Source organism: Apium graveolens, chromosome 11, assembly GCF_009905375.1.
Source record: "Apium graveolens cultivar Ventura chromosome 11, ASM990537v1, whole genome shotgun sequence".
Taxonomy (NCBI): domain Eukaryota; kingdom Viridiplantae; phylum Streptophyta; class Magnoliopsida; order Apiales; family Apiaceae; genus Apium; species Apium graveolens.
The window spans coordinates 69,976,974-70,049,062 of record NC_133657.1 but is presented as its reverse complement, the minus strand read 5'-3'; the positions used below and the strand labels follow the sequence as shown (position 1 = coordinate 70,049,062).

At 36.0% G+C, this 72,089-nt stretch overlaps 1 non-coding gene across 1 annotated transcript; it reads left to right on the top strand.

Annotated features, from left to right (window-relative positions):
- Positions 1 to 49,596: 49,596 nt before the first annotated feature.
- On the top strand, positions 49,597 to 49,703 carry LOC141699473 (small nucleolar RNA R71). The gene has a single exon (XR_012565936.1). It is a non-coding gene; the product is annotated as a small nucleolar RNA R71 (small nucleolar RNA).
- The last annotated feature ends 22,386 nt before the right edge of the window (positions 49,704 to 72,089 follow it).

The following is a 72,089-nucleotide window of genomic DNA, read 5'->3' as shown; positions in this document are numbered from 1 at the left end:
ATGAATGTACTCTCTTGATATATTAATGAAATTTGTTTTTGTTTCAAGATTTTGTCTCTAATATATTTTGTAATGCATTGATAAATCCTGATAATTATTCATATTCTGATGACCATATAAATTCTGTTTTAATTTAAGTTCTGATTTTTCTTTATCAGCACTTACTCATCTGATTTATCTTGGTCATTTTCACTTGATTTATTTTCAGAATATTAATGATGCAGTGAAAAATAATTAAATCAGTGGGAACGGTTTCAATTTTGAATTAAAACTGTTTGACCTTGATTAATGGAATATCTGGGTAAGTGGAACGGTTTTTCCTTGAAAACAGGCAAGTGGGCAAGTAATGATTACTGTTTTCTCGCGCCCAGTAACTATCCGTTATTACTGCATGTCTGACAGGTGTCCAACGGTAACATTTTTTTTCCAGAGTATAAGTACGACAGAGAGAGGATTTCTTTAATCTTTTATTTCCTTCATACTTTTTCTCTCTACTTGCTTTTACTCTCTCTTTCTCTCTTCTTCTCACGTTGGTTTTTCATACAGACATTTTATCAAACACCTAACAGGCACTTTTAAATCTCAAATTTTCACATGGCACCTAAGGATTTAATCATTGATGGAGCTAAGTTTGTTCCAAACAACTATGCTGCAATTCTTGATCAAGCTGAAGCTCCATCTGAATTGCATTTTGTGCAAGATCTTCTTGCACACAGTGAGATTGGGTATGCATTAACCCAACCTTCAGTCTTTTCGAGCCAACAAGTCCTGACATTTTGGCGGACTGGGCACTTTGATGATGGTGGTAGACATGGCACTCCTAGTATTGTTTTCGAAGTGGGTGATTCTTCTTATGCAGTTACTCCTGGTATAATACGCAAGGCTCTACATCTCCCAGAAGGTTGTACCTTTTCAATTCCAGAAGAATCAGCTCTTCAGGAGTTAATGGCAAATTTGGGGTATGAAAAGAGTTTGGCAAAACTTGGGCAGTTGAAACGGGCTCATATCAGAAGAGAATGGAGCTTCTTCTTCGACTGCATCACTAAAGCTTTTGGGAACAAATGTTCGAATTTCGATGCTATCCCAATTCTAAGTCAGCACATCGGGTATGCTATTATAAATCAAACTCATTTTGATTTTGCAACTGGTATAATTGGTTTTATTGGGGATAGGATGACAGAGGATAGGAATGTTGTCTATTTTGCTAGATTCTGTCAACTTATTTATACATTTTGTATTGATGAACCTCAATTAGTCAGTTCCTCAACCCCACCTTTTAAAGTTGCAAAACGCTACTTTAATGACCTGGTAAATGCTGACACTAAGAAATCAGTGGTTAGACCATTACAGATTCCTCAGTCTATAAAACAGATCCTAGTAAATGCTGATCCTGATACTTATAGATCTGTTTACTCTGATGTCCAACCAACAACAAACACTCAAAAACCATCATCCTCAGCACCTACCACTCATTCTACTCAACCTACCCTCAGGAAATATCTCAAATCCTATCTCTCCACTTCACAGACTGTTCAACCCTCATCCTCAGCACCTACTGTGAAGCCTTCATCCTCCAAGCCAAAGAGGACAAAGACTGTTCCTCAAACACCCCAAAAGAGAAGGAGGATTGCCTTGAGAGATGAATCTGATACTGAGGACCAGGTTCCTTCTTCAGAACCTGTTGTAGGTGAAGCTGAGAAAAAGACTTCTCAGAAGGATTCTGAAATTGGGGAATCTAGGCTTCTCAAAAGGCTTAGAAGAATGACAGTTCCTGAAACTCCCAAGGAATCCAAATCAACAAAGAGATACAAGAAACAGAGGGCAAAAAGGCCACTTTCAGATGATGAAGAGGAAGCAGCTAAGGAAGGGGATCAGGAATCTTTGATCTCACAAGACAAGGAATTTGCTACAGTCATTTCTTCTCCATCAACTCCATCTAAGGAAGCTGTCTCTGAAAAGGCTAACACACCATCTGTGTCTCCTGTTGATCCAGGCACAAGTGCTGATATTGATGCTCAAACCTTGGTTGTGCCTGAAGTAATTCTCTTAGAAGCTCCAACAACAACTAATCCTTCAACAACACCTGTTACTGATGCTGTTCAAACTCCAGAGTTATCTACAACACCTTCTCTGCATCAAGATGTTGATGCTCAGACTTTAGGTGAACATCAGGATATGGTTGTTGATCAGAACTTAGAACCAGATCAGCAACTAGAGGATTTTGAAGCCTCCATTGCTACTCACACTGTTGTTTTATCAGAAGATACTGATTCTATAAGTTCTGATGCTGCTAATGCTGGAGATACTGGTGATGCTGCTACAAATGCAGATGCTGATGCAGCAGGTCCTTCAGGACATGCTCCTCAACAAACTATTCTTAAGTCTGAACTTGTTAAGAAGTTTGTTACCAGAGAAGCACCAGTGCCTTGGAGTGAAACTACTGCAGGACAGGAGTGGACTAAGGAATGGAACTCAGTCACCTGTGTTCCAACTGCACAGAATCTGGCCGAGCAATTGACAAAAGCTAATGAGATGTTAAATACTGATGATTTCAAAACACAGCTTAGAGTCACTGCATTGAGTACTAAACATTTACAAGGTCTTCATTCAAATACTCATGCAGAGTTACATCTCTTAAGGGAAGAACTAATGAAGCAAGAACAAGTTCACAAGATTGATAAGAAAAAGTTCTTCCAACCTACCTTTGACAGGATTGCTTATATTGAGAAGACTCAAGATAATCAACAAGCTCAGATTGATGATATTCTGAAAAATCAAGCTTCTCAGCAATCACAACTTAATAAAATCCAATCTTCAGTGGAATTGCTTGTCTCTCTTCTATTACCTGCTGATGCCAAAAAGGGGGAGAAAGTAATTAAGTCCAAATGCAAGACTGACAAGACACTGAAAGGGAAGGATGATGGAAAAGATGATCGAGGAAGCTCTGGAATGGGTAGAGGTCATAGTCAAGGTAGAGGATTCACATCAAGACAAGCTGAAATCACAAGTCACAGGACAAGTTCTGATACTGGGAAAAGGATAAGTTCTGCTACTGGTAAAAGGATAAGTTCTGATGAACTTTTAGATCTTGATGAGGAAATGTCAAGACAGTTATTTCTTCAGGAAAATCCAGGAATGGACTTGGAGAGTTTAATGGAAGAAGAAGCCAGGTTTAAATCAGAGAAAGTCACATCTAAATCTGAAGCTTCTGGTAAAAAGCCACTTCCAAAACTCAAAGGCATTGTGATCAAAGAAAGGACACATTCTGAAGCAACATTGGCTAGATCACAACCACAGATAGATCCAAGATCCAAGGGTAAAGAAAAGGTTGGTGAACCTATCAAGGTTTATGTACCTCCTGAGGATGAAGAAATTACTGATGAAAAGAATGATCTTGCTCTGACTTCAAGAAAAGTTCTTAAAACAACCTCTGACATGGCTCAAGTTGTTCAGAGTCAAGAAATTATAAGTTCTGATATTTAGAAGAAGCAAGTAACCTCTGACATAGCTCAAGTTAACTTGATATCAGAAGATAGACCAAAGACACTCCTACCAGGATTCACTAAAGCAAAACAGACTCAACCTTTGAAGACTACTGCAAGTGGTTTTGAAGCTAGAGTAGTTACTGGAAAGGAAGCAAGAGATAAAAATGGATTGGGAAGTACTGATGAAAGAAGAATACAGAACACTACCAATGATCCAACTTCCTTGAGTGAACCAGGTATTGGAGTAACTCCTGAGAGATTGAATCAACTGGAATCTGTACAAATGGTTTACCATACCTACTTGAAAGAATACATCTTGTTGTATTTCATGACAGATGGTAGGGTTTATTATATAAGACAAAATGCCATTCCGTTGAAGTATTTTGAAGAATTGGAGCATGTACTATTCTTACTTCAAGTGGATGACAGATTGACATGGACTGTTGCAAACTATTTGAAGGATCAGATTCAGAGACAGAAAAGGCTTTATTCTGTTAAGTTTGACAACACATACATTACAAAGTACAGAGATCACAAGGGTGATATAGTTGAAATGAAGCCCAATTCTGCTCAAATTATAACTACCTTTCTAGGGTACAGGGCTGTGGAATTCAATCTTGAGTCTGATAAAGCTTATTTGATCAGACTGGATCAGGATATAAGAAAAGCAAAGATCAATGATCTCAGAGCTGCAATCTTTCAAATTGGTGAAGATACTGCAGAGCTTAAAGATGCCAAAAGGAGAATGATTGATGAACTTAGATATGCTGAGAGATGTTTGTTGAAGAAGTATCTCAGAACAACTCCTGCCATCAGAGAGATCAGATAATGAAGCCAAGTTAAAGATCTACAACTGCTTAAATTCTGATATTTGAACAGACTGAAGTTGTTATCAGAAGTTAAATATTGGTAAAGCTTTAAGGACTGTATGTTGTAGTTATCTAGTCTAATTCCCATGCATTTGTACTTAATGTTTTTGACATCATCAAATATCTGTTAAACTTGTATATTATGCTAATTTACAAGTTGGGGGAGATTGTTAGATATATTTGATAATGTCATGGCTAATATGATTTATGTTTAGATTTCAGATCTTACTTAACAGGACAAGTCAGTACTTAACCATTAATCAGTACTTATACTGGAAGTCAGGACTTAAGGATATCGGTACTTATATTATCAGGAGATAATCATCAGAAGTTAGATATCAGAACTTAAGTGCTGAAGGATGTCCAGATAAGGACAGTAGCTGATTAAAGGAAAGAAGATCGAGATAAACATAAGAAGAGATATGCATGAAGAAGGAGTTCCGTGAAGAATGGAATACTTGGAAGAAAAGATATCTGATTGATATATTTTAGGAAGAAGAATTATATTCCATATCAATTAGCGATTATCTTGTAACTGTGTAGTATATAAACACAGACATAGGGTTTACACTATAAGTGTTATCATATTCAAGAAGATTATTCATTGTAACCCTAGCAGCTCTCGTGATATTTGTTCATCACTGAGAGGTAACAGTTCCATACTGTAACAGAGTTTATTGTTTCAGTAAAGTTTGTTTTCTGTTACTTAAGATATTAAAGTTCGATTTGATTGTATTATACACTGTATTCACCCCCTCTACAGTGTGTGTGACCTAACATGGGGTATTAATGGATATTGTCTAGTTTATTAAGCGACCAAGGATTGATTCCGGCTTATGTGTTGTTTATAGGTTACCGGACTCATCCCAGACACATTTCCACCCCAGATCGCTCAGACAAGTTTTCTACCCGTATAACTGTTGTTGTGATGTTATATATGTATATGCATTATCTTGAGATAAGTGCAAAATCTTGCGATATATATTTATTACATGTATATTTTGGGAAGCATGTTGAAATGATATATATATATATATATGCATGCATGTTTCAAAATCTTGATATTTCATTGTCAATTCAATTGCTTATGAACTGCATAATACTTATGCTAGAGATAAGCAGTATTTGCATATACCCTTCGTATAGGGGACCCAAAGTTGAACATTTTTCTAAACTGGAAGGCGATGTTCCCGAGTATATCTATAGCATTTTATTACTAATAATTAAATAAATTATATTTAATAGTTTTGTATAATAATCAAACATTATTTTCAATTATTGAAATAAATATTTTACTTTCGTATAAGTATATATTTTGCTAATTTTATTCGTTTCAAGTATTAGTTTTAAAAACTTTTACTTCATTTATTTTATAAAAGTTATTCTTTATTGGAATATTATTTAAAGTATAATATTTAGATATTCTTCTAATATTTCGGAATTGATTTATTCCATTAAATCATCCCTATCCTAAACGTTTTCAAAAATGTTCCAAGTTTTAAAAATGATTTTAAAAGTTAGAGCCGATCCCAAAACTTGTTTTCAAATTTAAGATCTTCCTTTCAAAGGAAATTTAAATACTTGCTTAAAAATCTGAGGGATCTGGCTCCGTGATGTATTTTTATATTCGCAACGAGGTTGTTGTCTTGGTAAAAGAGTTTTGATTACTTGCCCAATATTCGGGAAGTAAGTCCATCTAAATGCGTCGGCATAGGCGACATAGACCAGGGTATGGTTTATCAAAGTGTAAGAGGCTTGGTGACAGTCCATCAACGCGTAAGAGGCTGGGTGACGGTCCAACATAAGGTCCTAATACGGCCAGGGTGATGACCGGCGAGGAATGTATCCATTTACTAGTAGAGAAGTGACTTGATTGATATCTTTGCCTGATCAGCAAGGTATCGGGTTTATGCCAAAGCTTTCTTCCTTCCAAAATCATTGGGTATTATAACTCCGTTTATACTTTTCATAATAGAGGTTTTCAAGGAGTGTATAAAAGAGATGTATATATATACACATATATATATATATGAACATAATGGAGTATTTCGTAACTTCATTTCCTTTTTATAATTCAAAGATGGTCATTATAAAATTCTTACCTTGTAACTTCATCTTTAAACACATATATAGTATATGATCATCTTATGCATGATAGTTCTTCAGAAAGTTATCTATGGAGATACTTTGCATTATTAAACATTATATGTTATATTGTGAGCTGTATCGCTCACTCTTGTTTTATTTGTTCATCACACAACAACAGTTAGGAAGAATATTCAGACTCAAGCAGACCCGGCACAAGAGAGTGGGAAACGTCCCGCGTCTACTCGCTAATATCTTAGCCGCCATTGTTACAGAGGTAGATCTATCTGTAGTTTAGGCATTCAGCTTTTGGGAATCATATTATGTATAATTATAACTTCTGTTAGATAATGGAAAAGAGCTGTACACTTACATTTTAAGTTTGTAATAACTTTTAAATTATGGATTCAATGATTGTTACCTATTTCAATTTCATCTCTGAGACTATAACATATTGTGGAGTGTATGTGTGTATTATTATGGGGTCACAACATGTACTTATTTATTTTCATTTAAGTTAAGTGATATTAATGGAAAGAAAGACCGTGACAACCCAGATTCCTGACCCCTCATCTGGGGGTGTTACAAAAATGATATCAGAGCCAAGCGTTATAAACCTCAGAGATGATGCGAGGTTATAATAATAAATTCACAAAGATAATAAGAACTCTTGCCAAGTTCATAGTCGGGCTACTTAAACTAGTGCTGATAGTTAAAACCCTTACGGGAACTCTTATAAGTATCATGATAGTAACTAAGCTCGCTTAATGTGTAGGAGCACGAGGTCGAGGATCCAGAGATGTATGAGCAGGAGCACAATGAGGCATTGCTACGTGCTGAGGATTAGGTTGAGCCTGATGAGGATGTTGCTGAGGAGAATGACCCCTTGAAGGATACTGAGCCCCTTGTTTATTAGGATAGTGATGAGGAGAATCCCATGGAGGACACTGAGCCACTTGCTGATGTGGATGATGATGAGGACCCCATGAAGGAGACTGAGCCAGTTGTTATCGAGATTTTTGATGATGAGGACTCGGAGGAGGTCCCAGTTGCTGAGGATGTTGAGACCCCTGCTGAGGAGTCGATTGATGCTATTGTGGAGTACACCTGTACCCACCTACCCCCACTCCCTGTGGTCAGGACCCCTACCCCTCCACCACTACCTTTGAGTCCTTATGATGATGGCTCCAAGACTCTTACTCCAGAGCCCATGCAGACTGAGGATGCACCCCTAGCAGATCCAAATTCCCCACCCCTAGACCCTGCATATAGGTAGTCCTTGTTGGTTCATGGCTTTGTTCAGGATAGTCTGAGTTCACGGTTGGCCATTGCTGAAGCCAAGTTAGATGAGTCCAGGAGGGAGCTAGAGGTAGAGAGAGCTCAGAGGTGTGCACCTATCCCCGAGGTGAGAGCTGTCATACCTCGATCTACAAGGAGAGCATTGACCGTGATCGAGCTTATGGCTCGCGTGAGGAATTGAGGACTTTATGGAGACAAGCACGGTAGAGTGTCCTGGAGGTAGGCTGATTACATTGTCAGGCGCATGATGAAGAGAGTGTGAAGTTGACCCACTCTGGTGTTTGATTCAGGATCAGTGATGTAGTAGTCTAGTCATCTAGTTGCTAGAGGCCATAGTAAAGTGCCAATTTTCCGGGTTAGTTAACTTGTATATAGTTATCCCTTTCTCTGACTAGACAGATAGAACTATGTATTTCACTTTTGGGCAGATGACTGTAGCACTGTTGTACTTTTGACCAGATCGGACTCTGTTTTTCTCGCATTATTTATATATTTGTTTCCTTTTAGTTCAGTTTAGTTCTTGGTGACACGATCACTATTTTATCCTTATTACTTTCTACACATCTTGCTATTAAAATTGTCATATTTATATACAAATGTGAGATACGTTCTCCATAATGTAGCGATTGTGCGTGGTACAATCTTATGTGTATGACTGGGACCTAACGTTGAATTTTCCAAAATTTATCAGTATTATGCCGCCAAGAAGAATTGGAACCAGGGAAAACCTGGGTTTGAGGACCGGGGAGCCATAACCAAGAAGGGAGAAACCAAGATCACAATGAAGAGGAAGACGGGGATTATGTTGAACAGGATGACTCCCAGTATGGAGTAGAGGAGGAAACACTCGATGTTGGGGAATTTGAAATAGAGGCTGAAGAAGGAGAAGATGAGGTTGAACTTTAGATAGAAAACCTAAACATGGATCCCATGGGGCAGTTCATGAAACTACTGAGGCAAAACTTGGAACGTCAATCGAACCCACCACCTCAAGGAAACAACAATGCTATGACAAACTCTTTCAGGGCTTTTAAGTCCCTTAATCCCTTGAGTTCCATGGATCAGCTGACCCGGTTGAGGCAAGAGCATGGCTAAGAAAATGGAGAAATCCTTTAAGATTCTGAGTATTGATGAGGCACAGAAGAATGTATTTTCTACTTACCTTTTGAAGGTAAATTCCAACTACTGGTGGGAGGCCAAGAAAAACATGGAGACAGAAGCTATCATAACCCGGGAGAGGTTCAGTCAATTGTTTCTGGGAAGTATTTCCTGAGGTTTATGGAGAACCAGATGGATCTCAAGTTCTTAGAGCTAAAGTAGTATAACTTATCTATAGCATAGTATGAGCCTAAATTTACCGAGTTGTCAAGGTTTGTGCTGGAGTTTATGAACACTGAGGAAAAGAAAGCTAGGAGATTTTAGCAGGGATTGAAGCATTGGATTCAGAAAGGGTGGAAATCCTAGAGCTTACGGACTATGCCACTCTCGTGCAAAAAGGTAACAATTACAGAAGCCGGAAGTGAACAGATGCACAAGGAAAGAGAGAAGAAAGGAATATAAAGAAAGAGCATAAGTGTGGGAAGAGGTTCCACGGGAGGGAACTTCCCAAATAGGTTTAGCCGAGGAGCAGTGTCCCTACCATGGAGGAGTGTTGGGTTTAGGTGACCCATGATTGTGAATGTGGGCTAGAGCAGCCATAAATAAGGAGTGTCCTATTCTAACCAATATCGACCCCCATTACAAGCATGTAACACTTGTGAAAGGATGCATTCCAAAGAGTGTAGGGAATCTAGTAACCTAATTTAAGTATGGTCGAGAGGGTCACTATTCTAACAAGTGTACTTTGCAAACCCCCAGTGTCAACCCAACCACCACTTGTTATCAGTGTGGAAGCCAGGGCCACATGAAGAGGGATTTCCCAATGAACAAACCAGCAGCTTCAGGAGCGAGCAGGGGTGCCTCCAATAAGCCACATACTGCAAGGAATTTTAACATGACAGTTCAGGATGCTATGAAAGACTCGGATGTGATAACATGTACCCTTTCTCTAAATTCAGTCAATGCAAATATTTTATTTGATTCTGGAGCGACTAAATCTTTTATCGAGGAACTTTGCACATAAATTAAGACTTAAAGTTAAACCCTTGAAAGAATCTTTACAAGTAAAAATAGCCAACCGTGAGGTTATCCATATTAACCAGATTCACCCCGCCTGCAAGTTAGGCATAGGTGAACAATCTTTTAGTATTGATCTGATTCATTTTAAATTAGGGGAATTTGATGTAATTTTTGGAATGGACTGACTATCTAGCAATGATGCTCAGATAGACTGTAAAGGGAAGAAAGTTAAGTTGAATATCCCAGGGAAGAAAGAAGTCATATTCAGAAGAAAGAGACCGACGCATAAATTTTTGACCATGGCCCAAGCCAAGAAGATGCTACGAAAAGGAAACGAGGCTTACTTAGCCTATATGGTGGATACCCAGAGAGAGGTGCCCAACTTGCAGGTTATCCTGATAATCAATGAGTTTGAAGACGTATTCCCACAAGATCTTCCAGGTCTACCACCCGCTAGAGTGATTGAATTTGCTATTGAGTTGGCCCTAGGGACGGTGCCAGTTTCGACGGCACCATACAGGTTAGCCCCATTAGAAATGAAGGAATTAGCTACCCAAAGGGTATGATACGACCCAGTGTGTCCTCTTAGGGAGCACCAATATTGTTTGTTAAGAAGATGGATGGGAGCATGAGACTGTGCATCGACTACCGAGAGTTGAACAAGGTAACCATAAATAATAGGTACCTGTTACACAGAATAGACAATTTGTTCAACCAGCTAAAGGATACCGTCTATTGTTCCAAGATCGACCTGAGAACTGGATATCATCAACTAAAGATTAAACCCGAGAATATTCTAAAGACTGTGTTTCACACTAGGTATGGACACTATGAGTTCTTAGTGATGTCCTTCAGATTAACCAACGGCTTTCATGAATTTGATGAATAGGGTGTTCAAGAAGTATTTGGACAAGTGTGTGATAGTTTTCATTGATGATATTTTGATCTACTCGAACATGCAACATATTTGAGGATAGCTCTACTCAGGGAGGAACAGTTGTATGCCAAATTTTCGAAGTGCGAATTTCGGCGGAATGAAGTACAGTTTTTAGGACACGTGATCAATAAGGAAAGAGTATTAGTCGACCCCTCCAAGATAAAGGCGGTCTCAAATTGGTAAAGGCCAACCACACCCATAGAGGTAAGAAGTTTCATAGGATTGGCCGGCTATTATCGAAGGTTTGTTTAAGCTTTTGTGAAGATCACAACCCCTTTTACCCGACTTACTCGTAAGATTGAGAAGTTTGAATGGACAGATAAATGCAAGAACAGCTTCCAAGAATTGAAGAGAAGATTGTTGACGACCCCTGTGTTGGCGTTGCCAGACGGAAAAGAAGATTTTGTGAATTATAGTGACATTTCACACAAGGGACTAGGGTGCGTGCTTATACAGCACAACAAGGTAATCGCGTACGCATCGAGACAACTGAAGTACGAAATTAGATATCCTACCCGTGATCTTGAGCTTGCGGCAATTTTTTTTGCCTTGAATATTTGGAGGCACTACTTGTATGGAGAGAAGTGCGAGATCTTCACAGACCATAAGAGCCTTAAGTACATTTTCACACATAAAGAGCTCAATATATGCCAGAGGATGTGGTTAGAGCTAATCAAGAAATATGATTGTAAGATCCTTTAGCATCCAGGGAAATTCAATGTGGTGGCTGACGCCCTTAGTAGGAAGGAAAGACTCAAAATGATAATGACTTCGGAAGAGTTAATAAGAGATTTCGAGAAAATGAAGATAGAAGTGAAGGTAACCGGAGCTGGTACCGAAAAGTTGTTTAAAATCGTAATACAAATCGAGTTTTTGGAAAAGATCAGATTGTGCCAAGGAAAAGTGATGAATGAAGGAAAAGAGTCAATGACTGGAGAAGAGATCAATACCGAGAAAGATGATACGAGAATAATGAGGAATTCCTAAAGGATTTGGGTTCCAAATGTTCAGGAGCGTAATGACGAAATTTTAGATGAAAGTCACAGTTCAAGGTATTCCATTCACCCGAGGAGCACCAAGATTGTGACGACTGAGAATTTTGCGACGTAATTAAGTGAATAAAGTGTGATTTATGTGAAGTGATTATAATTATGTGATTAAGTGTTGATTAATTGCCTTTACTGTATATTAGTATCTAGGAGCGTAAATAGAAGCGTTCCAATTTAAAGAGTCAGCTTAGGAATTAAGCTGTGTTGTCGGGCCGTCAAGTAGAACGAAACCCGTCCTAAAAAGGGATTAAAGTATTTAAAATGTGTTATTATATGAAATGAAATGCTTGAGTAAAGTATTGCGTTCTAGTGACGTGTTGGTCGATAATGATATTGTAAAGCGTAATTGAAACGCTGAGCGTCGGGCCGTCAGGCTGAACGTGACCCGGTACGCGTAGAAAGGAATAATACCAAAGAAGGACAGTTTTTATGATCAAACATGAGTTGTGATGTGTTCGTATGTGTGCTTGCGTGTCTATATGCATGATTACGTGATCTGTTGATATTTTTATGGATTTAAGGGAATTATTTGATTTAAATAAGGTTTATTTAACCTTCGCACATTTTTATAAAATTATCTGAGCAAGATAAAGGCATGAGATTTGTTCTGTTATCTTCAAAATAGTACTAGAGACTTTCTAAAAATGATGGACGGATTTATTTGGTGATCGTTGCATTTTAAATTGATTTTTATGTGCTAAAATGCTATATTTGGTACGAACTTGTAAAAATCATATAAAATCAACTGTGTGCTCAAAATCTTATTATGAGTAATGGTTGGAAAGCTAATTTTGAGATCTATATCTTAAAATTTTCATTCGCAATAATTTTTGACTTTCCAAGAGGGATATATCCAATATTCAATTTCTATCTTATTTGAGTAAAAAGAGAAGGTAAATCAAACATAAAAAGGGGGGATTAGTAAATTACTAAATACCCCTGCCCTCTAAGCATATATAAACTCATTTCCTCCTCCTTCTTTTCCTTTCCACCCGGCCACTTTCTGAAAGGAATATGTCCTAAGTCCAATCATGTATTAGGATTTAGGAATAACTTTTATGTAATCTGTTTTGATTTCATTGATATTAATAAAGACTTGTTTTGTTTTTATTACGGGCTTTATCTATTTAAGTGTTTAAATAAGATATACCATAGTTTAGAGTAAAGCTTTTTATGGATTATGATGAGATCATAATAGTGAGACCTAAAAAGATGATAACTCTAAACTTAAATAGTTTCTGGTCATAGGATTACTAACTGGTAATTAATAATCCGCAAAAATTGGTACATACTATGCTTGCTTCATTATGAAGGATGTCTGTTCTCATAGACATTTGTGTGGTGACACTATAGCTAGTATGTAGGTGCTTATTATGGAATAAGTTCACTGAACATGACTCGCACAGCTGAACAACTGATGGAGTTCACTCACGTGTCAGCAGTTGTTCACATAGTGATAGTTGTACAAGTATCCTTAGACTTGAGGTCATCATAGTCATCTTGTGTACACTGAACTATGCTTTGGTTTAGTTCTTAGTCTCCAGGGATAATTATTAGGGCTCTTCTGGGTATAGGAATTTATACACGAAGATAGTGTATGATCAATAAAGGATCTACCCCTTTCAGTGAAGGAAGCGAATGTTCAAGGCTGATCCACTTATGCTAGTTCAGGAATCTCTGGCCAGAGTAAATGAAATTAGAAAGGAGTTTCTAATTTGCATAGAACTACGCATAGTAAATGGTAAGCAAGTGATTGAATTAGATAGGCTTGACACGAGATCCATGCCTTGTATTTAATCGGGACATTGTAGGGTAGAAGGAGTTTATTGTACGGTAACTATTCACTGAATAGGTTCTTGATATTCTAAGCAGTGAATTCATATTATCCGGATAGTCGCGATATGCTGAGAAGTATCCCTCACGATGTAGAATAAATGTGATTAATTAATTAATCATATTTAATAAATTAGAGAATTTATATAAATAATGATAAAATAGTTTTATTATTATTTATTTCTACTACCGGCTTAATATTGAACCTACAGGGTCACACCATAAAAAGAGAATGATTTAATGGTGGAGGAATTAATTAATAATGGCTAATAATTATTTATTTATGAAATAAATAATTAATTGGCAAATTTAATAATTGATTAAATGAGATTTAATTGATTATAAATTAATTAAGAAAAGTTCTAAATATTATTGATTAAGGATTTAATTTTTGGAAATTAAATCAAGAGAGAGAATTATTTCTAAAGTGTTTAGAAAAAGGATTAATAATTAAAAGGTGTTTTAATTATTAATGAGAATAATAAATGGGATAATAATAATATTATTTATGGGAAAATTTCAGCTAAAAATTTTGCCTATAAATACACTATTATAGACCCTATTTTATTCTAACCCACATCAAACCCGGAAAACCCAAAAAGTTTGGAAAACCCAATTCTCTCCACCTCCTTCTTCCTCCTTAACATCGTTTTCTTGGTGGATACCGGTAGAGTGCTTCACACTTGAGGAGCAACTGCTAAGGATCTCTCATCGTTGTCTCCGAATTATTTTTAAAAGGTTAGATTCGATCCCTCGAATTTTTATTCACGATTTATATGCTTTTATTTGGATTTTGTATGTGTAAAAGTGTTTTGACATGCCCCCGCTGCGTTAAAAATCCAACAATGGTATCAGAGCAAGGTTGTATGTATATAGATCTGTGGTAAAAATTTCAGAATTTTATGTGCTTGTATGAATTAATTATGATTTTTACAAGTTATATTATGGATTAATTTGGTCTGATGAGAAATCGTTTCTCAGAATAATTTTCATTGTTGATCTGGGTTCTACAAGTGTTGTAGATCGTCTGGGTATTTTTTTCATAATTTTATGATGTATAGATTTTTTATTATGAATTTTTGAAGTTCTTGTAATTAAATTCGTAATAAAATATAGATATATATATATAATATGTTGTATATATATATTATGTCTGTTATCTTCTATTACCTGTGAAAAGCAAAGAAGACAGCAGAAGCTTTTGTCGGTTGTCAGGCGTTGTCAGGCACGCAGTTCGAGGAGGACGGCGGCGGCTGAAAAAAAAGAAAAAAGAAGGGGTGTAACGCATTCCGGGAATGCGTTACACACCTGTGGCGCATTCACGGAATGCGTTACACCCTTTACTTCCTGAAAAGGGGTGTAACGCATCACCGGAATGCGTTACAGGTACTGTAACGCGTTCCTGTAATGCGTTACAGCCCTTCTGTTGATTTTAAAATTGATTTTCTGGGAGTTTCGTAACTCTGTTTTAGGCGTGCAATATACCGTTGGATTCGTTTTTCCGAGACGGATCTAATGGAGTGATCAATTTTAGTTTATATAAAAGTTTTGAACTGTTTATATTTCCATGAAGTATTTTAAAGCTGCTTTTAACTGTTTTAACTGCTTTTAAATGCTTCATGTGATACATAGAGATGTATAATGCTTAGACTAATATGCTAGATGATGTAACATGCCTACCTTGATGTTTATTCATGTTGATATATGTGATATATGCTTAGTTTATCATGCGATGATAGATTTAGGTGAACTTAAATGAACATAAGGCGCTTGTTAGACAACCTAGTATAGTGAAATAGTTTCATAACCTTAATAACAATATTATGAATACAATCATGAGATTCTTGTGTTTGTGAAACACGTAATTGAATATGAATTTTTGATATGAGAGAAAGGATGATTTTGTCAACAACAGATTTCTATCTATAAGAAAGGGTTATTAAGTGACGCCTCTTGACAATGCTCCACCCGATCTGGGAATCATCTGATTATTGATTATTGATTTGAAATATTTAATTTAAAAGGAAGAATCTCTTTATAATATGATTATGATTGTAACATAATATAATCCCTCTAAAATTAAATAATATCAAGTAGTAATTGGCCAATGACACAACGGGCTTGTGTCGGTCATAGCCTTCCAACATGATAGAAAAGTAGTTCTTATTTTTGAATCATTGTCGTTTCGTGTCGCAGCCGAGGGCTTTGATTTCGAAATAAGAAATACTTGTCTATTGCATAGAGATGTGTACATTGAATAAGAATCTAAAGGTCGTTACGTGCCACAGCCGTGGGCCTTTGGGGACTGATTCAATTGTACGGAATGTTGGGTTAGACTTGACTTAGAATATTGAGTTTGTCGTACCACAGCCGTGACTCAATTATTCAAGAGGCTAAAGTTTGATTAGGGAATAACATTAGATGTAATTGACAAGAGTTGTCTGCCTATTGAACATTACATGGCGTTTCGTGCCACAGCCGGGGTTATGTAATGGAATGTAGGATCCCTATTCCCACTAGCATTATGAATGCTTATTTTTCACGTTGGGGGTTGAATAAATTAGATAAACTAGTGGGAACCACTTATGAATAAAGACCCGATTCATATAGTATTTTAAAATGAAATCGAATATTTGCTAAGTGTTGTTATGTGTTTATCATTTACAGATTTACTTTGTACGTTATGTCTTCTGCACTATCACTCAGGAGCATACTAGATGCTCACAAATTGACTGGTCCTAATTATGCTGACTGGCTTCGAAACTTGAGAATTGTTCTCAGGATTGAGAAGCTGGAATACGTGATTGACTCACCTAAGCCTACTGAACCTGCTAGTGATGCACATAATGATGAACATGTTGTGTATCGTAAGTGGTTAGATGATGCAAATGTTGCTCAATGCATCATGCTAGCTTCCATGAACATTGAGCTACAGAAGCAACATGAGCATATGGATGCTCACACTATCCTCATGCATCTACAAGAGTTGTATGATGTGGCAGGGAGGACAGCTCGATATGAGATATCGAAGGAGTTGTTCGGTTGTAGGATGTCTGAGGGATCATCTGTGAATGACCATGTACTTAAGATGATCAATTTGATTGAACGTCTTGGACAACTTGGTTTTGCAATGGATGGGGAGCTGAGCTAAGACTTGGTCTTGCAATCGCTTCCGAGTTCGTTCTCGCAGTTTGTTGTGAACTTTCACATGAATAAGTTGGATGTCAGCATGCCTGAACTCCACAACATGTTGAAGACTGGGGAATCGAATTTTCCCCCTAAGAAGAGTTCTGTTCTTCTAATTGGTGAAGGTTCAAATCCTAAGAAAAGGAAGATGAACTCTTCCAAGAAGAAGAAAGTAGGTGAGAAAACGCCGGTTCCACCAAAAGCTGAAGACCCCAAGAGCAAAGTTGTTTGCTTTCACTGTAACAAGGTGGGGCACTGGAAGAGGAACTGCAAGGTTTACCTTGCAGAATTGAAGAAGAAGAAGGGTAGTGAGACTACCGCTTCTGATTCAGGTATGTTCATGATAGAAGTGAATATGTCATTAAATCAAATTTCTACTTGGGTATTAGATACCGCTTGTGGTTCTCAAATCTGCAATTTGTTGCAGGGACCAAGGAGAAGTAGGACTCTTGAGGAAGAGGAGGTGATTCTACTGATGGAAATGAAGCAAGAGTTGCTGCTATAGATGTAGAATCATTTCATTTACATAGGCCTACGGGAAAGACTATTGTTTGAAATAATTGTTATTTTGTTCCCTCGATTGTGAGGAATATTATTCCCATGTTAGACTTGGCTGGATTTTCATTTATTATTGAGAATAATGAATGTTCTATTCTTAGAGATAATATTCTTTATGGACGTGGTACTTTAAATAATGGTCTGTATATATGTGACATAATTTACTTCAGATTGAACAAACTAATAAAAGAAAAGGGATGATGAAAATCTCACTTTATAGTGGCACTGCAGTCTCCATTTAGTAGACATGGAGAGAGGGCTGTAAATTTGCTAGGAATGGTACACACAGATGTATGTGGACCAATGTCTACGCAAGCCATGGGTGGATTTTCATGCTTCATTACTTTTATAGATGATAGATCTAGATTCGGATATGTGTTTGATGAAACACAAGTCTGAAGCCTTTGAAAAGTTCAAAGAGTATAAGTATGAAGTGGAGAAACAAACCAAACATAGTATTATAATTCTTCGATTAGATCGAGGTGGTGAATACTTTAATGGAGTGTTTCTAGATTATCTCAAAGTAAATGGTATAGTCTCCCAGTGGACGCCTCCAGATTGGTATCTGAAAGGAGAAATCGAACTTTGTTAGACATAGTTCGGTCCATGATGAGCTATGCAAATCTTCCAGTATTCCTATGGGGTTATGTATTGGAAACCTCAACATATTTACTGAATATGGTGCCTTCCAAAATCTGTTCCTCAAACTTCGTATGAGATATGGAAAGAAAGGAAACCGAGTCTTAAACACGTTAAGATTTGGGGATGTCCAGCTTATGTCAAGTAAGTTGACCCAGATTAGCTGGAATATCGATCCGTAAAATGTAGTTTTGTGGGATATCCTAAAGAGACTTTAGGGTATTACTTTTACACCGATCATCGGGTGTTTGTCTCCAGACATGCTACCTTCTTGGAAAAGGAGTTTATCCTTGAAGGAAACAGTGGGAGCAAAATTGAACTTGATGAAGTTCAAGAAGCACAAACTACTACGGTTCAAGTGGAAACACCTGTTCTGACTGAACAACCTTTTGTGGAATAGCCCATTCATAGATCAGGGAGAGTGTCTTGCCAACCTGAGAGGTAATATGGCCTTGTCATTGAGAATGACAATGAGTTGTCTATCAATGATGATGACGACCCTGTGACCTACAATGAGGCTATGAGTAGTGATTGACTCAGAGAAATGGCATAGTGCCATGAAATCCAGAATGGAATCTATGTATATGGTATACAAAAGATAGATTATAGCAGATGGCCAGGTAGAGACCTATAAGGCCAGGTTTGTGGCAAAAGGATTCAAACAAAGGCAATGGATTGACTTTGATAAAACCTTTTACTTGTAGCCCTGTTAAAATCAGTTCGGATTTTGCTTGCGATTGCTGCTTACTACGACTATGAGATCTGGCAATTAGCCAGATGGTTTTCTTTCCAAGAGAAATGAAAACCTAGTGTGTAAGCTGCTGCGAACCATATGTGGTTTAAAGCAGGCCTCTCGAAAGATGGAACATTCATTTTGATGAGACAATCAAAGAGTTTGATTTTATCAAAAACGTAGATGAACCATGCGTCTACAAAAGGGTTAGTAGGAGCGCGGTAACATTTCTTGTATTGTATTGAAATAGAGTTGACACACATAACAACATAGCAGACCCACTCACAAAGCTACTTTATGAAAGTCACTTTGATCGTCATAAAGACAAGATGGGTATTAGATACCAGAGTGATTGGCTTTAGTACAAGTGGGAGATTGAAAGGAATATGTCCTAAGTCCAATCATGTATTAGGATTTAGGAATAACTTTTATGTAATCTATTTTGATTTCATTGATATTAATAAAGACTTGTTTTGTTTTTATTACGGGCTTTATCTATTTAAGTGTTAAAAATAAGATATACCATAGTTTAGAGTAAAGCTTTTTATGGATTATGATGAGATCATAATAGTGAGACCTAAAAAGATGATAACTCTAAACTTAAATAGTTCCTGGTCATAGGATTACTAACTGGTAATTAATAATCCGCAAAGATCGGTACATACTATGCTTGCTTCATTATGAAGGATGTCTGTTCTCATAGACATTTGTGTGGTGACACTATAGCTAGTATGTAGGTGCTTATTATGGAATAAGTTCACTGAACATGACTCGCACAGCTGAACAACTGATGCAGTTCACTCACGTGTCAGCAGTTGTTCACATAGTGATAGTTGTACAAGTATCCTTAGACTTGAGGTCATCATAGTCATCTTGTGTACACTGAACTATGCTTTGGTTTAGTTCTTAGTCTCCAGGGACAATTATTAGGGCTCTTCTGGGTATAGGAATTTGTACATGAAGATAGTGTATGATCAATAAAGGATCTACCCCTTCCAGTGAAGGAAGCGAATGTTCAAGGCTGATCCACTTATGCTAGTTCAGGAATCTCTGGCCAGAGTAAATGAAATTAGAAAGGAGTTTCTAATTTGCATAGAACTACGCATAGTAAATGGTAAGCAAGTGATTGAATTAGATAGGCTTGACACGAGATTCATGCCTTGTATTTAATCGGGACATTGTAGGGTAGAAGGAGTTTATTGTACGGTAACTATTCACTGAATAGGTTCTTGGTATTCTAAGCAGTGAATTCATATTATCCGGATAGTCGCGATATGCTGAGAAGTATCCCTCACGATGTAGAATAAATGTGATTAATTAATTAATCATATTTAATAAATTAGAGAATTTATATAAATAATGATAAAATAGTTTTATTATTATTTATTTCTACTACCGGCTTAATATTGAACCTACAGGGTCACACCATAAAAAGAGAATGATTTAATGGTGGAGGAATTAATTAATAATGGCTAATAATTATTTATTTATGAAATAAATAATTAATTGGCAAATTTAATAATTGATTAAATGAGATTTAATTGATTATAAATTAATTAAGAAAAGTTCTTAATATTATTAATTAAGGATTTAATTTTTGGAAATTAAATCAAGAGAGAGAATTATTTCTAAAGTGTTTAGAAAAAGGATTAATAATTAAAATGTGTTTTAATTATTAATGAGAATAATAAATGGGATAATAATAATATTATTTATGGGAAAATTTCAGCTGAAAATTTTGCCTATAAATACACTATTATAGACCCTATTTTATTCTAACCCACATCAAACCCGGAAAACCCAAAAAGTTTGAAAAACCCAATTCTCTCCACCTCCTTCTTCCTCCTTAACATCGTTTTCTTGGTGGATACCGGTGGAGTGCTTCACACTTGAGGAGCAACTGCTAAGGATCTCTGATCGTTGTCTCCGAATTATTTTTAAAAGGTTAGATTCGATCCCTCGAATTTTTATTCACGATTTATATGCTTTTATTTGGATTTTGTATGTGTAAAAGTGTTTTGCCATGCCCCCGCTGCGTTAAAAATCCAACACTTTCTCTCATTCTCTCATTTTTCTCTCATCTCTCTCTCACTCTCGAAGCTCTCTCTTCTCTCTCTTTTTCCTCTCGATTCGGAGCGTGAGGGCATTCAGGCTAGGAAAGGGTAAGGTATACTAGGTGGCGGTAGCTCAACCTTCAGGAAAGCGAATTCAGGCAAGTAACTCTCATTACTTGTGTAAATGGTTATAGAGAGGATATTGTTCATGCCATGTAGAGTATTGAACTGTTAAAATGATGAACCCCTATTATTGATTTGAGATACCCTGTCTTGATCTTGTGGAACTGTTATTGATAAGCTTATTGATTCAACCCTTTTTGGTAACCTATCTTTCCTGTTCAAATTATTTATTATACCATGAACTGTTATAAACCCTATAAGTACCTTTACGAACTTCATGTAATGATGCTACAATCCTTGATTCACCATATTCTCTATTGATCCTTAAACAGTTTTGATTCTTATAATTTAAGTACCTTGTTATCATTGATTCAAGATCCCTAGAATTGCACCTTGCCTATCCTTGATTCATTTCCTTAACTTAGATTTCTTGAAATTGGATTTAAGAATGAGTTTCAACTTGAAACAGTCCGAATGATTTCATATTCTTGGTAATGATAAAATAAATTTAGAAAACCTACTTTTTCCAACTCAAGGTTTTCCAAATGAGTTCCTGATGGATTGGATTGGACGTAAGAGGCTAGTGGGACTAGTCCAGTCATTGTAAGAGGCTAGCGGGGCTAGTCCAGTTTAAGGCTGAAATTATGCCATTTGGTACCTTAAAGACCGGATGGAGGTCGATACGGGATGATCACCCGTATTATAATGAAATGAAAGATAAAGTGGTCCAATCAAGGGTTTCATATTGATTTTTAAAAAGGAATTGAAACTTCCTACTCAGTAATTGATTCTTTGAAAATGAAATGGTTTATATTGATTTGAAAAGAGTTGATTGTAATATTGTGCAGCTTATAACTCTTGAACCCTGATTTTTTATTCTGTTGATCATAAAATTGATTCCATACAATGAAAAGATTGTCGCTTTCCTTTTTGAAAGATCATTTGTGATCCCGATAATGATTTGTGATGAATGTCGGCTTTCACCCTGCTTTGAGCCTTGTTCCTTGAAATCCCCAAATTTTTCCTTCATAACCCTTTCTTAACCCAAAAGATAGAAACCTGCCACCTAGATTTGATAAAGTAGAATGCCCTGAGAATGGTAAAGTATATTGTGGATTTTATATCGTAGAACTGCTTTATAGTTACTTGCTGAGTTTTATACTCATATGTTTTGTTTTAATCTAACCATGGTAGTTAAGCAAGAAGATGGCCAGGCTTAGGCGCACTGCTCGTAAGAGCGTACCTGGTGGTCCCTATCGTGTTGAGGGCTTCCAGTTGCCAGAGCAGGTAGTGATGTTTTGAGTGAGCAAGCGCTTAGCCAGAAAGTTGTTAAGATATATTGGGTTATCTGTCGGTTCCAAGCCGGGATCGATTATGTATATTTAATATTATTTTGGGGTTGTAAGTTATATTTATGATTGGTAGTTGTAATCCTGTCTCATACTTTATCCTATTTGATCCTGTTAGTAGCTAATCGGGGTTTATGCTTATTTTATTAGTAGATTATTGGTGTGTGGGTCCTCATTTTCTAACCCCGAGATTGAGGGCATCACAAGTTGGTATCAGAGCTACAAGATCTAGTCCTTGAGACAAGTTAGGATTAAAAAAGGTATTTTGGGTATATATATTTAAATCGCGAGAAAGTTCGACTCATATAGAGTTGAGTTAGACTATTAGGAATAGTTTAAGGAAAGTATATATTAGCTAAAGTGGCAACTAGAGTTAGGGTGTGAGTTAGCTGGAAGCTTTATTTGACCCTAACGTTGTTCTTGGTTATTGTTTTGTGTTTTCTCTCAGGATGCCAGTAGTGGTAGTGATTCAGGTTCCGAGATTAGTTTGACAGGTACCCCAGTGGACCCCATTCCACCCTCTCCAGAGGAGCCTGTGTATGTTAGTTCAGATCCAGAGGAGGATCCTTCTGAGAGTAGTGAGATCACTATGCAGATTTCACCCTTGAGGCCAGATTCAGAGACCCCTGCCCCTGAGCCAGAGTATGAGATGCCTAAGATTGTTCCTATCAGTGTTGGTGGCAAGTTAGCCTAGGACCGAGACTTTGTTTACTCCTGTATTCCCGAGTTGGGAGCTTTGGCGGATAGGGTAGCTCGAGAGACTAGGCGGAGCACTTCAGTTATGGATGATGAGTGGCGAGTCCGGATTAAGATGGTGGAGCGGGTTTCCCGGAGGAGATTAGATGAGGGATCATCCACTAGTGATGCTGATGCTGAGGCCCGGAGGCTGCATATGATCATTCGCTGGATGTTGGTTGTGTTGAGAGAGATTCTGGATGATTAGTTATTATGCGGGACTGTTGGTCGAACCCGTAGTTGTTGTTTTTCAGCGCCGGTAGGCTTTGGGATACTTGGTCAGATCCCGGGATCCCTTTTTCATTTATTGTATTGTACTTAGGAACTTTGTGGTAGTAGTGGTTGTTAGAAGTTAGGGGTAGATAGGGGGATATTTTCCAGTTTTTCCTCTGTTTAACCCTGCTATATTATTGTACCTTATTTCAGAACTTGTGGTAACCAGACTTTTATTTATGTACACTTTGTTTAAATGAATCCATTATCTTGTTTTCTATCGTGCACCCTAAAGATCTGTATAAACTGTTCTAAATACCATGTTTTCGTATAACCATGTTTAAAATTCATAACACCCTATCCTGTGCCATGAGAAAACAACACTGATATGAGAATTATGTAGTAATAGGATTGCATGTGAAAAATTGGGTAAAGCTTAAAACCCGCAAAAGAGATTCCATAATAAAATGCTGTTATATATGCCATGCTATCGTATTGCTAAATAATTGCTCAATCAGGTTTGTAAGAAATGGCCAACTCACCAGATCACCAAGAAGAAGAAATCCCAACCCAAGACCCAGAAGTAAACCCAGAAACCACCATGATGAGCAGACTTGCTCAGCTTTTGCAACAACCTGTGGCCCCTAAAGTTAGAAACTTTAAACACTTTCAATCTGTTCATTCCCCAGAATTCTTAGGATTGCCCGATCCGATAAAAGCACAGTCGTGGTTAAGAGAAATGGAAAAAGCCTTTGAATTAGCAGAAGTTAAGGATGACAAGAAAGCCCAGTATGCGAGTTATTACCTTAAAGATGAAGCGAGCTTCTGGTGGGAATCTTCGAAGGCGTTGCTGGAAGGAAAGGACTTAACCTGGGAGAAGTTTACTGAAATGTTCTTGGAGAAATATTTGCCGAGTTATATGCAAGATCAGTTGGAAATGAAATTTCTGGACCTTAGGCAAGAGGATATGTCGGTAGCAGAGTATGAAGTGAAATTTTCGGAGCTGTCTAGGTTCATACCTGAGTATGTAAATACGGAGGTAAAGAAGGCTAAGAGATTCCAACAGGGACTTAAGCCATGGATTAGGAGTCAAGTAGCGTTGTTGGAGATCAAGAATTATGCCGCTTTGGTACAGAAGGCAATGATAGTAGAAGGAGAGCGTGAAGCTGCGATGAGAGAAAATGAAGGAAGTTTGAAGGCTCGGAGCAAGAGCAAGGAAGTTCAAAGTTTAGAGGAAAGTTTGGAAGGAATGGTGGAGGTTAGCACCAAAAGTTTCAGAAGTTTAAACCCGGTAACGGAGCCCAGAAGAACCGTTTCCAGAAAGCAGGACAACCGGGGAAGGATAATAGACCTCAGATTCAAGAATGCAAGAATTGTGGAAAGAGACACCCGGGAAGGTGTAATAAGTTGGACGTGACATGTTTCAAGTGTAACCAGAAAGGGCATTACTCTTCAGAGTGTCCAAATGGAACAAGGAAGCCTGACTTGTCTTGTTTCAAGCGTGGAAAGGTGGGCCATATGGCCAGGAATTGTAAGGAGCCTGTTCAGAAGGCCAATGTTCTTAGGATTGCTGGACCGCCGTCTCTCCCAGCACCATCAGCTCAACCCAGAGATAGGACCTTTAATATGACAATGAAAGATGCAGTGCAAGATGTGGATGTGGTAGCATGTATGCTTGTTATTAACTCAGTAGAAGTAAAAGTATTGGTGGATTCTGGAGCAACTAGATCTTTTATCTCTGAAAGTATTCTTGATAAGTTAAATTTTGTTGCGTATCCTTTGAAACCTAATTTGATTATAGAAGTAGCAAATCAAGAGAAAGTTATTGTTAACAAAGTTTGTCTCAATTGTGATGTGATTGTAGAAGGTCGGCACTTTTCTGCTGACTTAATTCCCTTTAAGCTAGGAGAATTTGAGGTTATACTAGGAATGGATTGGTTGTCAAACCATGAGGCATAAATAGAGTGTAAAAGTAAGAAGGTGAAGTTAAGAACCAAGGACGGTGAGGAAATGATATTCAAAGGGAAGAGGCAAGAGAAGAAGTTTCTAACAGCTATCGAGATGAGAAGATTATTACGTCAAGGATGCGAAGTTTATCTAGCTAATGTTATAAATGTGGAAAAAGAATCCGTAAGGATTGAATATATCCCAATAGTAAGAGATTTTCCTGATGTGTTTCCTGATAAATTGCCTGAACTACCTCCAGATAGAGAGATCGAGTGTACGATTGATTTGGCTCCTGGAATGGAACTAGTATCGAAAGCTCCCTATCGTATGGCGCTAGTCGAGATAAAGGAATTGGCAGCTCAGTTACAAGAATTGTTGGATAAAGGAGTAATTCGGCCAAGTGTATCCCCGTGGGGCGCACCGGTGTTGTTTGTAAAGAAAAAGGATGGAATTTTGAGGTTGTGCATTGACTATCGCGAATTGAATAAGTTGACGATTAAGAATAAGTACCCTCTACCGCGAATCGATGACCTGTTTGATCAACTAAAAGGAGCTTCGTGGTTCTCCAAGATTGATTTAAGATCTGGGTATCATCAATTAAAGATTAAAGCCGAAGATATACCCAAGACAGCGTTTCGAACAAGATATGGACACTACGAGTTTTTGGTAATGGCGTTTGGTTTGACGAATGCGCCAGCCGCATTTATGGATCTTATGAACAGAGTGTTTAAGCAATATTTGGATAAGTTCATTATTGTATTTATTGACGATATACTGATTCACTCCAAGACAGAAGAAGATCATAAGGAGCATCTGTGGATTTCTCTGGAAATTCTGAGAAAAGAGAGGCTGTACGCTCAGTTTTCGAAGTGTGAATTTTGGCTAAAGGAAGTGCAATTTCTTGGACATGTAATTAATAAAGGAGGAATCAAAGTGGACCCAGCCAAGATAGAAGCTGTAATGAATTGGGAAAGACCCAAGACTCCTACGGAAGTCAGAAGTTTTCTGGGATTAGCCGGATACTATAGAAGATTTGTGCAAGATTTCTCTAAGATTGTTGTTCCATTAACAAAGTTGAAAAGGAAGAACGAGAAGTTTGTATGGATGGAAAAGTGCGAGGAAAGCTTTCAAGAGTTAAAGAAGAGATTGGTAACCGCCCCAGTGTTGGTGTTACCTAATGAAAAAGGAGAATTTATGATATTCAGTGATGCTTCGTATAAAGGACTTGGATGTGTGTTAATGCAACACGGGAAGTTCATAGCATATGCGTCAAGGCAACTCAAGCCGCACGAGCAAAAGTATCCCACGCATGATTTGGAATTGGCAGCAATTGTGTTTGCCCTTAAAATTTGGAGACATTATTTATACGGGGAAAAGTGCGAGATTTATACGGATCATAAGAGTTTAAAGTATATTTTCACTCAAAAGGAGTTGAATATGAGACAAAGAAGATGGTTAGAATTGATCAAAGATTATGATTGTACGATAAACTATCATCCTGGAAAGGCAAATGTGGTAGCAGATGCTCTAAGTCGTAAGGAAAGGTTGAATATGTTAACGTCATCGGAAGAATTGATCAATGATTTCGAAAAGATGGAAATAGAAGTGCACACTCCAGAATTTGGAAGTGAAGCAATATATGCGATGTCATTTCAACCCGAAATTTCGGAAAAGATTCGATGCTGTCAAGAGCAAGTGATGAATCGCGAAAAGGATAAGTTATCCGTGGAAGAAGTCAAAGCTCAAAAGGATGGAAAAGGAATTTACCGTGTTAATTCACGTATTTGGATACCTAATGTCGTGGAACTAAAGCACGAGATTCTGCAAGAAGCGCATAACTCGAGATTTTCAATTCACCCTGGAAGTACGAAAATGTACCAGGATTTAAAAGAAAGTTATTGGTGGCCAAACATGAAAAAGGAAATTGAGGAATGGATAAGTAAGTGTTATACGTGTCAAAGAGTCAAAGCGGAACATCAGAGGCCAAGTGGACTGCTTCAACGACTAGATATACCAGAATGGAAATGGGAACATATCGCGATGGATTTCGTGGTAGGATTACCTAAAACCAAGTCTAATCATGATGCGATTTGTGTGGTAATCGATTGATTGACGAAGTCAGCATATTTCTTGCCGATAAATGAAAGGTTTTCGTTGGAAAAGTTGGTCAAATTGTATTTGGATGAGATCATGATGCGTCACGGAGTTCCTGTATCTATCGTGTCTGATAGAGATCCAAGGTTTAACTCGAGATTTTGGAGACAATTCTATGATCATTTGGGAACTAAGCTGAAAATGAGTACCACATATCATCCGCAGACTGACGGACAAAGTGAAAGGATAATTCAGACAATTGAAGATATGTTGCGAACCTGTGCAATAGATTTTAAAGGAAATTGGGACGATCATTTGCTGTTAATTGAGTTTTCCTACAACAATAGTTATCACGCGAGTATTGGCATGTCGCCTTATGAAGCGTTGTATGGAAGAAAATGTAGGTCCCCAACGTATTGGGACGAGGTTGGCGAGCGCAAATTAATTGGCCCAGAGCTAGTTCAACAAACGAAGGAAAATGTAGAAATGATTCAGAAAAGATTAGTTACAGCTCAAGATCGACAAACGAAGTATGCAAATCAAAAACGAAAAGATGTGTAATTCGAACCTGGAGACAAAGTCTTGCTAAAGATATCTCCTTGGAAAGGTTTAACACGATTCGGAAAGAAAGGGAAGTTGAGTCCTAGGTATATTGGACCATTCGAGGTACTGCGACGAGTTGGGGAGGTGGCATATGAATTAGCGCTACCTCCACAAATGCAACATCTACATAATGTATTTCATGTATCTCTTCTGAAGAAGTATAATGCTGATGCGAGCCATGTGATCGAATTGGAACCAGTGGAAATTCAACCAGATTTGTCTTTTGTGGAACAACCAGTTCGAATCTTAGACCGAAAGGAGATGACACTTAGAAATAAAGTTGTACCTCTAGTCAGAGTGTTGTGGATAAATCCAATAGTGGAATAATCAACTTGGGAATTAGAGAGTGAAATGCAAGAAAAGTATCCCCATCTATTTGCTTAGACTAAATTCTGGGGACATAATCCTTTTAAGGAGGGTTGATTGTAACGACTGAGAATTTTGTGACGTAATTAAGTGAATAAAGTGTGATTTATGTGAAGTGATTATAATTATGTGATTAAGTGTTGATTAATTGCCTTTACTGTATATTAGTATCTAGGAGCGTAAATAGAAGCGTTCCGATTTAAAGAGTCAGCTTAGGAATTAAGCTGTGTTGTCGGGCCGTCAAGTAGAACGGAACCCGTCCTAAAAAGGGATTAAAGTATTTAAAATGTGTTATTATGTGAAATGAAATGCTTGAGTAAAGTATTGCGTTCTAGTGACGTGTTGGTCGATAATGATATTGTAAAGCGTAATTAAAACGCTGAGCGTCGGGCCATCAGGCTGAACGTGACCCTGTACACGTAGAAAGGAATAATATTAAAGAATGAGAGTTTTTATGATCAGACATGAGTTGTGATGTGTTCGTATGTGTGCTTGCGTGTCTGTATGCATGATTACGTGATCTGTTGATATTTTTATGGATTTAAGGGAATTATTTGACTTAAATAAGGTTTATTTAACCTTCGCACATTTTTATAAAATTATCTGAGCAAGATAAAGGCATGAGATTTGTTCTGTTATCTTTAAAATAGTCCTAGAGACTTTCTAAAAATGATGGACGGATTAATTTGGTGATCGTTGCATTTTAAATTGATTTTATGTGCTAAAATGCTATATTTAGTACAAACTTGTAAAAATCATATAAAATCAACCGTGCGCTCAAAATCTTATTATGAGTAATGGTTGGAAAGCTAATTTTGAGATCTACGTCTTAAAATTTTCATTCGCAATAATTTTTGACTTTCTGAGAGGGATATATCCAATATTCAATTTCTATCTTATTTGAGTAAAAAGAGAAGGTAAATCAAACATAAAAAGGGGGATTAGTAAATTACTAAAATACCCCTGCCCTCTAAGCATATATAAACTCATTTCCTCCTCCTTCTTTTCCTTTCCACCCGGCCACTTTCTCTCATTCTCTCATTTTTCTCTCATCTCTCTCTCACTCTCGAAGCTCTCTCTTCTCTCTCTTTTTCTTCTCGATTCGGAGCGTGAGAGCATTCAGGCTAGGAAAGGGAAAGGTATACTAGGTGGCAGTAGCTCAACCTTTAGGAAAGCGAATTCAGGCAAGTAACTCTCATTACTTGTGTAAATGGTTATAGAGAGGATATTGTTCATGCCATGTAGAGTATTGAATTGTTAAAATGTTGAACCCCTGTTATTGATTTGAGATACCCTGTCTTGATCTTGTGGAACTATTATTGATGAGCTTATTGATTCAACCCTTTTTGGTAACCTATCTTTCCTGTTCAAATTATTTGTTATACCATGAACTGTTATAAACCCTATAAGTACCTTTACGAACCTCTTGTAATGATGCTACAATCCTTGATTCACCATATTCCCTATTGATCCTTAAACAGTTTTGATTCTTCTAATTTAAGTACCTTGTTATCATTGATTCAAGATCCCTAGAATTGCACCTTGTTTATCCTTGATTCATTTCCTTAACTTTGATTTCTTGAAATTGGATTTAAGAATGAGTTTTGACTTGAAAGAGTCCGAATGATTTCATATTCTTGGGAATGATAAAATGAATTTAGAAAACCTACTTTTTCCAACTCAAGGTTTTCCAAACGAATTCCTGATGGATTGGATTGGACGTAAGAGGCTAGTGGGACTAGTCCAATCATTGTAAGAGGCTAGCGGGGCTAGTCCAGTTTAAGGCTGAAATTATGCCATTTGGTACCTTAAAGACCGGATGGAGGTCGATACGGGCTGATCACCCGTATTATAATGAAATGAAAGATAAAGTGGTCCAATCAAAGGTTTCATATTGATTTTTAAAAAGGAATTGAAACTTCCTACTCAGTAATTGATTCTTTGAAAATGAAATGGTTTATATTGATTTGAAAAGAGTTTATTGTGATATTGTACAGCTTATAACTCGTGAACCCTGATTTTTTATTCTGTTGATCATATAATTGATTCCATATAATGAAAAAATTATCGCTTTCCTTTTTGAAAGATCATTTGTGATCCCGATAATGATTTGTGATTAATGTCGGCTTTCACCTTGCTTTGAGCCTTGTTCCTTGAAAGCCCCAAATTTTTCCTTCATAACCCTTTCTTAACCCAAAAGATAGAAACCTGCCACCTAGATCTGATAAAGTAGAATGCCCTGAGAATGGTAAAGTATATTGTGGATTTTATATCGTAGAACTGCTTTATAGTTACTTGCTGAGTTTTATACTTATATGTTTTGTTTAAATCTAACCATGGCAGTTAAGCAAGAAGATGGCCAGGCTTAGGCGCACTACTCGTAAGAGCGTACCTGGTGGTCCCTATCGTGTTGAGGGCTTCCAGTTGTCAGAGCAGGTAGTGATGTTTTGAGTTAGCAAGCGCTTAGCCAGAAAGTTGTTAAGATACATTGGGTTATCTGTCGGTTCCAAACCGGGATCGATTATGTATATTTATTATTATTCTGGGGTTGTAAGTTATATTTATAATTGGTAGTTGTAATATTGTCTCATACTTTATCCTGTTTGATCCTGTTAGTAGCTAATCAGGGTTTATGCTTATTTTATTAGTAGATTATTGGTGTGTGGGTCCTCATTTCCTAACCCCGAGATTGAGGGCGTCACAAAGATGTATAGGGATTTGAAGGAATATTACTGGTGGCCCAACATGAAAAGGGATGTAGCAGAATGGGTAAGCAAATGTTTGAATTACCAGAGAGTAAAGGCAGAACACTAGAAACCTAGTGGACTTTTGCCACCCCTGGAGATTTACGAATGGAAATGGGAAAAGATAGCCATGGATTTTTTTTGTAGGCTTGCCAAGGCCCAAAGCTAATCATGATGCCATAAGGGTAATTATAGACCGATTAACGAAGTCAGCTCATTTTATTCCAATGAATGAGAGATACACAGTCGATAGACTGGTGGACATTTACCTTAAGGTAATAGTGACGTGACATGGAGTTCCAACATCCATTATCTCAGACCAAGACCCCAGATTCAACTCCAGATTTTGGAGGAGTTTTCAGGAATGTGCGGGAACCAAGCTAAACATGAGTACCGCTTACAATCCCTAGACAGACGGGCAAAGTGAAATGACCATCCAGGCGCTAGAAGATATGTTGAGAGTCTCTGCAATAGACTTTAAAGGAAGTTGGGATGATCACTTGAACTTGATCGAGTTTTCATATAACAATAGCTTTCATGCCAGCATCGGAATGCCGCCTTACGAGGCCCTGTACGGAAAAAGATGTCGATCTACCTTATATTGGGATGAAGTTGGAGAGCGCAATATGCTCGGGCCCGAAGTGGTCCAAAGAACAAAGGATATAGTGGATTTAATCAAAGGACGGATGGTAACAGCCCAAGACCGACAGAAAAAGTATGCTTACTTAGCCCGAAAGGACAAAGAGTATGAAGTAGGAGACTTAGTACTGTTAAAGGTATCCCCTTGGAAGGGATTGATGAGGTATGGAAAGAAAGGAAAGCTAAGCCCAAGATACATTGGACCCTTCGAGATATTAAGACATATTGCGAAGTTAGCTTACGAGCTAACCCTACCCCCGAACCTGCAACAAGTTCATAACGTGTTCCACGTATCAATGTTAAGGAAGTATCATCCGGATTCCAGGCACATAGTGGAATACGAGCACGTAGACATGCAACCAGATCTGACTTATATGGAGCAACCAGTGAGGATCATGGATCAAAAGGATCAAGTGCTTCGGAACAAGGCGATCAAGCTAGTCAGAGTACTGTGGCAGAATCATAATGTGGAGGAATCAACTTGGGAACTAGAGAGAGCAATGCTAGAAAAGTACCCCCATTTATTTTCTATCTGATTCTGGGACGGAATCCTTTTAAGGAGGGGAGACTGTAATAACGCCAAATTTTGTAATCCTCATGAATAGTAACTTGTTGATTAATAAAAATTATCAGACCACCCTATATAGGGGTTCCTTTATGGATATTCTAAGATCATATTAGTACTTTATAATGTAAATGAGGATATGTAAAGATCGTCAGAATTCGAAATCGAGCACTTTGATTTTTTTCGAAAATCCACCAGATACCGAAAGAATTATGTATAAGGTTACATGATTAAATGATTTCAATTCAAGGATTATAAGAGCATATACACCACAGTGAGTAAAACATTGATTCATCAGCATTAACAATTCTAGCTTGCAAAACTAGAATGCACCGGTTCCATTTTTACTCCATCAAAAATTGATGCTCGATCAATCCATCAACCAAACCGTTGTTTTTTGATGGAGTTGTTAATGGCCATCAATTGGTGGAACCTACACAAATGTATCAAATTTTCATGACTTTTACGAATTACCACCTCTAATCTCCCGCAAAACACGGTTCTTTTATATATATATATATATATTAATTTAATATTATTTAAATTTTAAATTTATTTAAAATCTTGAAATTGATAATATAAATATTATATATTAATATAATATATAATCGAAATGATTCGAATTTTAAAATTTTATTAATTAATATACTTTTAGTTATTATAATTAATGTTATTGGAGGTAACGAACCCTCGACTTTTAATAGTATTTTTAGATTATCCATATTTTTCGTATTATATTGGATATATATGATTTATTTGATGAATCGTAATTGATGAATTGATGGAGTTTTGACTTTTTCGGGTGCATAAAAATTAAGAAAAAAAGTTGTTTTAGCGTGAATAGTAACTAACTCCGTTGATTGAATTGATCAATTGATGCCCTTAACGGGTGCATTTGCTCTAAGAGAGGATCAAAGGAATGTAAAATATTAATAAAGGTTTAAGGAAGCCAAAGTAATAAGATCCCGGGTATGATCCCTCAAACGAACAACGAGAACGAGAGTCAAGCGAACCGTAAAATAAATAAGTGACCAGGGATCAAGCTTATGCAAATAACAAGGAGATTTACCAAACAATTAAGTAAAAATCAAGAGGATTAAAGTAAGATGATGTCATCAAGCCATAAGAGTTTGACAAGTGGAAAAAAGGTGACATAAAAATGATAAGGTAAGCAAGTTAGTAGATATTTTGCTTGGTTGGTTTGTGGCCAATAATAATAACCTTGATTAAGCCAAGGTTAAAGTAATCAAGGCCTAAAATCACCACACAAATCATAAATCAAAAAGCAAGAAGCATTTCATCTCTCCCCACCTTCATTGCTCTCGGCTTTCATGGTAAAACAAGGACGAAAAATTCCCAGTCCAAGCTCCACTCAAGCATAAATCACAAGGTAATTTATATGGCTTCTTGATTTTTAGATATAGCTATACTAGGAATATTAGAATCAAATTCTCTTCCTAACTAACCTAAAGAAATCATCAAAAGTGATGATGAATAGTATTTTCCAAAAACTAAATTGCTTGATCTTGTTTTCTTGGACGATTTAAGATAAAATAAGACTACACAAGGATCATACAAGGCTTATTAGCTCCTTATACACTCCAAGGAAGGTAAAATCTCTAGAAACTTAGCCTTGAATTTGAATTTTGATGAGTTTTATGGATGAATTAGTAATGAGAAGCATGATCCATGTATGTTTTGTTAGTTTTGATTGATTATTAATGGTTGTTGTTGATGGATTTATGATATTGCTTGAAATGAGTTGATCTTGATAGTTTTGACTTGGGTTAGTAGTGAATAATCTAGATCTTGAGTTGTGGTTGGATTGTAGTTGGAATGGATTGATTTGGATTGGTAAATTTTGGAAATCACGTAAACATATCCGTCATAATGCCTATTTTCTTTTAGACTGTTTGTGCTTAACTTTCGGAACTGAACACTCACTGTAAAAACTTCACCACTTCCATGTTTAGCTATATCATATCGTAATCTTCTTTTTGACATGTGGTTCGCTTAGATCCAATTTACAGTTTAGGAGAAACTGTCATTTTAAGTAACGGTATTTTGCGAACGAACCCTTATCCCTCGCATAACTTTGAGACCATGTTTAAGGCCCATAAAAGACTAATTGGAACATGAAAAAATTATTTAAAGTGTATTAGACAGTTTCTAAAGTTCCCGCGAAAGAGTCACCTTAAAATGTTTAACGGTTAATTTTATAAAAATGGTGGAGCTGAGGGTACGTGAGCGACTAATGTAAATCTTTAAGCGTAGAAGCGAGCGTTAAGGCATAAATGGATAAAGTCTAGTTTCTTAAGCGACCGAGGATTAATTTCGGCTTATGTGTTGTTTATAGGTTACCGGACTCATCCCAGCCCCATTTTCACCCCAGATTGCTCAGGCTAGTTTTCTACCCGTATAATTGTTGTTGTGATGTTATATATGTATATGCATTATCTTGAGACAAGTGCATGAATATTGTAAGAAAATCTTGCGATATATTGATTATATGTATATTTTGGGTAGCATGTTGAAATGATATATATATATATGCATGCATGTTTCGAAATCTTGATATTTCATTGTCAATTCAATTGCTTATAAACTGCATAATACCTATGCTAGAGATAAGCAGTATTTATGTATACCCTTAGTATAGGGGACCCAAAGTTGAACATTTTTCTAAACTGGGAGGCGATATTCCCGAGTATATCACACATATATATGTAGCTTTCTATAATAATTAATCGAATAAGGTATATTCGATACTTTTGTATAATAATCAAACATTATTTTAAATTATTTAAATAAAGATTTTACTTTCGTATAAGTATATCTTTTTCTAATTATTATTCATTTCAAGTATTAGTTTTTACAACCTTTACTTCATTTATTTTATAAAAGCTATCCTTTATTGGAATATTATTTAAAGAATAATATTCAGATATTCTACTAATATGTTGGAACTGATTTATTCCATTAAATCATCCATATCTTAAACATTTTCAAAAATGTTCCAAGCCTTCAAAATGATTTTAAAAGTTAGAGTGGATCCCAAAAGTTTTCAAATTTAAGATCTTCCTTCCGAAGGGGATTTAAATACTCGTTTAAAAATATAGGGGATCTGGCTCCATGATGTATTTTTATATTCGCAACGAGGTTGTTATCTTGATAAAAGAGTTTTTGATTACTTGCCCAACATTCGGGAAGTAAGTGCATCTAAAAGCGTCAGAATAGGCGACATAGACCGGGGTATGGTTTATCAAAGTGTAAGAGGCTGGGTGACAGTCCATCAACGCGTAAGAGGCCGGGTGACGGTCCAGCATAAGGTCCTAATGTGGCCAGGGTGATGACCTGTGAGAAATTTATCCATTTACTAGTAGAGAAGTGACTTGATTGATATCTTTGCCTGGTCAACAAGGTATCGGGTTTATGCCAAAGCTTTCTTCCTTCCAAAATCATTGGGTATTACAAATCTGTTTATACTTTTCATAACAGATGTTTTCAAGGAGTGTATGAAAGAGATGTATATATATACACATATATATATATATGAACATAGTAGAGTATTTCGTAACTTCATTTCCTTTTTATATTTCAAAGATGGTCGTTATACAATTCTTACCTTGTAATTTCATCTTTAAACACATATATAGTATATGATCATCTTATGCATGATAGATCTTCAGAAAGTCATCTATTGAGATACTTTGCATTATTAAACAATATATGTTATATTGTGAGCTGAATCGCTCACTCTTGCTTCATTTCTTCATCACACAACAATAGTTAGGAATGATGGCCAGACTCAGGTGGACCCAAGACAAGAGCGTGGGAAGCGTCCCGCGTCTGCCCGTTGATATCTTAGCCGTCATTGTTGTAGAGGTAGATCTATCTGTACTTTAGGCAGACAGCTTTTAGGAATCAAATTATGTATAATTATAACTTGTGTTTGATAATGGCAAAGAACTGTAAACTTATTAAGTAATCATTTTGGGTTTATAATAATTTTAAATTGTGGATTCAATGACTATTACCTATTTCAATTCCATCTTTGAGACTATAATGTGTTATGGAGTGTGTATTATTGTGAGGCCAGAGTATGCTGTTATTTATTTTAATTTAAGTCAAGTGATATTAATAGAAAGAAAGACTGTGACAACCCGAAGTCCCGACCCCGGATCTGGGGATGTTACAAGTCCTGCCAATTGGTCTTCTAGAAGATCATTCATTGTAATTGGTTGAGTCTCTGCATTCTATAGCCATTGAGATATTAAGTGTGAGGGTTGATGTTGGGTGTTTGAAGTGGATGGTTGATTTGAAGTGTTTGGTTATGGTTTTTGGTGAGATGTGTTTGAGGTAGAGGGTATGGAGGTAGGAACATCACCTGTGACAGAAGTCACAGTTGTACTCACAGTTAGAACTGTGGTTGTGACAGTGTGTTGTTCACCAATAATGGGAACCTCCATTTGAATTGGAGGGGATTTGACCAGGTTAATGTCATGTACAATGGTCTCAAACCCTTGTTCTTTTTGCAAAGAACTGACCCTTGAATGTGCTATACTTGTCTCCCCAATAGTTGGATCATTAGAAATTGTACTTCCAGCTTCAATTGTCAGAGAAATAGCATCCAAGGTTGTGAGGGGAATTGTCCCTGCTAGAGGAACCTTTAATTGAATTGGAGAGGATTTAGGTAGCTCCCCCACAAGAGAACTACTCTCAAACCTGTCAATCTGTGAAGATTATTGGGCACATGAAGGTGCTAGAGTATCTTGCATAGGGTCTTCAGTTTAAACTGACGAAACCCTTGTGTTTGTGTTGGTGTCATCAAGGTCTACCCCAGAATGTAGCCTCTCACCAACTGAATGTAGTTTCTGGGTGGTGATCACAGTTTCTTGAACTATGTCAATTGATTTTGGTAAAACTTGAGATGAGGATTCAAGTTTTTTATTATAAGAAGAAAAAATTTGTGAAATGAGATATGTGAGATTAGAATTGAGTGTCGACAACTCCCTCTGAGTAAATGAGGGAGTTTTAAATGTTGTGCTCTCTTGGTGTGTGCCAAACAAATTTCTTCTATCACCAACTTGACAGTGCTCAAGTTGGGGTGCAGAATCTTTACAGATTGCATCTGGGAGAATGCTTGATTCAATAGAGACACCTTGTTGAGAAGATGTCCCTAGAGTCTGTTCATTTCCCTCTATTATAACTGCATCTTTTTGGGAAGATGTAGAGGTGGTTACTTGAGTGGTCAACTCAACTTTCTTTGTTTCTTTGGATTTCTGACCAGGTTAGACTCTAATTCTATTTGTCTCTCACAACTCTCAGAAATTATAGTCAATGGTGCATTCTTTCTCTTCTTTTTACTCACTCCACCCAGTTGACAGGATCAAGTGGTTGGTTCCCTAGCTTCTAAAGGTAATGAAGAATTGGTATCAGTTGTGGAAGCCCCCTACTGGTTATCCTGTGTTTGTACTTCCACATGTACAGAAACCATAACTGTACTAGATATGGCACTGGATCTCATGTCAGACATATGGTAGGGGTAGCTCCTAAATCTCTTTAACATAAAGTTGTGACATTTAAGGCTACCTTCACCTGGTTCTATGTAATGAGTGATCCAAATAGGATTTTGGACACTTGTTTATAATTTCCTATTTTAGTTCTATCAATAGCATCAAGTAAATGTATGTCTGTAACTTTATGATATAAAGTAGACATAATAAACCTAGGAAAGAAAATTTCCTTAACTCTGTTGGCCAATGGCATTGTGAGCCTAGTACTGAGTTCTTTCAGGATCAATAGCCCCACATTAATGTTCCTATTGTAATCCATGGAGAACAACAACTTTTGGACCATACTGGATATATTGTCATAACCAATCTTCCTGCCGGTGAAGGCTCTAACAACTGAATCAAAATGGAAAGACCATTCCCTTCTGAGATGCTTCTTTTTCAAGCTGGCAAGGTTGATCTTCATAATGTAGTTAATAAAATTTATAACTCGGCTAGCTCCTGTTGAGTTGGTACCTCCACCATGTTGTCTGTAGGGATGCCCAATACTTTGTTGACATCATTGGCATAAAATTCCACTTGTTTACCCTGACTTAAATAGTTCACCACCAATGACACAGCTTGATTCTCATGCACAATATTGTTAACCACAGCCGAGTTCCAAAATGCATTGAATATGTCCAAGTACAGGATAGGATTAGCAGTCAAGGCACCTGGAAGATAAGACTCAGACAAAAACTTAACAAAACTCTTGAAGTTATAAAGAGCTTGGTTAGAATCAGTGAAAGCTAGGTGGTTGTTACCGTCCTTGGGGATAACAGCTCCAACATTGTTTGCATTCATTGTAAGTGTATGAGTTTGAATGGGTAAGAAATTTGAGAGAGAAAGAGTTTGAAACGAGAGAGAATGGTGAAGATTTGTAAAAGCTAGGTCAATTGAGATCTCGAAAGCGTAAAGAGGGATTATGTCGAGATGTCTGGGTATTTATAGAAAAAGGGAAGTGACTTGTTGAGAAGTAGGAATAAATGGTTGATATTTGCTTATCAAAAAGTCACGTGAATTGGAAACTCATATCGAGATATCACTATCCTGACTCTTATTGAGAACTAAATAGTGACTTAGATATGTGGAATAAATACCCAGTTTTTCCTGATTAGACTGAATTATTCCAATTTATATTGAATAAATCAACATGAAATTAGAATTGATTTTATGTCAAAAGTATTTTACTAAAATAATTTATAGAATTAAATTATCTCAGTTCTGAGTTATTGATAAGTCTAAAAGTTATACTTGTAGAGAACTCCATAAATATATATATATATATATATATATATATGTGTGTGTGTGTATGTTGAGATCTCTACAATACTTATCAAGAAGTCATAATAAGACTTATCGAGAACTTTGTCGAGAAGTCTCAAAATGACTTATCGAGAAGTCATTTAGTGTTATCGAGAAGTCATGAAGAGGCTTGTCGATAAGTCTATCGAGAAGTCATGAAAAAGACCTATTGAGAACTCTGTCGAGAAGTCTCAAAGTGACTTGTCGAGAAATCTTTTAGACATATCAAAAATTCAGTTCTCTACATACTTTTGTTTCTTTTCAGTTCTGTCTTATATCACTTTCACATATTAAAAATATGAATTAACATTTAGATAGTTTTCTCAGAATTTAAAAAATTCCAAGCTGAACATTAAAAATTAAAAAATAAATACACAGAGAATTCTGAAATATTTAGAAATCATATTCCAGTTAATTTCCAATTAAATCAAATTAATTTTGATTTATTAGAAATCAATCTGCTGCAACACATTAGATGAGTTTTTGCTTTTAGGATGAAGAATTTAACATTCCAATTTCACTAACAAGTCTAGTGAAAGTTGCTTCATCCAAAGGTTTAGTGAAAATGTCAACTAATTATTTTTCAGTTGGAACAAAAATGAGCTCAATGGTACCATTTGCAGCATGTTCTCTAATAAAATGGTACATTACATCAATGTGCTTAGTTCTAGAATGATTAACTGGATTAGAAACAATAGATATGGCACTAGTATTGTCACACATGATTGAGATTTTATGTAACACTAGGCCATAGTCCATTAGTTGATTTCTAATCCAAAGCACTTGAGTACAACAATTTCCTACAGCTATATATTCAGCCTCAACTGTAGAAGTTGTAGAAGTAGAATTTGAATTTTCAAAAAGAACAGTATTCATGGTTTGATCAGCATTTTCCTTTTTATCTCAAATCCAAGATTAACCTCCTTGAATTTTTTTCTCAATTTATGACAGCTTGTCATAACCTTCATATTGCAAGGAATGTGGTCAAACTTATCACAGAATGATAGGGATCTTCAGCCAATGCCTCACTGTATTTGAAAGCTCCCAACTTTGGATCACTAATAGCATTTTTACAAAGGTGAGTTAGGTGATTTGTTGAGCCACATTTCTGAAACTGCTTCCTGGGAGCATCTGTAACAAAAGCATAGTCGTTGCTCTTGTTCACACCTAATTTTCCATTCCTGTTCTTTTTCTTTTTCCCAGCATTCTTAATTTTGACCTCCTTGGTTGGTGTCTTGATAACTTGATTGACTATTGGTTTCCTTTCAATTTCATTTCTAGTAGTGGTTTCTGCATCCTTCTTTTCACTGTCTCCATCTGCAAGTTCTTGCTTGATGACCAACCAACCTCACTGAAGTTAACCTCACATGCCTTGCACAAGGGTGCATTCACTTTTCACGACACAATTAGGATATCTTGATCTGCAATTTATTTTCCTTTGTCATCTTCATTTTTCTTGTTTCTGTTCAAGGCATCATAGTCCAAACCAATGGCTATATTAGCACATGGTTCGTTTTTCTCATGGTATTGTCCAACCAACTGAGATGCATTTTTAAAATGACTTCAATTTTACTTCATTGTTTTTTAATTTTTCTCTCAGCACTGCTTCAATTTCACTTGCACGCTTGAGCTTGTTTCTCAGATATTCATTATCTTGCTTGACTATTTCAACCTGAACAAGCTGCAGCTCCAGTTCTTGCTTTTCAATCTCAAGCTTCTCATTAATTTTTGACAGTCTACTAACTTCCTCAATAGCTGCCATCATGCTTGTGTGGATATGAAACATCTCTACACTCATCTTTTCAATAATTTCTTTATATTGGCTCGTATTTAAATCAATTTTATTTAGATTTGGTACCTCTGATTTTGATGTGGATGATTCTCCTTACTCTAAAGCCATGAGTGCATAATTTCCAAAATTTTCATTATCATCATCTTCATCAGTGTCATATCAACTCTTGCCTTCAGCTATGTGAGCCTTTCCCTGTTATTTTCTCAAGAGAGCTTCATACTTTACTTCCAACTCCAAGTATGCTTTGTCCTTCTTCACTTTCTCGGGCTTCCTACACTCAGTTGCAAAGTGGCCCAACTCATCACAGTTGTAGCACCTAAATTTGATCAGTCAATATATCCAGTTTTACAGCCACCTTTGCCACATGAGTTGTACTGAGGTTTTTCTTTCCAGTTGTTGTTGTTTTAGGTTTGTCCCTTGCTCTTAAAGTACTTTGGCATTTTCACCCTAATGTTAGAAAATTTTATATCAAGGTAAGCCATTGATTGATCCATCTCATCTAGTTCATCAAGGGTGTGATATTTATCCTCTTCTAGCTCCAATATGACTTATTTCTGGGGCTCCTTGTTCTTTTGCTCAAAAACATGAGTGACTGGAGTTTGAGCTTCTTGTTCATCTTCAAGGCACTAGATCCATCTTATGTTCAAAAAAATTTGGTTAACCTCCTCAGCTTTATAATATTTATCATGAAGTTGCAAGTCATCAATCAATTTGTTAAATCTTTCAAAAACTTCAGTAATTCCTTCTTTAGGTCTAGCCATGAAACCCTCATACTGAGAAACCAGTATTCTCCTTTGATTTGATTTGACTTCCTCTGTACCCTCACACAGAATTTCAATTTTTCTCCCAAATCTGTTTGGTTGTGTCACAGTTGACAATATTGTTGTACATTACATCATCAAGTGATTCAATCAGTATTAACTATCTGACTTCCTCTGTACCCTCACACAGAATTTCAATTTTTCTCCTAAATCTGTTTGGCTGTGTCACAGTTGACAATGTTGTTGTACATTATATCGTCAAGTGATTCAGTCAGTATTAACTGCAACCCACTATCCAGTGAAACCTTTTCCTTTTCAGGCTTTGTGTATGTTCTAGGGTCTTTAGAGGAAAAATGAGCTGGTATGACCATATCTTCATCTGTAGACTCATGAACTCTTTCCATAGGAATGAAAGGTTCATTCTTGAGAATCTGAATGTACATGGGATTGGCCATTCTTTTGAACATCAGCATATTCTTCTTCCATAATATGTAGTTGGTTTTGTCAAAAGCTGGTATCTTGATACTGCTTATCTTTTGAGCACTCATTTTTCCAAGATCTTTATCTGTTTACTTTCAGATTTTGCTCTGATACCACTTGTTATATATAAATGCATAGAAAAGTAACATAAATTGGGGGTGAATGTGTTTCTTAGATTTTTCTTTGCTTTTCAGCTCTTTGGATCATGGTTGAACAAAGCAGATAAGATATGTAAAGATATTATGTTTCACAGAATCACACAAAGCACACAATATCAAAAACTCACTTAATTGTATTAAATAAATTTATCTTGCTACAAATCTGTGTTCTTGAATAATACGAACTCGGCTTCTATCTTGAGAGAATACAAGAAAATCTAGATCTGTTTGTTACTTCTAAGCCAAGGACCCGTGTATGCTTTATAAACTAGCAACACGGGTTTACAAAACTTGCACTAAAATGTACTAAACCAATTTTTAAAGCAACCTTGTCTATTTCCTTTTCTAGTAATAGCAGGTCTGTGCAGAATCTTGCAGGTCTATGACCATCATTTGTCCAGTGAATCTTGGCCCTTGATCTTGTATTCTTCAAGCTACTTTTGTAGACTTTCCAATTCAGTAAATGAATTGTTTGTTTATTGATAATCTTGAACTTGTGTGTATTTTGAATTTGAGATAGTATGTCGAGAAGACTTTTTGGTTCTGTAGAGAAGTGACATCTCGATAAATAAAATGACTTATCGATATGTTTGAGTTCTAGACATATGTAAATGACTTATCGATATGTCTGATTTCTTGACATATGTAAATGACTTATCGAGATCTCTAGTTCTCGACATGTAGAATGACTTGTTGACATCTTCCATTTCTCCATATACATTTTTGACTTGTTGATATTTCGTGTTCTCTATATAAGGTATTTGACTTGTCGATAACTCTGAGTTTTCTACATGAAGAGTTTGAATTGTCGATATCTATGAGTTCTCTACATCTTCATTTGACTTGTCGATATCTGAGATCTCTACATGCAGAAAAGACTTGTTGATATCTCTGAGACTTCTCTATAAGTCATTTTGGACTTCTTGAAAGACTTCTCGATAAACCTTGATCTGTGACTTGTCGATATCTTAACTTAGAACATTTTTCATAGAACAACATTATTCAACTTCAAACTTCTAAATCTTTTCTCTGAGGTATGATCTGGACTTGATCTTCTTCCAGAATTTATTCCTTAGTTTGAAACTGTTCACAGAAAAATCTCTCAGTCTAATATTCTAAACACTTTTACAGACTCAAGGAATACAATTACCGAATACAAATATTAATTATCAAACAACTTAATCTTAGGTTTGTCAATGTGACTTAGTCTTGTTTTACACAGGCATTTCTTGCACAACAATAACCTATAGGGTCGCACAAAGAAACATTGGAGAAATATTTATTTTAAATTCATATTTGAATTCAATAAAAAATTTGAATTGTTTCTTACTAGTTAAGTTGGTCTTAATTAATGGGATAAATGAATTTGAATTTGTATATTATTAAATCCAAAATTTAATTATTATTTGATAATTGAGTTAGACTTAATTATTAAATAAATAGAATTTCATATTTTTAATAAACTAAAGCTCCCATTAATGTTTACAGAAACAACTAAAGCTAGAAGTATATATACTATATTTGGAGGCCCATACCTAGGGGTAATAGCCGGAACTCCAGAGAAAATAATGCCCGAGAAGCCAAGGGAAACCCTAACCAATGTATTTCACCTCTCCGAAAGGCCCCTTAAGTTGTTTAAGGGGGAAAGCACGGGCATTATTTTCTCCGAGGGAGATGCCAAATGGGTACATTTCCCACATAATGATGCATCGATCATAACAATGGCGATAGGAGGGGTAAATGTGCATCGAGTCCTGATTGACACTGGAAGCTCGGTAAATATTATGCCGTAAATATAAATACGTTGAATTTTTCAATATTTTTCGTTTGAGAATGTGTAACTGTTGAACCAATTATTTAATCATGTTTAACATTCGTAATTTAAAAAATAGCCAAACTTATTAGTTAACCCATAATGGAATATAACTATAAAAAAAATTAAAAAAATTAAAAAAAAAATGGATATTTCTATATCCAAAGATGGGGCTATGTAACCCATTTGGGAAAATGATATTAAAATAAAATCAACTCAAATAAAATCGATATTTCTATACCTTAATAATAAACCGGTAAACTCGTTTGAGAATGTTTATGTATTGAATCTATAGTTTAAATATGTTGAACATACGTATTTTACACAACATCCAAATATATTAGTTAGCCTTCATTGAGAAATAATATTAAAAATTATATTTAATATATATATATATACTATACTATTATAAGCGAAACATGGTTTCGTTTGATCGGTTGATTAACACCTTCCTAAAACATTTGTTTTCACCTTCCAAATAAAGTTAAAACAAAAATAATTTATTTAAATATATTTAATCAGGTATTTAATATAATTACAAACTCTTTAAATTAAAATTCAATTTAACTTTTAATTGCCCTCAACTTCTTTCTCATCTCTTGCACAGGAAACCAAATACTTCCAAACTTAGTTTTAATAATTCATATTTTAATAATAGAAAATAATTCATATTTTTAATTCACATTTTAAATCCATCAGTATCACCATACATACAAAAAATTAACTTCTTTAATTTAAATAATACCTAATTTTTATCTTTTATAATTTATTTTATATAATAAGCAAATTGCAAATATTATAATCATCCCGTGGAGCGCACGGGTTATAGGTTAGTATATATATATATATATATATAGAGAGAGAGAGAGAGAGAGAAAGAGAGAGAGTAAAGTTCTGTGGAGTCCGCCTTTTAATTGGAGACCTCGGAGTCCATCTATGTTCTACAAATAAAATATCTTCTAAAACGTGTTATCTTACAAAACATGTTTCACAAATATCATTACTTCAATAAAATCATGCAAATCTCATATATTTACAAGTACAATATGTATGTTCTGCAACATGAACATTTATGTTCTGCAAACTAAGCATGTTTTGTAGAATAATATATTTTTGCAACCTTCTACTTGTAAAATCTATGCAATCTGTAAGATTTTCAATAAAATTATGATATTTGTAGAATATCATTCGAAAAATAATACGTTTTGCAACAATTTAAGCTATATTTTACTTGCAGAACATATATGGACTCCAAGGACTCCAATGAAATAGGGGACTCCATAGAACCTAACCCATATATATATATATATATATATACCTAAAGGTGGACTATTCAACCGTGAAGAAAAAATGATTAGCAAAAATTGATATTTATTAAACAACATGGGTATTTCTATAACCCGATAATTGGTCCAGTAAACCTGTTTAAGAATGTGTATGTGTTGAACAAGTAATATAAATATAAATCAAACGTACTCAGTATATCCCGCTTAGAGCGGGGTCTAAGGAGGGTAAAATATATCCAGGCCATGCCCCTATTCTGAAAAATAAGGTGGTTGTTTACAGGGGATACCCCCGGCTTGATGCAAGACAATATACATGTATATGTGTGATACCTGAGCATATGACTTTCTTTATATGGGACTTGGCAATAGAACGATCATTGAAGATCTTCCTCACAAATGTGAACTGACCGATCGACGTGAAGAATATTGATATATCTAAAATGTAACCATGTATAACAACATATATACATAAAAAAATGGGAAATAGTACAATACCTTAGACGATGGTTAATGATCTTCTTTATCAAAGTAAATCTGATGAAAATAGTTAAACCCAAAAAACCAATTTCTCACATAAGTTTAACCCGTTAGTTTTGGGAATTGATTTTTGTTAGGAATCAGACTTAATTCTTCATAATAAGAAAAACACATAGCATAATTATGTTAAGTCATTTTGTAGCCTTCAACTGCTAACCATCCTAACTGATAGCCGTTGAAAGGGTAACTCGTCAACTGATGAAATTTTTATAATGTTTTCTATGATATTTCTATATTATTTAGTGATGTTGTTATTCATTTAGAAGTCATGTTGACATAATGGATAATCTAGAATAGGGTGGCTAATTGTAAATAAGTGATGCCATGAAATCCTGATCAAGTAAAGTGAGTTATCAACTGCTAAATAAAGCCACAACATCAACAGATAACTGCATCAATCCATCAATGACTAATAAATCACTCTCGACAACTAAGGGATTTGAATAGTAGCTGATAGTGACTTGATAATGGTCAAATCCTGATTCCGACATAGCACATGGGTTAATTCGAATCTCGGCATAGAAATGAAAGTCAAGACGAACTTTGCATGTGATCTTGAATTCTGAATGAAAGTCAAGACGAACTTGAGCACCATTTAGGGTCTTGCTAGCATAGTGTACCACATGAAATATATTTTCCTTCCTCTGCCCAAGAACTGCTCCAACTGCATAGTCACTTGTATCGCACATCATCTCAAAAGGTTCATTCCAATCAGGTGTAGTTATGACAGGTGCCATGATTAAACTCTTCTTCAATATCTCAAAAGCTGCAAGGCACTCGTCATCAAACTTGAAAGGGACATCTTTCTCTAGAAAATTGCACAATGGCTTTGAAATCTTTGAAAAGTCCTCGATGAAACGCCTATAGAAACCCTAATGCCCAAGAAAACTGTGAATTCCCTTAACAGAAATCGGTGGAGGAAGATTCTCAATGACCCCCACATTGGCTATGTCCACCTCAAGACCCTTACTAGAAACCTTGTGCCTAAGAATAATACCATGTCGCACCATAAAGTGACATTTCTCCCAATTGAGAACCAGATTGGTCTCAACATACCTCTTGAGAACGTGTGCAAGATTTTGTAAGCATTCATCAAAAGAATCGCCAAATACAGAGAAGTCATCCATAAACACCTCCATATTTTGGCCAATCATATCAGAAAAGATGGCCATCATACATCTCTGAAATGTGGCTGGTGCACCACACAGACCAAAAGAAACTCGTCTGAAGGCGAAAGTATCAAATGGACAAATGAAGGTAGTCTTCTCCTGATCTTCTGGAGCGATACAAATCTGATTATAACCCGAATAGCCATTTAGAAGACAGTAGTACTCATGACCAGCCAATCTGTCAAGTATCTAGTCAATGAAGGGCAAAGGGAAGTGATCCTTCCTAGTGGCCTTGTTCAACTTTCTGTAATCCATACAAACTCTCCATCCCGTGACTATCCGAGTAGGGATGAGCTCATTTTTATCATTAGTAACCACTGTGATACCTCCTTTCTTTGGTACACACTGAACCGGACTCACCCAAGAACTGTCAGAAATAGGATAAATAATCCCTGTATCCAGCCACTTAAGAATTTCCTTCTTCACTACTTCCTTTATGATCGGATTAAGTCTTCTTTGTTGCTCAACCGTAGGCTTGCTACCTTCTTCTAGCAGAATTTTATGGATATAATAAGAAGGGCCGATTCCCTTGATATCTGCTATGGTCCAACCAATTGCCGATTTGAACTCTCTCAGAAGCCTCTGGAGCTTTTCCTCGTCAATACCTGAAAGGTCAGATGCAATAATCACAGGCAGAGTAGATGCATCACCTAAAAAAGTGTACCTCAAATGCTCAGGTAAAGGCTTAAGCTCATGAGTGGGAGCTTCCTCAATAGATGGCTTGAGGCGTTTAGGATCTTTGTTCATTTCCTCCATTCCAAGAGATTCAAAAGGCATATCAATCTTCCTCTTCCAGGGAGAAGCATTCAGATATTGCAATTGCTCTTCACCTTCGTCATCTTCACTATCTGAATTCCCCAATAAGACCTTCTCTAAGGCATTAGACCTCAGCAATTGATCAAGTTCCAAAGTCACCACAGACTAGACCAACTCCACTTTAAGCACTCCTCATTTTTCGTAGGAAATTTCATAGCATTGAACACATTAAAAGTTAGATCCTGATCCAACACTCGCATTGTAAGATCTACCTTCTACACATCTATCAAGGTTCGTCCAGTTGCCAAGAAAGGTCTTCCCGAGATTATGGGAATCTTCTTATCCTCCTCGAAATCCAGAATTACAAAATCAGCAGGGAAGATGAGTTTATCGACCTTGACCAAGAAATCCTCCACAATACGTCGCGGATATGTAATAGAACGGTCGGCCAACTGCAAAGTCATATAAGTCGGTTTTGGATCAGGTAAGTCCAACTGCTTGAAGATTGACAAAGGCATCAGATTGATGCTAGCTCCCAAGTCACGTAAGCATCTGTCAAAAGACATTTTTCCAATAGTACATGGAATAGTAAAGCTTCTTGGATCTTTAAGCTTTGGAGGCAACTGCTGTTGCAGCACAGCACTACATTCCTCCGTGAGAGTGACAATCTCTAAATCATCTAGCTTCACTTTCCGAGAGAGAATACCCTTCAAAAACTTTGTGTAACTAGGCATCTGCTCAAGAGCCTCAGCTAAAGGTATGTTAATATGAAGTTTCTTAAACACCTATAGAAACTTCTTAAATTGCTTGTCCAGCTTTTTCTTCTGCAGTCGCTTAGGAAAAGACGGTGGAGGATAGATCTGTTTCTCCCCTGTATTACCCTCAGGAGGAGTGTGCTCAATAGTAGTCTTCCTTGGTTCCACTTCTACTTCCTGCTGCTCTACTTCTTTCTCAGCCCCAGCTTCTTCAGTCAACACTTGTGTTTGTTCGGGATTCGCAACCTTTTCAGACCTCAAAGTGATTGCCTTTACCTACTCCTTAGCTTCCTTCCTTCCTGGCACTTCAGTGTCACTAGGTAATATACCAGGTTGACGATTTAGCAAGGCATTGGCAATTTGTCCAATTTTATTTTCCAAGGTCTTTATATAAACAGCTTGACTCTTGCACATAAGCTTCAACTCCTCTAATTCAGATTTTTCATTAGCTTGTTGCAGCTGAAGTTGCTGCTTTGGTGCATAATGTAGTTGCTGAAAACCAGGATGGTTGCACTGCTTAGCTAGATACTGCTGATAAGGCTGTTCAACCGCATTCTGAGCGTTGCTCCAACTGAAATTAGGATGATTGCAGTTGTTGGGATGATAAGTGGCTGGCACAGGTTGCTACGAACGTTGAAAGTTGCTCACGAACTGAGTTGATTCACTAGAAATTGCGCACTAATCAGTCTCATGGGTACCAGCACAAAGCTCACAGACACTAGCAATTTGATTAACTCCATAATTAGACAAAGTGTCCCCCTTAATCATCAAAGCATTAAGTTGGGCAGCTATATAAGTTGCTGCATTCAACTCCAGAATTCCTGCTACTTTTCCCTGAGTCAGTCTCTGGGAAGGATTCTGATAGTCATTAGCAGCCATCAGTTCAATCAATTCATAAGCTTCACCGTAGCTCTTAGCCCACAAGGCTCCTCCTGATGCCTCATCAAGCATGGGTCTAGAAGTAGCACCCAATCCATTGTAGAAACGGTTTTTAATCATCCAATCAGGCATGCCACGATGTTGGCACTTCCTTAGCATCTCGTTATATCGATCCCAAGCCTCACACAGAGATTCTCCAATTTGTTGAGCAAACTGAGTAAGAGCATTCCTGATTGTAGCAGTCTTCTCAAGAATTGAGTGAGAAACTTTTGAGCAAGGTCTTCCCAAGTGGTGATAGACCCTGCTGGTAGAGAATATAACCAACACTTAGCTTTATTCCTCAAAGAGAATGGGAAGAGTCGCAGCTTGATAGCATCTTCGGTCACATCATTGAACTTGAAAGTATCGTAGATCTCGATGAAATCCCCGATGTGCATGTTGGGGTCTTCAGTAGGAGAACCCCCAAACTGAACAGAGTTCTGTATCATCTGAATCGTCCTTGACTTGATCTCAAAAGTGTTAGCCCTGATGGCTGGCCTGATGATGCTTGACTGAATGTCATTGATCTTAGGCTGAAAATAGTCCATCAAAGCCTTAGGATTTTCTGCTTTATCTCCCATCACTACTAATACTGGTTCTTCGACTTTCTCTTCTTCTACCTTCTTTTCTTCTTCAAAAACTTCCTTTCGAACCACCAAAACTTCTTCATCGGCTTTATCCAGAGTTCTCTTACGAGTACGCGAATGCGTATGCATACACCCTCGCTAGAGTACCTGAAATAAGACAAGGAAACGGATAAGTAACAATGCCCGAGTCAATGAACTTTAACGACCACTGATAGAAAACACATAAACTAAAAATTAACATTGTAGTCCCCGGCAGCGGTGCCAAAAACTTATTAGTCGCTAAACACGCGCTAATAATACACGCAAGTATACGAGTTCGCAAGTAGTATAAGATATAAATCAGATATGTTCCCACAGAGACTGGCTTGGTTAACTAATTAATTTATGCACTTAAGCAACAATGTATGGTTATTATTCAATGCTAAGATGATAACAAATTGAGGTTATTTATAACTAAGAATTAAACTAACAATTATAACTAAGAGAATAAGATTGATTGAATTAATATATATGACAAACATGGGATTCCAACTTCATTAAGTACTTCATTCAATAGCCTTTTCGTTCTCAACCTTAGCATGTAATGGTGATGACACTAATCAGATAACACGAAACTGGTAAACGCCAACTTTCGTTGCACGAATACCATACTACCAGACATTCACAAAGAGATGGAAGCTGAATAGACACCAATTATATTGAGACCCTATATGTCTATAGAATTTGACAACATAACAGTTTAAGCACAAGTTATCTATCTTGATTACATAGGGCAAGTAAGATGGTTAAAATTACCCACGAATCATGCATAACAAATACATGAACCTACGGTAGCATGGCAAGTTTTAAATCCTTAAATTCACTTTCACTTCATTAAGAATTAACACACTATATTATAAGTTCGCGATGCTCATAAGACGAATACCCTCAACCAATACTAGGTTATCATACAATCACCACACACTAAGGCATCAAAACAATTCAACTAAATAAATCTGCTAGAACCCCACGATAACGATTAGCCCATAATCGGACTCATCATCAACGTGGGTTTCGATGAAAGCATGGTATAATAAACGTAGTCTTTATAACGATAAACAAAACCAAGTACGAAACAAGAGTAAGGTTCACAAATAAGAAAACTAGCATCCAAGTTACAACTTAGAACAAAGATTCACAAGTAAAAATAAGATCTTCTTCGTCTTCGTTGAATCGTGCTAACACGGTCTTCTTATAGCTCTCCTTGTGATATGTTCTGAAAAATGACCTAAAGTTATGATTATATAGCATCCCTGATCAGCAGAGAAGTCCAGAAATCAGTCTTCTATTCAAAACAGGATTCTTGAAACCCGACCTGGCGCGGCCGCGCGCTTGATCATCGCGGGCGCGCTGGGCTTCTGCCAAAAAATCATTTTTCTTCTTTTTTCTTGCGGATTTGAGCCGGTCTTCACAAGCTTTATTCCTTGGAAACCATCCTAATACCATATTAGCATCAGATCAATGCTAATTCACCTGATTCTCAGATTAATGCCTAAAATGCAAAAATACTAGAAAACACATTAAAACGCCAATAACTTGAGTATAAATACACCAATTCAAAGCTTAATAGAGCATTATAAAGTGTCATAAATGCCACTCAACAGGAATCATGGATAACGAAGAAGAACATATGTTGCTCGATATTGTTTGATGTATGTTTGTCACAATCCAATAATGTAATGGTACTATCACTATTGGGCATGTATGATCATGACCCAGAAACAAAGCCTAACTAATTACAAACCCAACAGCTAGAGCCCAAATGTCCAGCGTTCACACTCCGCGTTAGACATAGTATATATAACTGGTGTCTATATATTTTTTTTGATATGAATGAATATGAATGTTTAATCTTATATTTCCTTTTCCAGCATTTATCTTCCTGCACTTCTTTTTATTTTAGTAGGTTAATTTTAGAATTTAGTTGTTAAGATCATGACAAATGGTATCAGAGCCACCGATTTTTCAGACATGGCTACCATGGTTCCTATCGCTCTGTAACACCCCCAAATCCGGGGTCGGGGATTCGGGTTGTCACGAGTTCCATTTCCCTTATCAATACTTAATCTTAACAATCAACCAACTACTGCGTACTGTGACCCCACAATATACACACACACACCACAAGTTATAGTCTCAGAGATGAATACCAAAAATAACACAAGTCATTTTATTCCACAATTATCTGCCAATACACCTTAAAAGGTTTTCTGAATAAATTTACATTTCTTTGCCATTATTACAATTCATAAATATACATAATCTGGTACATCAAAAGTTAAAAGCCTAGCCTATTGGTAGTTCCTACCTCAGCTACAGCGGGAGCTTGGTCCTGTTTATCTTGTCTATCTGATGTTGTGTGATGAAAGAAGAAAGCAAGGGTGAGCAGCAAGCCCACCAAAATAATATGTATAATGATTAACAATATATGAGCCTTCTCATAGTACTCATGAAAGTCTTGGTCAAAAGAAATGAACCAAGTTTGATATTTTAATGCGATGAAGTCGCAAAATATTTAGTATATATACATATATACTTTTCAAAATCTTGGAAGTCCTCTTCCATGCATAATATACACAAAGTTCCAGTTTATAACTGTATAAAAATATCGTTGCAAGGTGATCTCATATATCTAACATTGTCTCAACGTTTTTCTGAAAATCTTGGTCATTCATATGATAATCATTTACTAGATATAAGTTTAAAAGATGAAGTTACAAGATACTCCAATATACTTATATCTTTCCAAATAATACTTGAACTACCACCGTTCAAGTTATAATTAGTTTTAAAAGTTCATCACATAAATGAGACTACAAGACAAGATTTGAATAGATTCAATCTTTGAATATCATTATAAATAGTGAAGTTACGAGATACTCCAATAAGTCCCGATATATACATATACTCATATATATCTCCCATACATTTCCTGAAAACCTCTGTCATGTAAAGTATGAACAGAGTTGCAATATTCAATAAATTTGGAAAGGAAAGAATTTTGGCATAAACCCGATATCTTGCTGATCAGGCAAAGATACCAATAAGTAACCTTTTCTACTAGTAGATGGACGAATTCCCCACTGGTCATCACCCTGGTCGCAATGAGACCTTATGCTGGACTGCCACTCAGCCACTTATGCATTTGATGGACTCCCACTGAGCCACTTACACTATCATGGACGCCCACTGAGCCCATGTTGCTTATGCCGACTCGATAGATGGACTTACTTCCCGAATGTTGGGTAAGTAATCAATTCATTTACCAAAACTGCAACCTTGTTGCGAATATAAAATACACCACAGAGCCGGATCCCTTAGATTTTTGAGGGAGTATTCAAGTCCCCTTAAAATGGAAGATCTTGAATTTGAAAACAAGTTTTGGGATCCGCTCTACCTTTTAAATTCATTTTGAAGACTCGAAAATTTTTTTAAGAATGTTTGGAGTAATACCGATTTATTAAAATAAATCAGTCCTGATATGAAAAAATATCTGAATATTATTATTTAAATAATATTCCCATAAGAATAATTGAGGTAGAAGTTGGAAAACTTATACTTGAATGAATAGCAAATAATCAAAGATATACTTATACGAAAGTAATATCTTTATTTGAATAATCAAAAATAAGTTTGATTATCGAACATTATTCTTTTATTAAAATAAAGAATATTATTCAGTAATAAGTGAAGTCTTAATACCTCGAATGAATATTATAAATAATATTGATTAAATAAAAATAAAGGAGTCATACATCCTCAAATGAATATTCACATAATATTCAATTAATACAATAAAAGGAGTCATAAGTCCTCAGAAGAATATTCAAGTAATATTCAAATGATAAAACAAACTGAGTCATAAGCCCTCGAATGAATATTCGAAATAGTATTCAATTAATAAAATAAAAGGAGTCATAAGTCCTCCGATGAATATTCAAAATAGTATTCAATTAATAAAATAAAATTTATCGAATAAACCTCATTCGATTAATAGTTTGGAAAACTATAACCATATATATATAAAAATATATATATATATATATATATATACAAAATCTACTCGGGATCCTCGACTCCCGGTTTTAGAAAACGTTTTCACCTTTGGGTCCCTATACTAAGGGTATATGCAAATTACCGCTATTCTCTAGCATAGGTATTATCAACTGAATCAACAGATATATGGAAAGAATACGAAACAGGCATGCATATATATATACCATAGCAGCATGCTTCAATATATTGCAACATTTGCTAATTAACCAACATGCATCTATCGCAAGATAATGCATATACATATATACATCACAACAACAGTTATAACGGGTAGAAAACTTGCCTGAGCGACTGGGGGTTACAAATGGCTCGGAACGAGTCTGGTAACCTATAAACAACATGTGAGTTGGAATTAAACCAAAGTCACTTGTAAATCTATACTTTAACCAAATTAGACTCTAACGCTCGCTTTGCGCTTACTAATTCTCTTAAGTCACTCAAGTACCCTCGGCTCCATCATTTTTAATAATTTAACCTTTACGAGTTTTAAGGCGATTCCTTCGCGAGTGTCTTACCAACTGCCTAACACACTTACCACAAATGTTTCATACATTAATTAACCCTTTTTGGTCTTTAACCTATATTTCAAAGTAAGGCGAGGGGAAATGTTTCGTTCGCGAAACGCCGTTACTTGAAACGGTCGTTTCTCCTAAACCGTACATCGGAATCAAACGAACTACATATCAAAACGAAGCTCGTAACACGAACTATCTAAACATGGCAATGGTCAATATCTAGCAGGGGGTTCTCGGGTCCTAATGTTATGAACAAAAGCAGTCTGAAGTAAATCGGACATTACGACGGCTATTTTTACGCGATTTCCCATATTTAAACCATTCCAAAACACCACAATTCAACTACCAATCAATAACAACTCAAGATACACATCAAAGCTACTGATTTTAGTCATAATAGGCTCAAGGATCTCAATCCAATCATATATTATAACATCTCCAAATTCAACTAAACTACTTAACAATTAAGCTCGAATCATGCTTATCATTCAATCTACTACTCATCCATCCAAACCATTACCACACTTCAACATTCAAACTTATTACTAAAGGGTGAGAAGATTTATACCTTTCTTGGAGGGTGAAAAGTTACTAGGGAGCCTCAAAGAACCTTGATCTATCCTTATATAACCTTGATCTTGCAAATGAAATCAAGAACACAAAGTTAAAATTTTGAAAACACTATTCACCCTAATCTTTGGTGAATTAATTAGCTATGAAAATCATGGAATCTTGAGCTTAAACTTATGGCTCATCTAAGCTATGAATTATGGAAGCTAAAGAAACAAACCTCTTGATTTTTGAAGGTGTGTAGCTAGGGTTTTGAAATTCCCATCCTTGCATTTCTTCAAAAAGCCGAGAGCAAGATGTAGAAGAAAGAGAGATTTTTGTGTTTTGCTTTGTTTTACTTTTGGTTGGTTGTAGTTTTGTTTTGTTTTTGGTTAATTACCAATTTAACCTTGATTTTTGTGTGGTTAATAACCATCCACATCTCCTTCCTCCTTATGTCATGTTTGTGTCATGCTATGATGTCATCTTTCCCTCCTTGTCCTCTTCTCATTGGTTGGGTGACATCATCCCCACTAATCTCTTTGATTAACTTCCTAATTGTTTGCCTAATGACCGCTGATCTGTGATACGGTTCGCTTAACTTTCATTTTCGTTTATCGTTTGAGGGATCATACCCGGGATCTTATTACTTAGGTTCCCTTAACCTATCTCAATACATTATATTCCTTTTTATGATCCTCTCTTATAATCCTTTAATTTAAATCTTTTTTATCCTGTTACCTTTTTCTCAATTCTTTCCGTATCTAGTGGATTTCCGGGAAAAATCAAAGTGTTCGGATTTGGATTCTGACGATCTTTACATACACTTATATCCCATATAAAGTACTAATAAAATCTCAGAATATCCATATCAGAACCCCTACATAGTGTGGCATGAAAAGTTTTCTCATTCAGCAAAAACACTATTCATAAGGGTTTCAAAATTTCCCAAAAATTGGGGTTATTACAGTCTCCCCTCCTCAAAAGGATTCCGTCCCGGAATCAGATAGAAAATGAATAGGGATACTCTCTTAGCATTGCACTTTCTAACTCTCGAGTAAATTTTCCCACATTGTGGTCCTACCACCAAACTCTGCCTAGTTTGATAACCCTTCTCCTAAGCACTTGTTCCTTTTCACTCTATAACCCTTCCTAGTTGCTCCATATAGGTTACGTCGGGTTGCATATCTATGCGCTCATATGCCCCTATTTATTTGGCATCCGAATTACACTTCCTTAACATTGATACGTGGAACACGTTATGAACTTGCTACATGTTCAGGGGTAGGGCTAGCTCATATGCTAACTTCCCAATATGTCTTAATACCTCAAAGGGTCCAACAATTCGTGGGCTTAGCTTTCCTTTCTTTCAGAACCTCATCCATCATTTCCAAGGGATACCTTTAACATTACTAGGTCCCCTATTTCCTATTCCTTGTCCTTTCGTGTCAAATCAACATACTTTTTATGTCCACCTTGGGCTACTACCAGCCGTCCTCTGATTAGATCTATTATATCCTTGGTCCTTTGGACCACTACTGGTCTGAGCATCTTGCGCTCTGCAACTTCATCCTAACATAAGGGAGATCGACATTGTCTTCCCTCTAGGATCTCATAAGGCGATATCTCAATACTGACATATGATCTATTGTCGTAAGAAAACTCAATCTGTGTTAAGTGATCATTCCAAATTCTTTCAAGTCTATTGCACAGACTCTCATTATAGCTTTTAGCATTAGAGCTTTTGCTTCTCAATACCCATTCTTTTCCAGTTCGTAATCGCTACTACCTTCCGTTCCTAATATTATACTGGTTATACTTTTGCTCGTTAGCGTTCTATAACCTTTTAATAACCACGCCAACCTTAGTATCACGAATGTGTTTCCATTCCGAATACCACCATAACTTTACCACTCCTTTTTCAGCTGTTTCTATTTTCCAAAGTTTGATCAATCATATAGAAGTAAAAGAATTTATTGAGAGATCACTATGATCATGAACACTTGTTATATCGCATAGTTAGTACAGAAGGTGGCCAGCCTTTAGTACTTGACAAGCAATTAAACAATAGCTGGTATCCTACTCGGCTTCTATCACACAGATAGATAGTCATTCGGCAATACCTCCCCTTCTGGAAGGGTTGTTCTTCTCAGCTTATATGAAATGAAAAGAAGAGAAAAGAACGAATTGAAGAGAATTGTATATATGTAAAAAAAATTTATTGCCATAAAATATCTGGCTTGGAATCTACCTCTGAACTATAGAGGTCTGTCATAGGAGAACAAAACATATAAGTATTTATACCAACATCAGGTATTATAGCATCGTATTTCACATGCCTAAATATTTTTGCTATTCCGTCCATCATTCTATGGACCCAGGCTCTTCCTTGAGCTTATACACAATCACCTTTGAAACTCCCTCGATATCGAAAATCGAACCTGGGATCTCATTCTAGACATCATCGTTACTAGAATTCTATGCTTGCACCGCAACCTTCCTCGTATAATAATACGACTCTCTATTGATAAGAAAGAATAAATATTCACTAGGTAGATACTCTACTTAATTAGTCTATCAATGATAACTTATACACTACCACGACCCGATTAGTGGTACCCAATCTCAACAGCCATTCCAATACAACTCTCACGGTTGTAATCAGCTCATTACTCACAGAATCATTGCTGCCTTACTATGGTCCACCACTGACCCACTGTAGTCATTCATTTTCCAGGAAGTCTTAATAGCTAACCATACAGAGTCCATACATCTCGTATCAAATCCTTCTAAGGAGGTAACATAATCACCATTCATGATTCATGAAGAACACTCCTGATCCTGACATACATACATGACATGAAGCAGATAAAATTGCAGAAGAGTTTCAATCAAAGCAACGATAGCAGGTTAATACCATTCTTAATCATATGCCTTAAATAGAAGACTTAACTCAAAGGTTTGTCTAGTCCTTTTTGAAACATGGTCCTGTCTTATCTCAAGATAGTATCTTGTGAGATAGATAGCCTGCTCATGGCGATTACACGAATTAAACCTTTACCAACTACTATTATGGTTGGGTATTGCACAGTCATCAGAAGGAATGTCAATCTTTCAAACCATAATACAACCTTTACGGCTTCAACCATTATTACTCTATTCCTCTGGCACGAGCGCCTGTAATTGTCCTCTTACATTTAAAGTGTCGGCCACCTCTTTGGCCTTTCCTGATAGTAATATTTCCTTACAATCAATGTCATTTTAACCACCTCCAAATAAATTTTCTACCTCATTTCAATCACTGCTTATGTGAAGATGTCTTCCTTAAAATCTGATGAGTAAAAAAAAATCACCATTTTTCCATAAGTTATTTCCTCAGTCTTTAGAGGTTAATCACTGTCACGACTAACTCTCAATCATACTTAGAACATCTTTTATCTTAGGTCCTAATTGCCCTGAACAATTTCGACCTTTACTGGTTCGATCAATACTTTCTCGTGGTTTAACACGTGCCCCACTTGGAATCATTATAATTACGTCATATTTCCTTTATCAACATTTATATTCTTGAGAATTTTGAATATTACCTTTCTCCTTGTAAAACCTCTAAGGTTATCCTTGAATCGTTCCTCCTGTATTCCCTAGATACAGGGCATATCAAGATACCATTTATTAATACCAGAATCATTGTCTATATACTTCTGAAAAATTTCTCCACTGGTCCTTAAAGGTTGTTATTACCTTAATCCTTTCCAATTCATACTGTCAAAACTCATACTATCCCTATTAAGGGTGAAATGCCAACCTTTACGCATTCCCCTAGGATTCATTTTAAGTTACCGATATTCTATCCTTAATTCCACCTTTAAAAGGTACCTGCATCCTTCCATGGATAAATCAAGTCATATATCCCTGATAAGGGTGTCTTATTCAATCATTCCCACCTCGATAGTACATGTCTAAGTTCACAATAACATCTGTATTCAAAATGGGGTCAATCAATATGGCCTCCAAAAGATAACAACGGTTATCCGCTTGTCTTGCCTAATTTGGTAACGATAACAAGGATGTTCTGGAAGATATTGGTCGTGTTCAACGTGAACTTCTTCTTAATAATTCCCTATTTACTTTTGTTGTTTATCTCAACAGTCATCTCAATGTTGGGATATCTCTCATACCTGGCGTCTCCCTTTCTGGGTATCAAGCCACTGATCTTACACTTCACATTCTTGAAGGTCACTTCCTTCATCCAATTTTCCTAATTTCTTACTTCCTTGTCTCCTTAGTCTATCCGCGTCTCATTATTTATCCTTCGAATTATCTCAAGGTTTCCTCGAATCCTCCCAACTTACAGGGGATAAAATATATGTATCTCTTATACCTTCAACCATCTATTTTAACTCATGGTGAATCACCTTCATCCTGACGATTACATACTTTTCTATGTCTATTGCTACGAGTCTTTAGGGTTTCCTCATACCCAACTCCCATATCATACCTCAAACTCTATTGCCCTTGTATTCCTTTCCACTTCAGTTTCTTTTTATTTTCCTTTCTCTTATCATTATTTCATGAACCAACACAACTTAAGCATTGATTTCAAACATCCCGTCATTCTGGATTCGTGTCCTCAGAACGAATCTTGATAACTTTTACAACTTAGATTCACAATTCATCATACTCGTCTGCCTTTGTTCTGGCTCTAAAGCTTTTACACTATCTTCATAACTTTGGGAAGTACTTTCCTGAAAACAATTGACTGAACTTTAATTGGTTTATTATAATCTCTTGCTCCGTGCCTTCCTTGGCCTTTCACCGGCGGGTGGCCTCTCTCTTAGGAGGGTAAGTGACAAAAATAGTCTTTTGAGATTCGTCAATCATTTAGAATCTCAAATGATTCCTATATTTTCTTTAGCCAGGCTCTTGCCTCGACTGGGTCAGCTTGTTCCTTAGAACTCAGAGAGCTTAGCGACTTAAAGGTCCTGAAAGAATTTCTCACCGCATCGTTTCCTCAGGGTGGTGGTTGGGGATAATAGTCTAAGTTCTGTCTATTCGAACTTCTCAGTCTTATGAGTAAGCCGCGTTAAAGGGGCTACTATCTTTACAAACTTGAACGAACCTCCGGTAGTGACCGACCAATCCTACCTCTGGTAGTTGCCCTAACCATGGTCATCAATTCCTCAGTGGTCCTTTATTCATTCTTGTCAGGACCCTCCATGGGATTCTTCTCAGCGATAATCCCTTCTAGGACAACATCCTCAACCGCTACATCCTCAATATGAACATCATCCGGTCCCGTGTTAGGACGCTCTATCGGATCCACAATCTGATCTCCAATAACTAATAAAGCATCATCGCGTTGTTGCTCCTCAACCTCAGGGTTCGGAGTCCCGCTACTATATACGATAACGAACTACGCTTCTATCACGATATTTATAAGGGTTCACATAAGGGTTTTAACTGTCAGTACTACGTTAGGTAGTCCGACTATGAACTTGGCAAGAGTTCTTAATATCTTAATGAACTTATTATCTTAACGTCACATCATCTCTGAGGTTTATAACGCTTAGCTCTGATACCATTTCTGTAACACCCCCAAATCCGGGGTCGGGGATTCGGGTTGTCACGAGTTCCATTTCCCTTATCAATACTTAATCTTAACAATCAACCAACTACTGCGTACTGTGACCCCACAATATACACACACACCCCACAAGTTATAGTCTCAGAGATGAATACCAAAAATAACACAAGTCATTTTATTCCACAATTATCTGCCAATACACCTTAAAAGGTTTTCTGAATAAATTTACATTTCTTTGCCATTATTACAATTCGTAAATATACATAATCTGGTACATCAAAAGTTGAAAGCCTAGCCTATTGGTAGTTCCTACCTCAGCTACAGCGGCATCAACGCTTCCAGAAGACTGCAGAACGTTTTCTAACCGCTTGCGAATCGGGAGCTTGGTCCTGTTTATCTTGTCTATCTGATGTTGTGTGATGAAAGAAGAAAGCAAGGGTGAGCAGCAAGCCCACCAAAATAATATGTATAATGATTAACAATATATGAGCCTTCTCATAGTACTCATGAAAGTCTTGGTCAAAAGAAATGAACCAAGTTTGATATTTTAATGCGATGAAGTCGCAAAATATTTAGTATATATACATATATACTTTTCAAAATCTTGGAAGTCCTCTTCCATGCATAATATACACAAAGTTCCAGTTTATAATTGTATAAAAATATCGTTGCAAGGTGATCTCATATATCTAACCTTGTCTCAATGTTTTTCTGAAAATCTTGGTCATTCATATGATAATCATTTACTAGATATAAGTTTAAAAGATGAAGTTACAAGATACTCCAATATACTTATATCTTTCCAAATACTACTTGAACTACCACCGTTCAAGTTATAATTAGTTTTAAAAGTTCATCACATAAATGAGACTACAAGACAAGATTTGAATAGATTCAATCTTTGAATATCATTATAAATAGTGAAGTTACGAGATACTCCAATAAGTCCCGATATATATATATACTCATATATATCTCCCATACATTTCCTGAAAACCTCTGTCATGTAAAGTATGAACAGAGTTGCAATATTCAATAAATTTGGAAAGGAAAGAATTTTGGCATAAACCCGATATCTTGCTGATCAGGCAAAGATACCAATAAGTAACCTTTTCTACTAGTAGATGGACGAATTCCCCACTGGTCATCACCCTGGTCGCAATGAGACCTTATGCTGGACTACCACTCAGCCACTTATGCATTTGATGGACTCCCACTGAGCCACTTACACTATCATGGACGCCCACTGAGCCCATGTTGCTTATGCCGACTCGATAGATGGACTTACTTCCCGAATGTTGGGTAAGTAATCAATTCATTTACCAAAACTGCAACCTTGTTGCGAATATAAAATACACCACAGAGCCGGATCCCTTAGATTTTTGAGCGAGTATTCAAGTCCCCTTAAAATGGAAGATCTTGAATTTGAAAACAAGTTTTGGGATCCGCTCTACCTTTTAAATTCATTTTGAAGACTCGAAAACATTTTTAAGAATGTTTGGAGTAATACCGATTTATTAAAATAAATCAGTCCCGATATGAAAAAATATCTGAATATTATTATTTAAATAATATTCCCATAAGAATAATTGAGGTAGAAGTTGGAAAACTTATACTTGAATGAATAGCAAATAATCAAAGATATACTTATACGAAAGTAATATCTTTATTTGAATAATCAAAAATAAGTTTGATTATCGAACATTATTCTTTTATTAAAATAAAGAATATTATTCAGTAATAAGTGGAGTCTTAATACCTCGAATGAATATTATAAATAATATTCATTAAATAAAAATAAAGGAGTCATACATCCTCAAATGAATATTCAAATAATATCTAATTAATACAATAAAAGGAGTCATAAGTCCTCAGAAGAATATTCAAGTAATATTCAAATGATAAAACAAACTGAGTCATAAGCCCTCGAATGAATATTTGAAATAGTATTCAATTAATAAAATAAAAGGAGTCATAAGTCCTCCGATGAATATTCAAAATAGTATTCAATTAATAAAATAAAAGTTATCGAATAAACCTCATTCGATTAATAGTTTGGAAAACTATAACCATATATATATAAAAATATATATATATATATATACAAAATCTACTCGGGATCCTCGACTCCCGGTTTTAGAAAACGTTTTCACCTTTGGGTCCCTATACTAAGGGTATATGCAAATTACCGCTATTCTCTAGCATAGGTATTATCAACTGAATCAACAGATATATATGGAAAGAATACGAAACATGCATGCATATATATATATATACCATAGCAGCATGCTTCAATATATTGCAACATTTGCTAATTAACCAACATGCATCTATCGCAAGATAATGCATATACATATATACATCACAACAACAGTTATAACGGGTAGAAAACTTGCCTGAGCGACTGGGGGTTACAAATGGCTCGGGACGAGTCTGGTAACCTATAAACAACATGTGAGTTGGAATTAAACCAAAGTCACTTGTAAATCTATACTTTAACCAAATTAGACTCTAACGCTCGCTTTGCGCTTACTGATTCTCTTAAGTCACTCGAGTACCCTCGGCTCCATCATTTTTAATAATTTAACCTTTACGAGTTTTAAGGCGATTCCTTCGCAAGTGTCTTACCAACTGCCTAACACACTTACCACAAATGTTTCATACATTAATTAACCCTTTTTGGTCTTTAACCTATATTTCAAAGTAAGGCGAGGGGAAATGTTTCGTTCGCGAAACGCCGTTACTTGAAACGGTCGTTTCTCCTAAACCGTACATCGGAATCAAATGAACTACATATCAAAATGAAGCTCGTAACACGAACTATCTAAACATGGCAATGGTCAAAATCTAGCAGGGGGTTCTCGGGTCCTAATGTTATGAACAAAAGCAGTCTAAAGTAAATCGGACATTACGACGGCTATGTTTACGCGATTTCCCATATTTAAACCATTCCAAAACACCATAATTCAACTACCAATCAATAACAACTCAAGATACACATCAAAGCTACTGATTTTAGTCATAATAGGCTCAAGGATCTCAATCCAATCATATATTATAACATCTCCAAATTCAACTAAACTACTTAACAATTAAGCTCGAATCATGCTTATCATTCAATCTACTACTCATCCATCCAAACCATCACCACACTTCAACATTCAAACTTATTACTAAAGGGTGAGAAGATTTATACATTTCTTGGAGGGTGAAAAGTTACTAGGGAGCCTCAAAGAACCTTGATCTATCCTTATATAACCTTGATCTTGCAAATGAAATCAAGAACACAAAGTTAAAATTTTGAAAACACTATTCACCCTAATCTTTGGTGAATTAATTAGCTATGAAAATCATGGAATCTTGAGCTTAAACTTATGGCTCATCTAAGCTATGAATTATGGAAGCTAAAGAAACAAACCTCTTGATTTTTGAAGGTGTGTAGCTAGGGTTTTGAAATTCCCATCCTTGCATTTCTTCAAAAGGCCGAGAGCAAGATGTAGAAGAAAGAGAGATTTTTGTGTTTTGCTTTGTTTTGCTTTTGGTTGGTTGTAGTTTTGTTTTGTTTTTGGTTAATTACCAATTTAACCTTGATTTTTGTGTGGTTAATAACCATCCACATCTCCTTCCTCCTTATGTCATGCTTGTGTCATGCTATGATGTCATCTTTTCCTCCTTGTCCTCTTCTCATTGGTTGGGTGACATCATCCCCACTAATCTCTTTGATTAACTTCCTAATTGTTTGCCTAATGACCGCTGATCTGTTATACGGTTCGCTTAACTTTCGTTTTCTTTTATCGTTTGAGGGATCATACCCGGGATCTTATTACTTAGGTTCCCTTAACATATCTCAATACATTATATTCCTTTTTATGATCCTCTCTTATAATCCTTTAATTTAAATCCTTTTTATCCTGTTACCTTTTTCTCAATTCTTTCCGTATCTAGTGGATTTCCGGGAAAAATCAAAGTGTTCGGATTTGAATTCTGACGATCTTTACATACGCTTATATCCCATATAAAGTACTAATAAAATCTCAGAATATCCATATCAGAACCCCTACATAGTGTGGCATGAAAAGTTTTCTCATTCAGCAAAAACACTATTCATAAGGGTTTCAAAATTTCCCAAAAATTGGGGTTATTACACGCTCCATACTCTTTAAACCCCTTTCAAAACCCTAATTTCTTTCCTTACCCTATTCTCTGTCATCCGTACCAATACAACCCACCTTCAACTTCTCTACACCAGTGTATGCCACCTACAACACCTCCATATGTCTATCACCATATTCAATCACCACCAGCCCCACATCAATTTTATACCTCCACTTACACACAATACACTACTCCAACTCCGACGATGTTGATTACCGATTTTACAAAGGACTATTTACACCACTTGAATGATAGGGTTTCAATTGGATGCAAAAATAGGTCAAATTTGTAGGCTAATTGAGATGAATAATAAAGTGACAAAAGGCTGTGATATTGTTCAAGAAGATGAGTTTGAGGTAAGTGTTGCAACTTGCGAAAGAGGTGTGCAAATTGAAGCAGGAGAGTAGGTGATGGATTTTAAACGCAGCGGGGGCATGGCAAAACACTTTTACACATACAAAATCCAAATAAAAGCATATAAATCGTGGTAAAAACATAGGGATCGGATCTAATCTTTAAAATAATTCGGAGACAACGATCAGAGATCCTTAGCAGTTGCTCCTCAAGTGTGAAGCACTCCACCGGTATCCACCAAGAAAACGATGTTAAGGAGGAGGAAGGAGGTGGAGAGAATTGGGTTTTCCAAACTTTTTGGGTTTTGGGGTTCAATAAAAATAGGGTCTATAATAGTATATTTATAGGCAAAATTTTCAGCTGAAATTTTCCCATAAATAATATTATTATTATCCCATTTATTATTCTCATTAATAATTAAAACACCTTTTAATTATTAATCCTTTTTTCTAAACACTTTAGAAATAATTCTCTCTCTTGATTTAATTTCCAAAAATTAAATCCTTTAATTAATAATATTAAGAACTTTTCTTAATTAATTTATAATTAATTAAATCTCATTTAATCAATTATTAAATTTGCCAATTAATTATTTATTTTACAAATAAATAATTATTAACCATTATTAATTAATTCCTCCACCATTAAATCATTCTCTTTTTATGGTGTGACCCTGTAGGTTCAATATTAAGCCGGTAGTAGAAATATATAATAATAAAACTATTTTATCATTATTTATATAAATTCTCTAATTTATTAAATATGATTAATTAATTAATCACATTTATTCTACATCGTGAGTGATACTTCTCAGCATATCGCGACTATCCGGATAATATGAATTCACTGCTTAGAATACCAAGAACCTATTCAGTGAATAGTTACCGTACAATAAACTCCTTCTACCCTACAATGTCCCGATTAAATACAAGGCATGGATCTCGTGTCAAGCCTATCTAATTCAATCACTTGCTTACCATTTACTATGCGTAGTTCTATGTAAATTAGAAACTCCTTTCTAAATTCATTTACTCTGGCCAGAGATTCTTGAACTAGCATAAGTGGATCAGCCTTGAACATTCGCTTCCTTCACTGGAAGGGGTAGGTCCTTTATTGATCATACACTATCTTCGTGTACAAATTCCTATACCCAGTAGAGCCCTAATAATTATCCCTGGAGACTAAGAACTAAACCAAAGCATAGTTCAGTGTACACAAGATGACTATGATGACCTCAAGTCTAAGGATACTTGTACAACTATCACTATGTGAACAACTGCTGACACGTGAGTGAACTCCATCAGTTGTTCAGCTGGGCGAGTCATGTTCAGTGAACTTATTCTATAATAAGCACCTACATACTAGCTATAGTGTCACCACACAAATGTCTATGAGAACAGACATCCTTCATAATGAAGCAAGCATAGTATGTACCGATCTTTGCGGATTATTAATTACCAGTTAGTAATCCTACGACCAGGAACTATTTAAGTTTAGAGTTATTATCTTTTAGGTCTCACTATTATGATCTCATCATAATCCATAAAAAGCTTTACTCTAAACTATGGTATATCTTATTTAAACACTTAAATAGATAGAGCCCGTAATAAAAACAAAACAAGTCTTTTATTAATATCAATGAAATCAAAACAGATTACACAGGTAGTTATTCCTAAATCCTAATACATGATTGGACTTAGGACATATTCCTTTCAGTAGGGGCAGGACCAACTCAAACAAGTGATAGAAAAACTTGAGAATATAGGAAATCTCATGGCTGATATGTCAAAGCCGATGAAAGAGAATACCAATGAAGATAATACTGAATCAAATTCTATGTCCCCAACTAAGGTAAATTAGGGTTCTAATACGCCTGCTTTTGTCTCGATTGTTGATGGTTTAGATGATTTGTGTAGATTTGAGAAAATAGTTGATGATGATAATGAGGGTTTGAAACAATTTCAAGTATTAGAAATTGCTAAATATGTCCTTGAAGTGTTTGATGTGAGTCCTCACACTGATTCCCTTATTTTTGCTGTTGAGTTTAGTGAAAAATCTGTGAATAGATTGTGTGTATCATTTTACCGGGTACAAATTGATTCCAATTTCTAAACTTCATGAGAATGAATATGGTAAATATCGTACAAAATGGAGATATAAGGAAAGGAACAAAGTTCAGTATGATCAAAATAAGAGGCCTGGTAACATTAAAAGTTCTAAACTTGAGTTATTATAACCTTATAAAGAGATGGTGCACGGGGAAACAGATATTGATGAATGGCCTGTTAAAAGTAAGGTTGTTAAGAAGTTGAATATGATCGGGCTGGTAATTGAATTTTACAACAAAAGAGAACGTGAACTGTTTGACAATGAGTTTCAGAGGAAATTGGTGGGGTGTGAATGTTTAGATGAGCTGATGTCCTATAAGTGACATGAGGATGAGTATAAAAAGGTTGAGGCTCTTTCAAATATTAGAAAATCATAAATTAATTCGAAGGTGCTTGACAAAGGTGGAACCATCAAATTTGTGATGGCTTATCTGTAAGGATGCGTTTAAAGGATGTTATTATATGTGCAGAACTAATAACGGCTGACGTAATAATGGGACTTGTTTGTCAAGCGGTAAAGAGCCTCAAGAAGATATCAACGAAGAAATTAGCATCGTATACTAAAATTATGGCAGGAAAATGTCAAACGGTAAGAGGTGGATTGCTTAAAAAATTATGGATAAAGGATGGGATACAAGTAGACCCGGCAATTTCGGACTCGACACGGCTTATACAACACGAAACGAAACAAAAATTTAGTGTTTGTGTTTTCCATTTTAGTACACGACACGAAAAATACACGAACACGAAAGTATACAACCGAGATTGAGTGTCGGTTTTGTGTTTTCCCTTCGAGTACACGACACGAAGTATACGACATAAATAAATATTATAATTAAATATTAATATTTATAATGAATATATGTATATTTATAATAGATATATGCATATTCATTTTTAAAATAATTACTTAGTTTTATTATATATTTATGAATGTGATCTAAATATATATTTTTGATATATTTCATAAATTTTTTACCTAAAAATCTTATATTTTTATTTATTTATTTATTTGATTAATTAATATTAATATTCGATTTTACACGAAAAACACGACCCGAAACGACACCAAACAAAAGTACACGAACACGAAAGTACACGAACCCTAAACATGTTGGTTTTGTATTTGACCTTCAAGTACACGAAACACAAAAATACACGACATGAACGAATTATCAAATCTAGATACAAGGATTCATAATCGCTATTGATTTTGGACTGGATAACTTTGTTGAATTACTATCGGTTGAGATGCACGTAAGGTGTTGTAAATTTGAGTGCACTTCATCTATTTCCAAGAAGGTGCCAGAGTCTGATTTTACGTCATTGAATGCAGTGACAATCGTAGCTCCAATGAGCAATAGAAGTGGATATAGCTTGACGCTTGGTTGCGGGTTAAAAATGGATGATGTGTCACCAAATGATGCAATTATCGATATACATGCAAGATTACTGGATGAGGGACAAAGATACTCTGTTAATGCAATTGAGGATCTCACTCTAGTATCAAAATTTGAACAAGATTGGTGTTTCCATGATCATCTCTTACGTCAAGTTGGGTTACTAGATATTGCAAGGCAGATTTTTATTTTGCAAATTCTTCTTAGCACTCAAATTGGCTTACCATTAAAAATGGTGGTATTTATTACAGTTATTATACCAAAACTTGTTGCCGATTTTCTGATAGCCTATCAAAATGTCAAATATTATGCAAATTTGGGTCCAAAAATAAATGTCTCTATTATAATGGTTATCTCGGGAAATGATATGCATTATCTTACTAAAAGGATGGCTTCCTATAGACCTGGAGTTCAGTTTAAATTTAATGAAGGGGATTGGCTCAAAGAAAGTATGAGAGGTATATGTTCGGAGCCTATGTACCTGGTGAGAATTCACGCACTCGAGCAAGCTATTGAAGAATTCTACAGTATTAGAAACCACAAGGATGGACACATACATGAGAAAATGCAAAAAACTGGTGGACAACTTCTTTTTATTGATTTTGATATTGCGGTGCCCCAAAATCTGGGGGCAGGGATCTAGGAGGCCACGCAATCTTGAATCATGTATAACACTTATCTCATACCATAATATATAAATACTCACACATTTACGACCCCACACTTATCACACACACACACACTTATAGGTTATTGTCTTGGAAATGAACCATTCATTACTAGAGTAAATCAATCCACAAAGTGATAATTATTACATCCCAAAGGTAATTAAGTCTTACCGCAGAAATAACCTTTAAGTAAGCTTAGTTCGTCGGCCAAATATTTGTTTCTTATTTATTATCTTACATAAGTCATACTTGTAAATAAGCCGGACCAAAAACAACTGAAAACCAATCCAACTTATTCGATCTACCTGAGGTACAACACCAAACATCCTACGAAACAGCTGGTCATTTCCTACCCGTTTCCTGGCTGTGAGTTTCATGATAGGCATCTTGATTCACTGTTGTGTTGTGTCAATTTAAGAAAACAAGTGTGAGCTATAATGCCCAGCATAATAATGTACAGTATGAAATGAATGTATGATAAACTCAAGTATAATATCATAAATGATAAATGTATTTTATTTAAAAATAGTTTTCCTTGGTGATTCATACCTTCTTTCGAAAACAATACTTTAATGGATTTATTATCCTGCGAATACCTTAATGGTAAACACAGCACCTAGGCTTGGGTTACGATATTGCATCACAATTCCAATTGGAAGAATAGGACATTCACTGGAGTCACCGCATACGATGATCAGTCGTACTACAGTAATAGTAACCTTTCTACTAGTAGAAGGACGACACCTTCGTATTCTGGTTATCACCCTTGCCGCATACGGGCTATGTGTCCTCATTTCGGCTATACACACACTTCGTAGGTCCTTAGGTACATATAGTACCGTCTCCTACGGTACCGACAGTCTATCCAATACACGAAGTACGTGGATCCTACCCCTCCTTTGTCCTTTAGGAAATCCTATCATATACCTGGAATCATCGAACCATATCGAAGTTCCCCAAGTGTTTGGCTTGTTGATAGGTACAACTCGTTTCATATGTATATATATATATATATGTACTTCCGAGAATTTTCGGAGCAAGTACTAAGGATGTGAGTTGATCGTTGTCAACAGATAAAAAGATGTGAGGGAGTTTCTTTTTAAAACTATATTCAAAATAATTAAAATACGTCGAGATAATATTCTTCTACGATCTGAAATTATTCAAATGATTTTCTGAATTTTAGAAAGTATTTTAAATCAGGTTTTATGATTTTGAAACCATATTAAATCACTTATAAATTTTTAATAATTAAATAATAATTATTAAATAATTAAACCTCGAATAATTATATATTTTAAAATAATATTTGAAATAATATTCCTCAACTAATTTATGTTGAAATAGTTAGAGTAATCCTTAAGGAATTAATCGAGTTTGAAATAAATAATAATTTGAGAATAGTTCTCCTATATTAAATAAATAAATGAAATAATATTCATTATTCGAGTAATTAAATTTAGTTGAGGGAATACGATCTTTGGAAATCGTTTTAATAAAAGTTCGAGATATTTAATTATTTCGTAAGTGGGCATCGAGTCCCTTTCGAATAAATAACAGCGGACTTTAATCGTGCAAAACATCACCGGAATGATTCCCGGGTTTTCATTTTAAAACTCTGACCAACTCTCGGTCTTATAATTATACATCACGCTCATGGCGGCGTTAAACATTCTACGACATTTACGTATCGTACACCATTGCTATATATGCGGAAACTCAAATACTTAGTATCATGGCAAGCATGGCATTTATGCAAAAGATAATAAAAAAATCCTTTCACAACACAACAGTATATGGATTTGGGTTCGTAAACTTGCCTGGTATTTCGAGGTGGAGGATGCTCTAGGGTCCGCTCGGAAATCTATAACCATAAACATAAATCGTTTCGTTAGATCCCGTTCTAATTTACGGCGACTCGCACTCATATGCTACTTATTATTCGTTCTCTCAACTTATATTACCCTTATTGTTCCTTTAAGTACTTATTCATGTCACGGTCGCTTCCTTTTCGAAGTACCTTATGTCCGTTTATATTTTCATCGTCGGCTTCGCTTATGAATTCTAACGGTTTTCTAATCGCGCGGTCTTGGTTTCGATATTTTTATAAAATTGAAAAATCATCATTGTCACTTGAAATATTTATAGAAGTTGAGGAAATCTATTTACTACTATCTGTAAAAATTTCATAATTTATGAATACTTTTAAGTCGATCATTTCCATTTCCAAAGTTCGTAATTCGTAGCACTTTTTGTCGCGTAAATCACTTTTAGTAAAACGGGCATAACTTTTGATCCGTAAATCGGAATCAAGCGATTCAAGAGGCTAAACGATCCTTATATTATCATAATAAAGTTTTACTTTTCAAGAAACTACACTTTACATATTCGGGACTTTCTGCAGAAACTTAATGTTGTGTTTTGTTCGTTTTAGCGAGATTACGATTACAATTCGAGTTTCGTTTACGCCTTAAATCTTTATACTACCACCAACAATCATCAAATCATCATCACCACACTAACCCCTCTCAAGAACATTATGTTCTTGAGGCAACAATCTAGAGCGGGT